The 51,101-nt window shown below is 28.7% G+C and overlaps 1 protein-coding gene across 1 annotated transcript; it reads right to left on the reverse strand.

The window, feature by feature from the left end:
• Positions 1–259: 259 nt before the first annotated feature.
• LOC129977297 (homeobox protein otx5-like) lies at positions 260–27,956 on the reverse strand. The gene is made up of 4 exons (XM_056090550.1): positions 27,891–27,956; positions 16,017–16,151; positions 14,536–14,783; positions 260–612 (listed from the first exon to the last, which is right to left on the reverse strand). The coding sequence occupies exons 1-4, from the start codon at positions 27,921–27,923 to the stop codon at positions 363–365; spliced, it is 666 nt and encodes a 221-aa protein (XP_055946525.1). The 5' UTR covers positions 27,924–27,956; the 3' UTR covers positions 260–362.
• Positions 27,957–51,101: the final 23,145 nt, after the last annotated feature.

Below are 51,101 nucleotides of genomic sequence, written 5' to 3' on the forward strand. Positions count from 1 at the left end.
ACTTTTTTTTTTTTTTACAAATTTACATATTTGTAGCTAGCCTAATAACATTTTTAAAATAAATCTAGACAGTGTCTCCAGACAGATATTTAGTCTGCCTAATAAGAAACTCGCTACTGGCGAATTCAATTTCATTCAATATAAACAAAAGAATTTTCTATGATGAATTCAAAAATTATGAAGTGTAATAAAATAAAACCAGCCATAGAGAATCACAAATTATTATTATATTTAGACACAACTGAAATACATTATTTCAGAAATAAGAACATCGAGATTTCCATTTTATACAAGATAAATAAGAAGTTATTGAAAAGTGAGCTTAACGAATTCAATTCTCAGTTCAGCCATCAGTTCCTCCTTCATTCAGCAAACGATAGAGATAGTTTCTGAGTCTTGTCAGGTCCCACGCCATCGGCTTCCGAAGTGGAAGGGGATGAGAGATTCTTGAGGGGTGTCACAAAGGGAACCGAAGAGGTACTGGCAGCGGACGTTGGGAACATGCTCGAAGGATAGGCTGCAGGAGGCAAGCCCAGCTGGCAGGTGTAGTAGTTGTAGCTTTCGTTCTTCGATTTCGAGATAGGGCAAGGTATTGACATCGGCGAGAACATACTGAAAGAAAATATTTTTTTTATATAAATATGTGAAGGATGATTTTATTTGCGATGTCATGTTATATCATTTTTAGAATTTTTCTTTTCAATAAGACAAGATGTTTTATGAAGTGAATTCATGTAATTTCAGTTATGGAAAAATTCGATAGCGACCAGACATCTAAAAACAGGTTGTTTTATGCTTTACTAATGTTACTTTTTATTCCCTTTCTCTAAAATTCACAATAGGCTTCAAAAACTAAAGAGTTACGACGCACTTGGCAAAGATCACGTGAGCATGATAGTAGCGTAGCTAGAGTAAGTGGCGCTCGGCGTATAATTTTTTTAACCATCTCATGAGTGGTTTAACATAGGCTGTTGATCCTTGAGTCATGTCATTGTTTTTCCATTTCTGCGGTACTCTATTTCAAAGAGTGACATTTTGTTTTGTCTCCATACCACTCCTTAAGACTAGCATTTAGGGCATTTATATTCCCTAGGCCGTCCCCTGTCACTACGACACAAGTGTATGCTTTCATTGTATTTATTCTGCAAAAACATATTTTTTACTAAAAAAATTAATAATTTAATTACATAATTTTTTTTTATAATTTATCTTAAATTACGTTTTTGAAATAATTAAATCTTGAAGTTTTATTATGTTTTTTAAGTTATGTTTCAGTATGTCTTTCGATTAACTTTCTCTTTCTAAATCAAAGGAATTTTTACGGAAAATAAATGATACACTGATAGTAAAATTATTAGAAATAATTTGACACATATCGATGAAATAAAAATAAATTCTACGATGAGAGCTATGTGATTTCCAAAATTTAATTCCATATATATCTGCAAATTCTAAATTTTTTTTCCCATCTCAGAAAGCTAATATTCCGAACATTTAAAAGAATTAGCAGTAATTCATAGCCAAGGCATTTTGCTGCCCTAGTCAGTGCAGATTATGAGGCTCTTCTTTATATAAATGATCAATTTAATATCAAATTTTAATTAATTTTCAATTTAATCAAGGTATTAAAAATTTTATTTTAAATTATTTTTTTGAATGCAGATACTCAGTAAAAATATACATAGTTTTATTTATTTTCTTACTATTATAATTCGTGACGATTTGTACACACTTATATTTAAGCAGATGCTTGGTATTTGTAAATAAATACAATAATAAGTTAACGTAATGAAATAGAAATAAATCTTGGCAAATAATTTTGTCAAATTTATTAGTATTATCCCAATATTTCAGAATTAATAATTTGATTTGATTTGATTTTTTACAAAAATTTATTTAGCAACTAGGTGAGTAAATTATTTTTCAATAGATCTATCTGCGGCCCATCTCAGCTCAGCTTCTTAAGGAGTTGCCTAATTTGCCTAGTCAAAAATCCCCAATTATGTGTATTTAAATCTTGTATTTGTAATGTTTTTGTATTTAATGTTTTGCAAACGTTTTGATTTTTGCATTTAAAGATTCGAAGATAAAGTTTATTACCTTTCGTGATATAAATTTATGTTATTTCAAAGATTTTGAAAAGGAATCACCAGATAATAAAATAGCACTCCTTTTATAGAAAGATTACCAACAATTAATATTCAATATATGCGTTATAATGAGTAATAAGTGAGAAAAAAATAAGAAGTGAATGTATATATTAAAAATTAGTTATAGTTATTCAAAATAAGAATAAATAATTTTACTTAAATACGAACAATGATTTCATGACCGAACAAAGGTTTTTCAAAGTTCTTTAAAGTGAGTTTAAAATATAATTTGTTAATAAAAATATTTTAACGCCATTATTTGTGAAATTGAAGAAGAATTTTTTTAAACTACTACCGTATCATAAATTCTGTAAATACATAAAAAATAGCATGTTTTACATTTTAAGAACATGGGATTATACATCAGAAAAACAAACCACAACTTCAAAATATTCTCTTGAAACTTGAAAAGCACAAAGTCCTACCGGGTTTTACAGAAAAAGAAATTCAACAAAAAGGAACAAAGCTACATAGATAATCATATGAGAATTCATACTTTTAAATATTTCCTAAACTTAATTGCAAACCCGAAAATACTACAGATTTGTCACATGCTGCCCATCTGGAGTCAGGCAAGTGCAGATTTGGTTATGGTAATTCATTCAGCTCAAATAATCCTTTACTCCCTGAATAATGAATTACCATCACTGCGCAAGCTGTGGAGCTACATGACCTGTGGTCAACTGCGTTCTGAATGAGATATGACTTTTATTTTTTTCCTAACAATTGTAAATTTGATACCACTTCATTATCTCAATTCCGCATAATTATATTTCTGCTTGAAGCGATATATGGCTTCGTTTAAAATTATATTCTCAAAAAAGAATGCGTACTCATTATGGTAATTTTTTCCCCTTTTGAACACCATATTTTTTGAACTCCATACTATTTTTAATGAGGAGAAAAATTTTAATCTTTCTTCTTTTTTCGAAACAATGATTGAAAGAGAATTTAATTTAGCACTGAAATATAATTTAATACATCGTTATATTAATCATTATATTGGATTGCACGAAATTGAAGCACAGTTCTAATTATATATTTATTCCAAATTAGACTTTACTAATACATTTTGATTTTATTAACTCAAGGCTAACAATTATTAAATTTAAAACGCTATAACTTTTTAAAATTTTATACTTTGTATATTATTTAATAAATGTTTTCTTCATATCGAGCCTTTTGGAAGAGATATGCTACTCACATTTGACCCAATAAATTTTCAATGCGTTTGTCCAATTTAAAATACACTATATAATTTTCTTCTACTGATTAAACGTTAATATTTTTTCGAAATTATTTTTACGAAAATTGGCGATGATTCGCTGATAATTAAGGAGCAAAAATTTTAAAGTTTAACCCTTTCTAGGGCCATGGGAAGTATGCTTCCCACCAAATTTATCAATCTTTGTATGAAATTATGTAGGTTGGCATAAGTTCTGACAAATTTTTTCAGTAAGTCAGAAACTTAGATGCTTCAGTTCTTTATCTCAGACAAAATGATGTGTCTTGATTTGTTACTTAATTATTAATCAACCAAATTAATTAATTAATTAAATTAACTTTATCTAATAAGCTAAATGAATCCCTTTTCTTATTCTAATTTCAAGCCTAAAAATATTTTAACATAATATGACTAGAAAAAAATTGCATTTTAAAGGGTTAAAACAATGAAATCTACTTTACGAAGACAATAAACTACCTATTAAAGTAAAGGATTCTGCATTAACTTTTTCAAAATCCAATTGATGGAGTGAAATTATTTAATGACTAATGTTTCAACTAATGATAATGAAATAAAACTGTTACTGTATTTTTTTTAAATTTATGCGTTATGAATAAACATTTTCATGTTTTAGGCTGTCTTTAAAAAAGCTTATCATTCAACGCTTTCATTAGTCACTTATCGTTCATTCATTAGTTAAAGACTATCATCATCATTGATTGACGAGTTTTCTGTAAATGAATCTTAATTGCTTAGAAACTGAGCTGTAGAAGGCTGTCTTTAAAAAAGCTTATCATTCAACGCTTTCATTAGTCATTTATCGCTCATTCATTAGTTAAAGACTATCATCATCATTGATTGACGAGTTTTCTGTAAATGAATCTTAATTGCTTAGAAACTGAGCTGTAGAAGAAATAGAAAAAAGATTTAGTTGATACGGCGTGTGGTGGGTTGGGGTTGTTTTAAATTTAAAGGCCCTTCAACGTTGGACTTTGCTTTTCCTACAATTGAGGAAAAAACAGTTTTGGAAAAAAAAGTTGCTTAGTGAATTTGCAAATGCTAGTATCATATTACTTTTAAAAATATTACAGCATTCAATAAGAGTGAAAGAAAAAAATATTAAATATAGAAAGAAGATAAACTTAATGTTCTTTGAAAAATTTTTTTAATATTGCATTTGTTTATCAACATATCGACTTCATATAGGAGTCATGTTGGACAAATCATCGGAGTACTAATCGTTGATAAATCTTTTAGATCTTATTTTGATATAATTATTAGCATTAGTGGCTGCTTTCTGATCAGGAAGTCTAGGGCCGAAAAAACAGGACTGATGAGAGGCCGCAGGCAGATAGATTGTTGTTTATGTAACAACTAGTCTAAATTCTTTTTTTTAATCTACCTGCTTGTGAATCCATAGATTATTTATAAAGATATAAAATCTATGGATTATAAAATATTGGGACTACAAAGTGTCTTTACATTAATTATTAAATAAAATAAAACATAATTAATTCCTTATTTATAGTACCTTAGAATTTTAATTAATCATTTAATTAGTTATGTTGTACTCTATTTGACAGGCTCTATAAAATAACAAATTTTAATATTATAATTGTTTGAAATTTATTATTTCTTTATAATTTTTTATATTAATTAATTGCTTATATTTGTAATTATTGTAATTAAAGATATCATTAACTAATAATTATTGTTAATTTTCCAAGAACTTATTTGCTTTAGTGATTTTTCTATGACATTAAAAAAGAAATAAGAAAAAAATTAACTAAGGAAAATCCTTAATATACTGATTATATAAATTGATCAGTTTTTAAAAGAGGAACCTCATAATATATATTGCTTAAGATTACAAAATTCCTGAATCCGCCATTGATTGGGATTGTAGGTTGGAATTTCATTTAGAATAGAAGTTACTCCTATTAAAAATATAAACAAACAATTTAATTCCGTCTTCATCGCAGAAAAATAGAATTTTTCAGTTAATAATAATTTTCTTCAAAAAGTAAATATTTTTTTTTTTTATTTTATTCGCTTTTCAAAGTTTTATGATATTATGTTTTGTAAAATCTCAACGATACCTAATTGCTTCTTATTTATAGCAGAAGTAATATTAAAAACAAATCTTGCTTATACTGATCAGTATTTTGTTTTGGCATAAAACTAATTTCATTAAATATAACAATCATTAGCAAATTTAAAATCAATTTTGATAAATTCGCATAATTATTGCTGGCTACTTTTAACAAGCTGGCGTCATAGAATTCCCACAGTGATGCGCATGTCAGCTAAGCATACATTTACATGTTTAAATAGCATGCGCAATTACATTTGCATTGTGAAATGACTTCATGATTATATTTTTGAAAGAGAACTAATTACTGAATTTTCAGATAAGAATCGTAATCACTTATAATAGAAAACTTTTTTAACTTGTTTACTGTAAAATGCGTTTGAAGCATTTCAAGTGACGTTTGAGAGTAGCAATACCTTAAATAAAGCATTAAATTCAGATGAATTAAACAAAATTTAATTCAATTTTACAAATATATATCCCACCCAAACCACAAAAGACAATAGTAAAATCAGTTTTTATTTTATTTCAGTCACTATTTTCTTCTAAAACTTGAGTGACTCTAAAAAATAACAAAGTATAAGCCAAAAATGAAAAGCACGAGTAATCTCAAAAGGTACCATACTTTCATAATCCAATGCAACATTTGATATAGCAGTAGCTGAATGTAACCTCATTATTCTAAACAAATATCAAACGCAATACATACATATAAAAACTTTACTTCGTTTTAATTTGAAAAACTAACTTTATTTATAAGCAACACAAACAATGGAAAATATTCCTCATGTTTGCTATGAAATTAAGTTTGTGCAAAAACAAATCTACAATTATTTTAAAATTTCAGTTAAAAGGGTTATGAAAATAAAATAAGCTTACTTTCCAATAATATAAATATATAAAATCCTTATTTTATGGACTTCTAAGTTTCTGAAAATCATTTGCTTCTATAAAAATAACATAGGTGCATTAAATAATAAATGTTTTCTCTAAACATTTTCAAACGGAAATCAATTCCCTATCTAAAGAAGAAAGACTAATATTACCATGCGGATAAAATGACTTAGTTCCCTGCAAGCATATCCTTGCATTTACCTAATGAAGAGATAGGTACACCTAATAAAATGGATCAGCCCCTTTCCGACCTCCCCCAAATAAGCATTGTTTATGCCACTGCGATATTGCGGGTAAATGGAGATGAGCGAATTCATCAGCATCTATTTCGTCATCTAACGGAATCATCCCCGCCGGAATGATAGGAAGAGAGATACCGCTTTCTTTGATATCCCACTGGCTTTTTTTTATATATATATATATACAAAAAAAAAAAAAAAAAACCCTGCTCCGATATGATTTTGGTATCATATGATAAAATAGAGTAATTGAAATTCTGCATCGAGAAAAATATTCGTCGACTGCTTTTACTGCAATTTGTTTTGATGTGATATATATACAGGAATTTTCCCCGATTCCCAATTAGATAAAATGATCTTGCCGTACATATTCACTTGAAATTTGATGATAGGTTTTCCTGAGTGGAATTAAAATAAAAGTATATTTTTTGTACGAAAAGTTGCAGGAATTGCAAATATCTAATGAAAGTTTGAAACTATTTCAGTAAGTAAAATCTAAGTAAATCCTTTTTATTATTAAATAAGACTTATTGGTATTTTCTCTGAAATCCTTCTTATATAAAATTCAAATTCTTTCGTTTTTGGCTTAAAAACTATGATCTAAAAGTAGGAAAGGTATATGAATATGAAATATTTTGTTTCGTGAAAGTAGAATCAGTTGAAAGGGTTTTTCATTTGACAAAGAATTCTTTAAGAAAATCTAATAATCCATTTCAGTTAGTTATTTTTTATTAAATCGTGTTTTTTTTAAAGAAATTTAATTCGAGATAGAAAATAATTTTTTTCATGGAAATAAAAATTGCTATGGGAAAATTTAAATTTAAAAGAGAATATTGTATTGAATTGAGGAATTGAGACTGCACATTTATTTTATGAAAGTTATATATATATATATATATATATATATATATATATATATATATATATATATATATATATATATATATATATATATATATATTTGAAACAGAATCGTGGCCGAAAACAGGGAAGACACTCTGATTTTTTTTTTTTTTTCCATCCCGGGATGCATGATTTATGTATAAGCATAAGCGAAGACATAAACACACACCAGCACAGAACGACACAGAGAAAAAATGAGGAAAAGCTAATGTAAATTTTATTCCCGTGAATATATACTGTGAGGTTTTGGTAGCGATTTCCTACACGTATCGAATTTATGTAAGGGAATTATAGGGATTTTTTAAAAGAATTTGTTTAGGTCAGCAATTTTTTATCCCTTCAGTCGGAGCGTGGTAACCTCTGACGAAATATTTTTACAGAGCTTTCTGTTGCTTTAATTAAACAGAAAAAGTGGAATGGGATCAGGAAATAAGAGAATATTTTAGAATGAAGTTAATATGTGCTGAATTGAGCTAAAAATTAGCAAATTAACTGTTTAAATTAGATTTTAAAGTATTATTACACACACTCGCATATTTGATTTTAGTTAAATCGTTTTCTATAAACCCCATGTTGAAGATTCGACCAATTTGTCTAACATTAAGGCTGTGTTATATCACGCGTACTAATTATAAAGTGTATATAAGGTGAAATGAAACTTAAAATTGGAATTCTTATACGACTTTAATACCAAAAGAAAGCATTTTTTTATTTTAATTTTAAAATTGAGGTAAGTTTGCATATTGCATAATTTGACAGAAAAAAGAAAATAACTTGAATTGCACCATAAAAATAAAAACTTCTGTCATAGATTGTGTATCAAATTATATTTCAAAACCATATGAAAATTAGAGAAAAATTCTAAGATAAATGCAATTAGTATCATTAAAATGGTAATTTTTCTGTTTTAAAATAGTATAAAAATCATTTTTCATGAGATAATATCTTCGAAAGTTATAGTTGCAATAACACCAAAAAGTTAATTAATTTTTAATTAGCTATATTTTAATTACTTTTTGATTTGAAAGTGAAAAGTTAACACTAATTCTTCTCTTATTTTGCAAGACGAGTTTGCCAGAGTTTTTCGGAATCAGTCCAAAACCATAGGTTTATATAAAAAAGACACGCAAACCAAATTCATGTAAGTACATAGATTTACGAAAATCTAATATTGACAATTTATTTGTGTTAATGACACAAAACAGAATCAGCTTGTACACCATTTGTCCCATGTCATTTCTAATCCTAATCTGTATCACAATATGGGTTTGTATATTCAAACTTATGTATGCTTATCGATGCTTAATAAGCATCGATCGTTTGTCCTTGGTCTAGAGCTCTGTAATAACCATGTGTGGTGGTAACATCATAAGCCAGATAACAACTTCCGGAGAAGAGAGTGCTCTTTTGTCTAGTGGTTATGTTACTCGGCTATGAACCCTAACGTTGCGAGTTCGAACCTCAACCCGCACATTGGTGACCCTGGTTCTGAATAAGCGCATCCTTCATTCAGCTATCGTGGCTCCATCTAGCGGCAGCAACCACTCACACACGCTCGCCGTCACCCGCCATAACACTTGGCTCGATAACAACGTTCGTCGCTCGCCATAACGCTTGGCGCGATAAACTCTACCGACTCACTGGTGGGGGACTATTGTGGTGGTAACATCATAAGCCAGATAACAACTTCCGGAGAAGAGAGTACTCTTTTGTCTAGTGGTTATGTTACTCGGCTATGAACCCTAACGTTGCGAGTTCGAACCTCAACCCGCACAGATGCATCATAATAACTTGCAGAATGCTCTACAATGAGGAAAATGCATCTTAATAGATGTCGATAAATAACGTTCAACCGCAATGCAAAAGTGATTTGATGCCAAGGAGAAGGAATTAATTTGTGGGATACTTACTAAAAATATTTAAAGCAATAGTCATTCCATCCAAATCATTAACATAACTGTGACTCTATTTCATGTATTCCACATCGTTGTCAACAGATTGTACACAACGTTAGTAACTGCATCGAAAAACAATAAACGTTTCAAGCATATATGAAATAGCAAATACCTATCTATAGATGCCACTATTAAATTTCCAGTGCCTGCATTTTTTGAGTCTTTAAATTACCATTTGATATTATTATATTTTCTTTGATTAAAGGATGACCTTTGGGGATAAGTAGTGCATTGAACTCTCGGGCACAAGGAAGAATTACCATTAATAAAGTCTTGGAAAAGATGAAGGAAGAAACTGACCAATAAATAACTTTTAATCACATTCAGGCAAATCCCTAAATATACTGACCACGAGATATTACGAGTTTGGATTATTGAAAAATAATCTAAAACTCCACCATCTGAAGACTGAGGAGGGAAAAATGGAAAAAACTAACTGCGCTAACTTTATAAAAAGACATTATCATCGGATAAATTTAGGTATTAATATCAATAATTATTAACGAGGATAATTAAATATAATATTTATAGCATAAATATTTTATTTAAAATCCTATTTCATATCAAAACCGCTCAAAAAAATCCCAACAGTCTCTGTAACTGTCAATAAATGATAAAGGTTACTTAAGTTTTAAAATCATAATACGAAGTTATACAAAATATGAAAATTGTTAATAAGAGAATAGCAAAACGGAAGCCGGTAAAGGCATATTTATCTTTTAGTCATAGAGGTAGATTTTTTTCAAAGTTGTAAGCACTTATAGACAGAATTAAATGCAAATTAGAGTAATGAATTTCTTGAGGATTTTTTAAAAAACAACACAAACTTTTGTAATATAAACATGAAAAGCTATGGAGAAAGTGGCGCCTATGCTTGCCCTACATTTTCTTCATGCTTAAAATAAGCGTTTCAATATGGAGCAAATTGAATTTCAACATAATAATAATAATTCCGATAAAAAGTATAGATTAATCTTTCAGTACAACAATTTTATTTGCAAAAGGAATTGTGAGGTACAAATAAATTGCATGTTGCCAACAGAAATGAACTTGAAGTGTACGAACAGGATGAAATTTCAAAATAATGACTTTAAAAATGTAAATTATTCTAATGAGAATCAACGTTTATCATTCTAATGCATGAATCTGATCTTTACAGTTAAAAAATGCAAAACGGCTGTTTCATCTCCTAATAACAGTAGATCATTTCAAAATAAAAATGTAGAGATAAACAGATAAATGAAACTGTTTATTTAATGCCTCATCAAGGAAAGCATTTTAATCGGAGCGTATTAATTTTGACATAAACTTTTGATTTCCATTTTAAACATAATTTACATTCATTGTGTCATCATTAGTTGTCTTTAATTATGTCTGTCATAATCTGTCTTTAATTATGTCTGTCATAATCTGTTTTTAATTATGTTTGTCATAATCTGTATTTAATTACGACTATCTTAATTAATTTAAATTAATTCATGATAAAATTATATTAATTTTAATAAAAGCCCTCTTCCATGTCTCTTTTTAAGCTTTTAATGTGCACTAATTTATATTAATAAAGAATAATGGATTTATTTTTTTCTGAAATCTAAATTTACGCACTAATTTATTCTAATTTGAATTAAATTTTTAGAAAGTGCACTTTAATATAATACCTTGCTTTAAGGTTTATAATATGTGAATTGCTCCTCAAGGCTCATTAATAAACTTTTAAACTGATTGGATTTCTCGCTTAGTCAATTTTAAATTACTCAGTTTCGAATTTCTGTAGACACACAGAAATCATCGAATCCATTTGATACGGTCTGAAGTATCTATTCTTAATATTTTTCTAAAAGCAAACATAATCTAATCATAACCGTTTATTAAAGAAGATGAGATTCAACTAATTAATGATTATGAAATGAAAATAGTGAAAATGATGAAAGAAAAATAGCAAGTGTTAATACTTAGAAGATTTTGTCGATTTCCTTTTTTTTTTTACTTCAAACTATAACAGTTTTATTATGATTAAATAAGAGCTAACAACCAATAATATTAATAACTCATTTATTATGTAACTGCTTGAGTTTAGTTATATTAACGTCCCGTTGTAAAGCAACACTAGGGTTATTTTGGGACAGACATCGTAATTTGGAACCACGGTCAGATGACGAGGACAAAACCTGAAATGGCACCCCCATTTCCACGCCACACCACACCACACCAGCGGGAGGACGTTTGGCATGGCGGATTTAACGTGCAACAGACCCCCTTACACGGCGGTTCTTCGGTAGAATCGGGTCTCGAACCTGAAACCCTACGGCTCACAAGCCGAGACCTTACCACCACAGTATTTAAAAATATTTAGCTTATTGGATCGTTTTCTACAGTTGTGTCTTTCTTCTCTAAATAATATCTTATAATTCTATAATTTTGATAATGTCGATGAAACCTTAGCGAAAATAAACCAAGAAAAAAATGAATATAAGAACAAAAATGTTATCAGTATGTGATCAATTATAACGAAATTGATCGCAAATACACGAATATAAAACAGCACTGACATTAACATAAAAAAAAACCATAATCAAAAAATAAGTTTCAAAACATTTGAAAAAGTTTCAATACAAAAGGAAGCTCCAGGTTACGAGGCCACATTATCCAATAGTGGAATTTTATGGATCAAATTACCATCTGTAAAAATGTCATGTCTCTTTGCTGGTAATTAAGAATGTATCAAATACGAGAAAAGTGTTAAACCAGAGGAGTTATCTTCCCAAAACTTCCTCGCATAATCTCTAATAAACTTATAATGTCAAAGCACGTCTTGCATGGTATTAGCATACAGTAGTTATGAAATATTAATTTTTGGCGTTAATATAGCCATTTTAATGAATCTATCGTATCATCCTTGGCGAGTTTTTATTTTAGATTAATTTCTGGCATGCCGTTAATAGTATCCAAACATCGAATTTGTGTGTTAGACACGTTTTTCTCAACCGATTGGAACAAAAATTTAACACAAAATTGCACTTGCAGACACAAAATCGCATACCAAATCTGATATATTTGAGTCATTGCGTTTACATGTTTTTTGAAAGTACAGATAGACAATTAACCCGTGGTAGGATTTAGCACCGAATTTGACAGGTATTTACAGATGTTAATTTCTGGGTGAATTTTATCTGTCTAGCTCTCTTTGTTCTGTAATTATCGTGTTGACTTATATTCGAATAGCCGGGCACGACGAACATCCTCTGAACAGATTTTACTCAAAATTTGACAGAAATCTGCAGATTTAGAATAAATACCAAATTTTCAACCCGAAAGATACATTTTTGGAATTATGTCTATCTGTGAACTCGGTTACTCAAAAACGTTTCAGACCTCCCTGAACCCGAAAGATACATTTTTGGAATTATGTCTACCTGTGAATTCGGTAACTCAAAAAAGTTTCAGACCTCCCTGAACCTGAAAGATACATTTTTTGGAATTATGTCTATCTGTGAACTCGGTAACTCAAAAACGTTTCAAATCTCCCCGAAAGATACATTTTTGGAATTATGTCTATCTGTGAACTCGGTAACTCAAAAAAGTTTCAGACCTCCCTGAACCCGAAAGATACATTTTTGGAATTATGTCTACCTGTGAATTCGGTAACTCAAAAACATTTTAACCCAGAAGGATGAAATTCTGCACATGATTTTTATACTAAAAGCTTAGATTTCTATCAAATTTTGAACGAAATTCATTAAAAGCAAGTTTGGCTATTCCGTGTACATATGAGCAGGATAACTACTAGACGTGAAAGGTAAATGATAAAACTTAATCATGGATTAGCACTTAATTTGTAAATCTGTATCAAATTGGGAATCAAATCCGTTAAGGAACGAACCATCTGTCGCTCTGTGCCTTCGCATGCTTCTTAATGCAATAATTTAAAAATACAATGACTTAATTAAATGAAATTTGGCTTATGATCTCGTGATTAAAATTGCAGTTGGCAAAATTTAATTTCAATCAGATGAGAAAAAACTGGCCCAAAATACATATTTGGTTTTTTGATATTTGTGTATTAACTGCATATCAACGATTAATCGCCAAAAAAAAATCTAAGATCTCAAACATTCACGCTAAAGATCGATCCTTCATAACTATAGTTCGCCACTGGCATGTAGTTAATATATAAATGCCGATTTTCTTTACTGTACTAGGAAGCACACAAGTCTAATGAATGAAAATAAAATTCTGAGCACTACGTGACGTACACGACCTTGTACAAGGTCGACAATTTTATGCAAGAAGGTTGGAGATAATATTTTCATTAGAGAATAAGCGAGAAAATTTCGGAGAGATCACTCCCGCTGGCTTGAGCAATAAATTTATAACCTAGCGAGAAAAGTGTCACTTGTTCATGATATGATTTTTATTTTCACACCAAATCGTCATCACTGGTTAAAAAGTGTAACTGGCTCCGGATAGAGTATTTTTTTTTTTTTCATCTTATAGTAATATTTGTTTTGAAAAGTTACGCAAACATATCTCCATGGTGCACCTATAAAGATTCGCGCACGGATTATCCTTAACCTCCATGTTTGACCATCTGGGATTGGTATTAGTCTGGATTTGGACAATACAAAGTACGAGTATATGCATTTCTATTTCAATATATAGAAATTAAAATAATTAATTTTTATTGCATTTTTTTCTTGACTTTTTATAAATTCGTTTAGAGAAATCTTTGAAATCTGTTGAAGAAAGCACCACGGAAAAAATAAAATAAAATAAACTTCAATTATCATGACATTTAATTTTGAATTTTAACTAAATCACTGTGAATTGAATTAATATCCTGAAAGTTTATTCCTCTCGTGGTTTTAAACGACAACTTATCAAATATTCAAGGCTCGAAGCAAAACGATGTGCTAAAGAGGTGTCACTAATTCAGAAAAACTAGTACTTTTTTTAGGTCGATTCCGATTAACCGTACACACTAAGACGTCCATAAAAAAAGAATGGTTCAACGTGGGTTAGAACATTCCTCCATCCCCCCCCCCATGGATCAGTTCTCGAGAATGAAGGTATTTCGTACCTTTGAGTGACAGCCAGCCGGTCACTGTAAAGGACGTGCGGCACGGCGGAGTAGAGGGGCGCGGTCGCCGGGGCACAACTGACGGCAGAGGGCGGCGCACTCTGCGGCGGCTGGAACCGGTGGGTGGCAGCGGCCAGCCAGTTGTCGTTCGGAGGGCCAGCCCCCAACTTGTAGCGGCGCCACACGTCCAGTATGAGCTGCGCGCGGGTCTGCTTGCGCCACTTGGCGCGGCGGTTCTGGAACCACACCTGCCGAAAAAAAAAAAATATTTGTTGAAAACAATACGATATGATAAAAATCCATGGCTAAAAAACTTGTTTCTTCTAAAAGTCTTCTAGATGTCAAATGGAAAAAATATAAATAGCAGCAAAACTTTCAGGATATTTTGAAAATGTGGTTTTTGTTTCGTTTTAAAATTATATACATTCACAAGCTGCTTGATTTTTTTTTATTTTCTTTTTAAAAATCCTTAGTTATAAGTTAAATCATAAGTATACTTTGCAGAAGATTATTTTATTAAAAGAAAAAGATGTAATTTATTAAAAAAAAACAATAGTCATAACCTGTATTAGTAGTGCGAACTTTTCTGAAAATATGATAAGTGAAGAACCGTAAAGTAATAGATTGTTTCACAAAGTTACAGAAGTGTTCTTTTCGCTTATCTTAAAATATGATTAGTAAATTTAAAATTATTTTCTTTATTAAAACAATGCGATTTTTATGGAAAATAATATTCAGCTCAGATTTTTATATCAACGTCTCAAAGGTGATTTTAATTTTTAATTTTTTTCAACGTTTAATAATTAGATCTTGAAAGCCAAAGTAAACCTTTGTTTAAATTTAAAACAGCCGTTGCAAAGCTAGTTCTTAACTACATTATTAATATTTAAATTATGATAATAAAGCATTTGACAAATAATATTTGACTTCTTCCTTTTTTTAAAATTTTGCAGAGCAATGACATTTAGTAAGAGAAATCTAATTTCATCTCTTTATAAAAGCAAATGTATAAACTGTTCTGAAAATAATATCGTGTTTTATCTTCCAGTATATTCTAATACTTTTATACTTGAATACTTTTTAATACAGCTCACATAAAAATATAAAAAATGATTGCAAATTTAGTTTATTTTAACTTGTTTATTTTCTTTTTATTCAAATCCGAAGACATTAAGTACTAAAATGTTCAATAATAATATTTTGCGTGCTTATATAAAAATTTTTGAATTCGGAACGATGGCATTTGGCATTTAATAGCTTCGCAAATAATTGTTATTTGTTTCTGTGCTGTAAAGTAAATATGGAATTCATTTTTTACAGTTTTCAGATACATAGCTTGAGGGAAAAAAAATGTGTTAAGAATGAAACTGTTAATAAGAATATACCAAAAGCTTAGTATAAAATATGATTAATAATTTAATTATTGTTAATTATACTTGATATTAAGCAACTCAAAGGTAATAATTTAATTATTGCAATACCTGAACTCTTGCTTCTGAGAGGTTTATCTTTTTTGCCATTTCTTCTCTCAAAAATACATCTGGATAATGAGTCTTCTCGAAAAGAAGTTCCAGCTCAGTCAACTGTTGCGGGTTGAAGGTTGTTCGGTTTCTGCGCTGTAAAAATAAGATCAGTATTGACGATTATTCTTAAGAAAATATTTTCGGTATTAAAAAGTAGATCTGTGCATCAAAGAAATTCTTATAAGAAAATAATGTATTTCAGTTCTTTCTAAAAGAAGACAAAAGCCATTTTAACCGAGTGCATTCAGAAGGTTTAAGAATCATTACATACAAAAAATTATAGGTTTGAATTACTTTACGTTTAACGCTGATTAAACAGAACGCATGTATATGAGCATTATTTCTATAGAATCCTGATCTAAAATTTGTCTTTCAAAACGCACAAAATATATCGATTATTTCATATTCCAATTTTTGATGGACAATACTTTGTTTAAAGTATCGTCACAGACATCTGCATTTATTCATTATGATCCATTTTTTGGTTTCAATTGAGATTCAATAACACAGTATATTTGATACCCACTTACATTACTTGAATCACAATACCCGAATTATATATGCTGGCACAAACTGACAAATCAAAACTTTAAAGTAATGTGATGAATTAAGGAAATAAGGTTCCATTTCCCGCAATTGAAAAAAATAATTTTAAACGTATGATGCATATAAAATAAGGATTATTTTCATACAATTAACAAATTAACATTTTAAAGTCCAGAAAAAGAGCTAAACAAATAATATATCCTTTTCATAAAAAGTGTTTCATATTTTAAAAATGAATTTTTATATTTGAGAATGAATAAAATTTATATTCTATGCATGCATAAAGTATATTGTAATTGAATTTAATTCATACAATATTGCTTGTTACGTAAAAAAGTGTTCATATACTAGTTAATATATTTTCTTTGTTTGGATACGATTCTAATTTTAAATAATTAACAACTATATTTTAACTAGTGATAATGAATGATATAATGAAATAGTAGAGGGAAATATATAGTCAAAATAGAAAATTCGGACATAAAAATTTCGAAGAACGAATTAAATCTTGGAAATAAGAACACTGTAGCGAAATTCTTAATTTTTGATGAACGGAAATCACTTTCTGTTTTTTCGAATTTTATTTATCAACAACAATAACAAAAAGATTGCCTAAGTTTTTGTGCTTTTGTTGATATCAAAATTGTAATTCTAATCCATTTACTAGTTTGAGTCACTTTTTTTTTGCAGGATTTACGGGTTTTGTAATATTTGAAAATAATATTTTGTTTAATTCTCTTCAGGATTTTTACTTTTATTGGGTTATCATTTTTATGGGTTTTGTCTTTTAGATTTTTACTTTGTTTTTTATTATATATCTGACATCAATTTCTTTTTTTTCTTTTTATAAATAGTGGAAGTCAGACTAACTGTTAGTTACAGAAAACATATCGAAAACACTTGATCAAGAAGTAGATTTTATAAGACTAGAAGCATTTGGAGGCCAACATTTTCGCAAGAAATATTGATTTCTCCTGGCTGCTCAAAGTGTTAATATGCAACACATTTATTTAAAATTTCACCTTATGAATCAATAAGACTGAAAAACATGAATTTTATTCAATTAATTTATTTCAAATTACGGCATGTGAAAATTCAAAAATGTGCGAAATAGAAATGGAAGAGAAAATTCTACTTAATTCTACTTTAATGTTCACAGAAAGCAATGTTTTTTTCTATTAATTTTTATAAAAGCAGGTGTTTGAATTATTTGATTTAAAATAATGACATTAGTTTGACCTAAGCTGTAAAAACAATTAATATCAATTGCCTATCAAATCAAATTAAAAAAAATATTATAATAAGAGAAAAAAATTAAATTTATAATATTAAAAAGTCTATTTTTTTAATTTTAAGATAGTATAAAAATTATTTTCCTGAGATAATATTTTCGGAAACTAAAATAAGTAGCTGAACGACTCTAAAAACTCATTTGATTTTTAATTGTATTTTAACTATTTTAATTCCGAAATGTTTGAATGGCTTTTCTCTTGTCTTGAAAGGCAAGTATGCGCAATTTAATAAAAAAACTGTAAATCTGCATAAAAAACATACAAACTAACAGTCCTTGTTATGCATAGGAGAGGATATTAATAAGAACACACATAATTTTGAACTTAATAACAACAAAATGCAATGAATGACAATATGAAAAGGAATTAAAAGTATTATCAATTTATTAATTTTTGACATAAATGCCATTCATGTTGATACATTTGTCCCATTATTGAACCAGTTTGATAATTCCGTTTTTCCCGCTTTTCCTATTGGATTCCGTTTGGAGCACCTACCATACAGTACGTATTTCACATCCTCATATCTTCCTAAGTTTGAAATCAGGAAGAGTTTCCTCGGAGGTCAGAAATTTGATTCTGACAGCAACCTCAAACGGGCTTTCAATCTGATTCAGTTTTTGGATAAAAGCCTCAGCATGAATGGCAATTATATATAAAAATGATAAACTGATAATACTTTAGTTTCCGCTTCATAATGTCATTTATTACATTTTTATTTTCTCGTATACATAATACAAAGTATAGTAATCGTAAAAAAAAAATTGGAACTCTAGATTTTGTCGAATGTACACGTTTTAAATCTTCCTGAGATCGAAAAACACATTTATGGGAAATGTCCGTCTGTGGCAAAAATAACTCAAAAACTCGTTGAGTCAGATGGTTGAAATTTGGTATACGGTATTTAAACCAGCTCTTCAGATTTCTGTCAAATTTTGTGTAAAATCTGTTCAGAAGAAGTTCGTCTATTCGGCTACTCGAATATAAGTTAACACGATAACTATAAAACGAATAGAGCTAGATAAATAAGATTTGGTGCACAGATTTAACTTCCATTGTGTAGACGCCTGTCAAAGTATGAGGCAAAACTAATAAAGGGTTGACTGTCAGTCGGTCTGCAATTTCAGAAAAATGTTAACGAGATCATTCAAAATCGCAATGACTTAAATATATAAATTTAGGTATGGTATTCCGCGATTACAAGAGCAGTTTTGAGTAAAAGTCTTGTTTCAACGTGTCTAATGTACGAATTCGGTTTTCGGATACTATTAACCATATGCCAAAGATTAATGCCAAGTAGCTCGCCAAGGATGACACGATAGATTCAGTTAAAATGCTAAATTCACGCCAAAAAATATTGTGTAACTATTGTAATTCAATGTCATGTTAGATGCTCTCTGGCATGACAAGCTTATTAGAGGATATGCGAGAAAGTTTTGGAGAGCCCACACCCACTGGTTTATTATTGTGCACAAAATGATGTGCGTTGCTTATTGATACCCCCCTGTTTATAGATATAATGTGATGTTTATGTGGATGTAATATTTGAAAATATAGAAAGTCAGGTATATTAATACCACAAATCGGGCCGGGATAGCCTGGTTGGTAGAGAGTTGGATTCGCGTCCCTTTGGTTGCGAGTTCAAACCCCGCCGGCCGAAGATTCCACGCGTGCTTGGTGGCTGACGCGCGTATAAATCTGTCGTGGTCACAAAGTCCTCCATGTCGAGAGTAATACCACTGGGGGTACTGGATCAGGGGTGATCGTTCTCTGATTCAGATTTAAACTACGATCTGTGGCTGAGTGAATGAAGTCCGCCCCGTAAAAAGGGTTGTGACGTATGTGTAGTCAAGTCGTACGCTTGGCCCTAGTTGGCTCTACGATAGAAACAAGAGGCGCTCCCCCTCAGGCTTAAATTGGCTGACTTCGAAAAGCGGGCTTGTCCGTGGCAAGTGCCATAAGAAACAACAACAATACCACAAGAGATGAGCAGCGGGCCGTGCTGCGTAATTACATATGCGTTATGGGAAGATGATGTCCTTATAACACAGAGATTTATTACTGTTTAGATCTTTTACGCATGGACAGTATGTAAATCATCTATAAATTATCACCGCTGTAAAGCCCAGTTGTTGATTCCTATTACCTCTTAATTAAAAAAGTCTCATATCACACAATCTTTCACGCAAATAATGACACTGTATCCGCTCATCCGAAACAAAAACAAATTATTATGAGCAAATGAATCATTGTTTATTATATGATTATTGGCATCAAATAAATGAAAGTGAAGTTTCCGCTTTCGTGACATGCTTAAATTATTAATATATCTTTCCTTAATTAGTGCATTGTATCTATAATTATGTCTTAGAGTTGACATAATCAGTGGGTTTAACTGAGTGAAAAGATATTATATTATTTCTGTAAAGAACTCTCTAGTTGTTTCAGCATTAATGCTATAATTGATGACATGAATTTTGTGCAAGATTTCTTTGTATGATTGATTTTTAACAATGTTTGACAATTTTTTATCAGTGGAATTGTAATTGTTGTTTATAAAAATTATCTCATCACTTATTTCTGTTTAAGAATCTTCACTCCATTCTGGAAATTTTATTTTTTAAGAAAAAGGAATAACAAATTCTCATGGAATATTCATCATTAGCATTTAAGCAGTTCATCAAAGTTACCAATATGTATCGATTATATTTGTTTCAACGAACTAACTATATTATTTCCTGAGGTAATAAGTTTCTGTGTCCCATAATTCGTAACTGTAAGATTACGCTTATGCATTTACTGTTATTAGAACGTAACAAATTTTCACAAATAATTGGACGTATTATCTCTAGTGTGGAACGTTCTTTAACTTGTTAAGAAGAAATTGAAGCTTTCTGAATTTTTAATTCAAAGTTTGTGGGTTTCATTTTTTTAGCAAGTAATCATTTTACTAGTCAATAGAGCTATAATAAATCCTTCATATCTAATTTCTTCCACCTAGTTCATTACGTATTTGAATCACTTTTCTCATACGCATTAGACAGACGCACAAACGAGGGAAAAGAAATGTTTTACAGACTGAACGGCAACGGCAACGTCGTGATGTTTCAGAGTTCCCGGTGACCTAAAGTGGTCACGAGCACCTCAACAACATAATTTGTAATAATTACTTTAATTTGTAAGTTTAGGGAAAGATTAAATTTAATTTAACTAGTTTGGACGAGCGCAATAAAGCGCTAACGTCATGAAATGTGGTATAAAATAACATTCATAATATTTTTTCTTCTGTGTAAGATATTTGAGAGTAATACGGCTGATCTTTTTAAATAAAAACTGCTTGGGTTACAGTATTACCGAAAAAAATATGTTAGTGCTCAGTGACTATTAAAATTTCATCTTTCGCTCATAAAAATTTAAAATATTTTACTGAGATTTTCTAGTATCTTATTTCTTCTAACATAAATGCATATAAGTTTTAATTATTTCTTAATTTTCCATATTTTTTTAGAAAAGACTATTGTTTTGAACAACATATTTCAACTGCCGTAGTTTTTCGAAAGGTTGATGACCGGATATTATATCTAATTAGATTTATTTTTATTTCAGTAGGATTATCTTATTTCAACTTTTGGGGGCTTGTGAAACAGAGTAGAGATCCAAGAATATTGAAATTTCTATTCTTCTCCGTAGCCGTATCTCTGAAAATCGATAATATGAGATATCATCGATAATATGAGATATCATATTATCGATATCGATATATAGTCTTGTGGACCTGTACTTTTTCCTAGAAAAAAGCAGACCTCTAAGTTTGCACCTGGATAAGGAGGTGGAGAGAGAGGGGAAACTTTAACGCTGTGTTTTCCAGTTTAAATTAAAAACTAGTTATCTCAGAGGAAAAATAAAATTCCTTTATCAAAATTTCTAGAATTCGATTTAGTATGCTATAAAGGATGAAATAACTCATAAAAATTCCAGATTAATATCTGCTTTATTTTTTGAAAAATTCGAATTTGTTGAGAAAAATATAATAATCGAAAAATGTCAGTATTTTATTATTGATCAGGATTTGAAGATCAAATAAATAAATAAATAAATAAAAATAAAAAAAAAATCTCGTACCAAAAACGTTGGTCTACGATTTCAAGTGGAATCATAATGACAATTTTTTCAAAAAAAAAAAAAAAAAAAGGTAAAAATTAACTTGAAAAAAAGAAAAAAGGTCGTTTTTGCAAAAATTACGAAGCAGAAATCGCTAGCGTAATGGTCTGCCAAAAATGAAAACAGGTTTAATAATTAAAACAAAACGTTAATTTCAAATTTAATTTAGGTTTTATGTAAGTTTTTGACTTAAAACATATATAATTCAATTCAACGTACTATAATCGCCACGAAATTCAAACTCGACATCTTAATGAATATCTACATTTTAATCCTCCTCGAATTAATAAAAACACATTTTTGGCATTATGGGTATCTCCCTCTGTTTGTTTGTGACAAGCATAACTCAAAAACTGTATGAAAATGGATAAAATTTGTTATACGGCATTTACATCAAATTAGTAGATTTCTAGAAATTTTGTATGTTTACATCATTACATTACATTACATCATTACATTAGTAATGTTTACATCATTACATTAGGCATTTACATCAAATTAGTAGATTAGTAGAAATTTTGAGCGAACTAAATTAAGAGAAAATCTGGCTGGCCGGTTGTCCAAACATAATACAATAACTACAAAACGAAGACAGCTAAACAGATAAAATTTGGTATACAAATTTAACATTTAAAAGTATATATATCAAGTTTGGAATCAAATCTGTCAAGGTGTTGACTTTCTATTGATTTGCACTTTCACAAGCGCAGAAACCCAATAATTCAAAAACACAATGATTTAATTATTTGAAATTTTGTATGTTTTTTGTGACTACAATTGTAGTGCTCTGGAAAATTATGGTTTCAATAGGTTGAAAACAATGATCGTTAAGTCTTTAGCGATAAAACGCTTTCTTTCTCGTTAAGTACCTAATCGTCCGAAATTGCCTAACATAATAAGGCTAAACCAAATGCGTAAATATATATCAAATTTTAAATTCAATGCGCCAAAAGAAAGATGTCCTAAATGAATATTCGGTTTTCTGATTATACACAAAAATGAGCCTTGTTGCGCAGTATCGTTATATATCTATTGTGTCATCTCGGAACGTGATTCCCTAGTAGACTTGATCAATCAACTCCTTCTGTGAGTTGATTGATTCCCGTTGGTTGATTCTATGCAATGTCACATTTTAGTAATAATAATCAATTTTCATCACATCTTTTCATTCTGTTAAGCTAATTTCCATAATTTCTGCTCATAACCTTTCGCTTTTCTCAGTTACAGACTGATGTTTAGAATATTACTGGAACCGAGGATAATTACCTAATACAAATTACTGAAGCTTCCTGTCTGAAAAATTCTTAAAGGTTTGATTTTGCTTGCGTATGTATGTTAACTGCGATAACATCAAGGAGTTGGCGTTGTTTTATATGGCAATTTCAAAAAGAATGTTAATTCTATAATATATCCTAATTTCCAAAGATACAAATTAGCAATGACGATAAACTCTGTAAAGGAAGTAACCAGAAGCTGTATCTCCCCAAAATTTTCTCCATATTCTCTGTTTTGCGAGAAAATTTTTCAAACGGGATTCAAAATATTATCCTTCTCTTCCAGCATAAAATTTGGGGACCTTTGGCAAAACCGCAAACATCATGAACGCTCGTTTTTTTTTTTTTTTTTTTTTTTTTAAATTCTTATTTTCCGCACATGAGTTGTGCTTCATAATATAATGAAGAAAGTTGAGCATGTTTTTCAACACCTTTCTTTTGCCAATTAAAACTAAAATTTGGCCATACAATTTCATGGGATCTTGTCACTACAGTTTTAGTGACAAAATCACATTACAATTTCATTTATTTTAGTTGTTTTTTTTTAATTATCTTGTTTACAGATGCATATTTCGATAGACGGTTGATCTATAAAAAAATTTATTTCAAATTTATGTATCTACTTTTAAATGTATCTACACTTTAAATGTTAAATCTATGTACCAAATATTATCAGTTTAGCTTTTACGTTTTATAGTTGTCATATTCATTTACACACATACAGTCAGAAAACAAACTGCCTGCGTTTCAAGTGTATTTGTGATTTCGTTCAAAATTTGAAAGGAATCCATAAACTTAATGGTACAATCTTTCATTCGTCTGGCTCTCAACATTTTTGAATTAACGTGTTCAGACAGACATAATTTCTTACTAATTTTCAGATCAAGAGGTCTAAAATGTCGAGATTTATGAAAATCTCGAGATTGAAAATATTCCTGATTGCAAGTGTTATATACAATATAATTGCGAGAAAATAAAATTGTCTTTCTTTAATATGATGGTTAATATTTCATTAAGAATTTTCTAATTATTTTGAAGAAAAAGCAGGATTAAAGCAACCCATCATGATGGGTTTTATCAGAATTATCCTGAACAAGAAACAAATCATTTTCCTATTAAGTGACTCATCTTCATTTGAGATTGATCAAAAGTTTTTTTATACAAGACATTTAAATATCATCTTAGAAAAGGTCAGTAAAAATACGTACTAACTCAGGAAAAAATAATTTCTAGGGTTCTCGACAAATTAATATCCCATTAAATTCTTTATAAATCCTTCGAGTGAGTTTGTTTAGTTTAGTTATATTAACGTCCCGTTTTAAAGCAACACTAGGGCTACCTTTGAGTGAGAAAGCGATTTGTTTGAATATCATATTCAAGGATTCTATACTTCCCATGAAATAGATTAAAATTACTTGCTTATCTCTGAGAAAAAATTATGATTGCACTTAATTAACAAGAACGGTATTATTTTAACAACATATCCGCTGATTTTTGATAAAATATGAAAAAATTACGTATTTATTCTATATTTCACATGAATCTTAAATGCTTTAATTCACGTTTTTAGGAAAAACTGTTCATGATTGAGTAGTTACATTAAAAGAATTTTAATAACCCATAAGAATGAAGTCGCCTGATAAAGGAATTCTTAAAAGTCATCGCCTTTAAAAGTCAGAAAATTTCTAAATGATTCAACGGATGACATAAATTTTTAAGTAATCACACTCTTGGATCAGCATCGAATCGAATCATCATCTTCTGATAAATCTTTGCAGTCTTTTATATGTTTCGAACCTATTGGTCCTACTTACTAACCTGCTTAAAAAATGTCAATTCCACATATTAATTTATTTAAACAAAATATAACTTACTGTTTGAAAGATGACGTGTAGGAAAATTATAGAAATTTTTTTGTAATGCTTAAACATATAAAGCACTGAAATGTTTCTATCTACCCAAATGCTTGGTCTCCCTACATGAAAATAATTAAATTAAATTTTGTAAATTACCTGATTCATTTTACTTTTCTCTTTCACGCGTAAACTGCTGTTAACTACACAAAAATTTCTTTTATCGTTTCCTGAATTATTATTTTATAGAAAATCTTGCTAATATTCGAATATTGATAATAATTTAATATTTCATGTACACCTTTAATAACCTAAAGAATCTTGATAGCAAAACTAACAAAAGAAACTTACATTTTGTCAACTGCAAATCTTATAAAGATAAATTTCGCTTCTTTAGATATTCTCTAACTTATCTATTTATTGAAAAAATTCCTCGGATAACACGAGGATACACGATGGCCCAGCATTGGCTAACTAAGACAACTACTGCATAGGACGTTTTCTTAAGACACTGATAAACTCAAGAGAATCGTTAGTGGACATCAAAAAGAACAATAATCCTAACGGAACATAGTTACGATTGAGAGAGTGCAGCGCAAAATATGCCTAAATAACCTAATAAGAGGGTGAACCTAATAAGAGCTGAAAAAAAGGTTGTAGATTTCGAAATCGCGCTGAAGCGACATAAAAATACAATAATAAATACAAAGAAATGAATTTGATTAATTACTACAAATTGTTACAAGTGGTATCCGCTGACGTCATGCTCAATATGCAACAACGTAAAACGATTTCCAGATTCCCTCGACAATACCAAGCAGGCTTTTAATGTCTGTCGCAGCGACAAAAATCAGTGCAAAGAGATCATCCTTTGTGTCCATAGATGTCACATAAAAAGTTATTAAAAGGAATATGAAAATATTACATGGATTGAAATCCAATGAAAACGGAGGCAAAGCAATGAGTTCATTACACCTTTTCGGGCATATAATATCGAGGTGATTGTTCAACTCGTGGAAGAAATGTGCAAAGGGCAACATTGCCAAGGCATTAGAAGTGGGCGTTTGCTACGATTCTCCTACATGTGTGTGCAAAATACAATATGTGACAGGAAAAGAGTTCGTCCTGCTCGTTGTTCATTGTTTCGTCAGTGTGTAACGAGCCTCAATTTTTGCCGCTGTTCCTCATTATAACTGCACAGTACATAGAATATTCATAAAGTGTTTTTGGGGTATGCTTAAAATTTTTTTAAGTGTACCACAGAGAAGATTACATAATTTATGTTAAAATGTGAGCAGTTTATATCCTTTAACTTACTTTTTTCTCTAATAAATTCTTGAAATCTGCAGTGCAGTATATAAACATATATAAACTACCACTACATAGCCTTCTATTTTAATTAAATACGTTACCGGTAACTACTTCTATGATTCACCGGGACGCGGCTGCGTTCACATTATAATAAATGGAGGGCTTAGTACTCAATAAGAAGCGGGAAAATACATATTATAACAGTGAGTTATTGTATAAAATCTTTGTCTTTTGATATTGGTGGGTCAAGAAATGAGCATAAAACTCCGGATTATCCGACGTTTTTTGCTATCCGGTCTGCCTTTTTGCCACATTAAGCCGGATACTCAGGAGGGTCCTGCTATGATCACATGCTTCGCTCGCACTCTTTGCAACATTTTTTGATGAGCGCATTGAAGAAAAACAAGATACGTTGCTTCATTCAGTCATATGAGCAGCAAGAACGACCGGAGAAATAATCACGGAGGATTCATACCGAGAAGTTGTAACTAAATCTCTGTTGAAATTTCCACGACAGACGGGCTTTGAGATTATCCATCGCCTACATGTGTGCATTATGTGTATTGACAATCGCTTCTGGATTCGGAACTGCATGTGTCTTTCGTGATTTCCAGCTTTTCAAAGTATATGTCACACCATGCTCTATTGCAATTTTTGATCCTTTTGAAACCTATTAACAACCCTCTGAGTTTCTCGGTTTATTATCCGAATGCCTTGTATAAATCCGGCGAATTTAATATAACTTATTTCAGTTTTTAACATGAAATATTGATTGATTAACATATGCATGATACGACATGTACGGTTAAAAAACCGTTCAAAACACTCTATAGGCCAACTGTTAGACCTAGACCTGCCAATTTTGTTTCATATTTATTTTTTAAATAGTACACACACATTGAAGAAAATTTTTTTTAAATTTAATTTTTAAATAAGAATGGATTATAATTTTAAAGCTTTTGCCACTTACTTTGGAAAGTATTATTGCACAAAATCCACTTTTACAGTTATAAAAATAGTTCTTTATCGATTCAATGATATTCATCTTATTTTCGCACAATTTCTTCTCTGACTTAAAAAAAATGTTAAAAATATCTTTTTAAATCTGAAATATTTTAAAATATTTGCCATTGTTTTGGTTGTTAGATATACACGTACGTGCTTTGCACCGTTATTAAATAAATTTCTTGTGTACATGTTATCGCTGTTATATAATTAAGAGTAAATCTTAAAAATAAAATAAAGATAGACGATTCAAGCCTAAAACATTTTCTTACTACGGTGTTTTAGATTAGAAATTCGAATCTTCCCATTTTTTTAAATTCTTTCGCTTTAGAAAATAGAATCATTTGTAGGTAAATTGTGGCAACCAATGAAATATTTTATTCACATTACCTGTCTCCTTCTAGTCAATAAATAGTCATTCATACTGACGTGTGAGCTCAATGAAGGAACAAAGGCCATAGCATATAAACTCTGCAAAATAAAAATAATAATATTTTTTAGAATTTATTCATTAGGAAAAAATACTATAAACCATAAATGAATTCAAGAAGCATGCTAAGAAATTTTAAAAAATCAATAATATAAATTTACTTAAAAATTCAAACTGACCAACAAGGTTTGTTTCGAGTAATGAATAATATATTTTATATATAATATCAATCTTCAACGTAAACGGCTGTATGTTTTTAACACTCTTTATTTAAACTATTTCATCTTCTTAAAGGTAAAAATTTTAACTGACTTTTCATCACTTCCTAATAACATAAAAATCTGAAGTTTTGTATAAGTTTGCGTTCCAGATGACCAATAATCTACAGAAAACGCATTATTTGGAAATAAATAAAAACGCATTTATAAAAATAGACGCATAAAAAACGCATTATTTGGAAATAGACTTTGGAAATATTTATAACAAAAGATGGATCAAGTGATTTCACTCCTCGAGCGTAAATTAGTAAGTACGATTGGGCTTGAACTTTTTCTTCTATTAGAGAAAAAGCAGATGAAAGCGTATATAAGTCTCAAAAATGTAGATTGTAACAGTAAAAACATGAAAAAAATGGATGCAAATGAATTAACTGAAGAAAATTTTGAAAAATATTCATTTATCGTACTTCTACCGTTTTAAGGAATTTTCAAAGACATCAAGGTATTTTTACTATTTACATTATTATAAACAATACTATATTGTTCCTCTTTTAGCACGGTATTCATCACTTTTCTTACACTTTCGAAACTGAATTAGTTTGCTGCATTCGCATGTTAAATTTATTTTTATGGTACCGTAATAAAATGAAAAAAAAATTATTATTAAGGCCTAGCGAAGATGAAAATTAGAAAAAGGAATTATTATAGAATTTTTATTATTCTAAAAGTCTTTTACGATTGTTGTGTTAAAATGCAAAAACACTAATTCTTTTAGGATTTTCTTTATAAATGGTAAGTTTCTTATTTACCATTCTTTCTTACTTCCTTTTTTGCACTTTTTCGTTAAATCTCGGAACGTTGAATTTATTTTCTAATTGTTTGCAAAATCAATAAAAACCTCTGGTTCAAGTACATTTTTTTCTCTGCCTATTTAAATTAAAGCATCAAAAGCGAATAAATCAATTAAGCTCAAACATAACTGCATGCGCAAAAACACATGGTTTTCTCATTCTTGTGAGCAAAACGAGCAGGGTTTGCGTAGCAAGTCTGAGAAGCTAGTTAAGCAATTTCCCTGGGGATTGCCTAGCTTCAGCATGCAGGAGACTGAAATCCTCTAATATTTTACTCAATCTACCTTTTTCCTCAAATATTGCAATATTTTATAAATAACAGTCATTCATTTATCAACGATTGATTAGTTTTAATCAAATTTTTATTTCATTTAAGAGAGACTATCTGTTTGTGAATTTAAGAAAACTTGCGAGAATGGCCTCGCTGGAACTATTCCAACATTTACTTTCCAACAAAGGTCTTGACCTCCTCTCCCCCCTCAAAAATTGTGGATCTTATGTAAAAAAAAAGCAAACGCTTGCATGGTATTGACGAACAATAGTTATGACATACAGATCTTTGCTATAAATCTAGCAATTTTACTGAATCTAACATGCGGAAATGTATTTTAAAAGCTTTTTTTTTTCATGCCGATTGAAACCAAAATGTGATACGAAACTAAAGTGAAAAAAATCACATGCCAAATTTCATTGATTTAAGTCATTGCATTTACACGCATGAGTAAGTACAGGTCAAAAGAAATAATCAATGACTGTTGTCAATGATAGGTCATCAATCAATCATTGATCAATGACTTTGAAGAATTTTACAAAAAAGATGGCAAGAATGAACATTTTAGATGCTGAATCTATGTACCAAATTTTATCTATATAGGTTTTATATTTTGTAACTACCGAGTTCATTTATACTTGAAAAGTGAAACAGACAGATTTCTTCTAACTGAATTTCATTTAAATTTTGATAGAAATCAACACATTTGGTTTAAAGTCTATGTACTAAATTTCATTCGTCTAAATCAAAGCAATTTTTAAGTTATTGCATTCATAGAGAAGTATAACGATAAAAAAGAGTTGTTTGAACTGAGAGAGGTCGGAAACATGAAGATTCCATAAAATCTTATGTTTAAATTTTTCGATGATACAATACTTTTTTTATAATACTTAACTAAAAATTAGCAATAAAAATTAATAATAATGATAATGAATTACAAAAGATATTAGCGAATATAAATGACTCAGTGAAAATAAAAGATTTTTTTTAATTTGACTTTTATTAGTGTACTTTAAAGTAAGAAATAGTTTTATTTTTAATTCAAAAATCTGAGGTCCAAACAAAAATATAAAAGTCATAGGCGCTGAAAACCATATGAGAAGAAATAAAGACACGAAGATTATCATTAGAAAGAAAATTTAATTGATTAAAAATTAAAGTACTAGACAAATGAGATTATGATTCAAATTTAAATTAAGTAATTTAATCAACGCTTCATAATTTTAGTTTTTCGTTTTGATTCCCCAATTCTTAAATTAAAAAGAGTACTTTTTTGTACTTTTAATTAATCTTATTTTAAAAACAGTTTCGTTATTAAATGTATCAAGTTCTCGAATCAGTGATAAAGACATTACCACTGATTCGTTTCTAAGAAACTTTATCTCATTATCACGAAAAATGAGTTTAACTCGTTATTGTAATAAAATTAACACTACTTAAAACATTTTAATATAAAAAGTTTTGCTTTATTTTTAATTACAATTTTTAAATTTATTGCGAATAGAAATTTATATAAATGAACTCGTATGAATTATCTTACAGTATTTCGATATGATGATAATGATTATAATGCAGGCAAATCATTTTGAAAAAACTGATTTTTTTTTCACATGGAAAATGATAAATATCTATTACATTTAAATGAATGATACTTTAATGTTATTAAAAATATTCTATCGGTACTATTTGAAATAGTTTCATATAACTGAAAAGAAAAAAGTATTTTAAATAATATTGTTTATTTCAATGTAAACATTTAAAACCAACAATATCATGTTATTCAATAACAAGTATGAGGCATTCAGAGACTAATTCTATGAATCTGTAATTTTTTTTATTAACGTACCAAATGTAACAAGGATATTTAAGAATTTCAAAAGTGGTAAGTTCTTTTGTTCAACAGCTTACAGTTTTATTAAAACTGAATATCTTCACTTTTTTTTTTTCAAGAGTTCCTTAAGAAATAGATTTTTCAGATTAATTCAAAATAATCAATAAAGTTTGGGGAAATTCCTTTATCAGTTATAAAAATAGAGACAAAATTTTATTTAAAGAATTCTTTGTCTGTAGATTTTAATGCAATATGACTGAAACAAACTATTTTTATAAAAGTACACAACATTAAATAAAAATATAGATAATATGTCATATTAAACATGCTTTTAAAGCACTTGAAGACTCAAAGGATGTTACTTTCAAATATCATTTCAAAAATCAAAAATCACAAATATGCCATTGAAAATATTTCCCTTTTCAACTTATTGATAACCAAAGTACATCACTGATCTTGAGTTAAAACTCACGATTGAATCGTTGAATGAGAAGAGAAGAGAAGAGGAAAAAGATTGAGAAGCAAAATATTCTTGGTTTTTCAACTACCGGGGAATCAGTTGTACAGAGTTCTTGAAGATATAATTTTTTTTTTTTTTCTATTTTTACTGCACATTTACTTTCTAGTATACGAAGTACTGAGAAAAATTTCGAACACGAAAGTTTGAAGAATTTCCATATTTCAAACTTTCATGTTTGCATGAAAACATGTTTTTGGCATTCAGCTGTAGTCTGTTTATGAACTCGAAAACTCAAAAACGCTTTGAGCTGCACGAATGAAATTTGGTAAATAGATTTAAGACCCAATTCGTAGATTTCTATCAATCTATTCAGAAGAAAGACTGTCTATATGGCTATTGGAATGAGATTAAATGAACTCGTTAACTACTAAACATAAACAGCTAGACTGATAAAATGTGGCAAAAAGGGTTAATATTTAAAATGTAATTCTTTTCAAGATTCAAGTGGAACCTGTCAAAAGGATGGCTATCTGTTGGCCTATACTTTCGCATTTTTATAAAGTAATAACTCATAATGGTAAAGACTTAAATCAATGAAATGTGGTTGGTTCATGATTTTGTGACTACAATTGTAGCTTCGTATCAAAATTTGGTTTCAATAAAAGGCGACTAATATGCATTTTCACCTGATTCAGTAAAAATGCTGGATTCATGACAAGGATTAAAATTTCGTAACTTTTTTTCGCAATGCCATCTAAAACATTCGGGGTTTTACCCCAAGGTCTAAATGTAATGTGGTGGTAGTGGTGGTAAAATCTTTATTGAAAAGCATGCCAGAAAGATTCGGGAGGGGGGGGGCACCATTCCCGCTGGCTTAAATTATGCTTGCTTCATCTGGAGATATATTTTTGTTCGTTACGACCTAATACCATTAAGATACATTAATTTTTATTAGGATAACAAGAGAAATTTTACAAAATACTTTTTTTGCTGGAGTTTGGCTGTTTCGTAATTCTAATTAAGTGTAACATAATCACAGTAAAAAATAATAATCTTCCTTTTTAGGTTAAAAAAATGTCTCGTATTTCTAATTTAGTCTGCATTTTAAATGAAGTAGATTTATATAGTATTATTGACAGTTATAAGCAAATAAACTGTACAAGTTCAAACTCTATTCGTGATTTTTAGGAAATGCACAGTATTAAGGCAATAAGAGCTTTCGGGCCGGCGTCCTGGCATAGGGGTAGAGCGTCTTCCGCGTGATCTGGGCGTCCTGGGTTCGAGTTCCGGTTTGGGCATGGTTGTTCTTCCTTTGTACTATCTGTGAGATGTATGAATGTGCCATCCTGTAAAAAGGGGTTGTGCAAGCGAATGAGTGATGCGTGAGTAGCAAAGTCGTTCCCTTGGCCCTAGTTGGCGCTAATATATAAGTAAGAGACGCTCCCCCACCGGCTTAAATCGCTGTCTTCGTAACAGCGGGTTTGTCCATGGCAAGTGCCATAAGAAACAACAAGAGAGATTTCGGAGGAATTATTTAAAATGGCAATTTTAAATTTACCTAGACAAACATGATTTTCATTTAGAAACTTTTCGTACATCCTATAAAAAATATTGTAAGATTACTAAATACGCTTACCTATATGATTGCGAGTCTTGCTTTTTACTATTTTTCGAGCATCAATTGCTATAAAATAAAAGCTTTTTCTTCTTTTCTTTTTTTTAAAATTGATTTTAAAATAGAAATTTCATTTAACTCTGAATTTCATTGAAATTCACTGATTTTGCACAGATTTCGATTTTTGACAATAGACGAATATCTTACGTATGATATGCCAGTCACTTTACATCTGTTAAATTACCAAGCTTAAGCACTTTCAAATTATTTAAATTTAAAATGTTAATTTATTTTTATTAATTAATATATCGGTCTGATATATTACATGAAAGAATTTTTGGGATGGATTTCGTCATTTTTAATGGCATATAGACAACAAGAATGATACTCTCTTTAAAAGATACGTGACTGAAGCCTACAGTTCTTACGTTTGTGTTCAAATGCAATTAAAAAGAAAATATGTAACAAGTACCCAATTAATATAATTAATATTTCATAATATTTAAAGTTATTTTTTCCTCCTTCAGTAACTCATCATTTACAGTTAATTTCCTGTTTATTAGGAAGTGAAAATTTTCCATCTGATTTGTTGGATTTTCTTAACGTATGAGCTGTACTTACTAAACATGCACTGCGAATAGCCGGATACATTTTAAATATAAATTTCTTCGTTAAATCTCATTTGTTCAAAAATCATATCATAAGTTCAACAAATATGTTAAAAATTTGTTTTCTTTTGTAAAACAAGTCTTTACAATATTTGTTGAATTTATGATTAGTAAAAATAAATTGTCTTGAATTTTCTAACCCGGTTAATTTTCCAGGAATCCACTATAAAGTAATGTCTTAATATGTGAAAAAATTATTATTAATTGCTAAATCTTTAAAATGAATTAATTTAGCTTGTCCACATAAATAATAATAAAAAAATATTAATCATCTTTGTTTTTAAAATATTAAAACAGTACACAGCATTTTGCATCTTGTATATGGACATCATATTGCCTGGACGCATTCTAAATTCACATAAGATAAACCTTTGTCTCAGACTTCGTTAAGATTATACAAGATTTATTATCTATTTTCAAACAATCAGGATTTTACAGCTAATATTGGATTTAGATTAGAGTTATGCCAGCACTTGTAGAGGTGGCTTATTATTTTTTTTTGCCGCGACTTTTTTTTATATATAAGAGTAGGTAATACAATTTGAAGCCACTCACTACCTAAGTATGGAGGTGAGATATTCAGAAACATTGTATCAATGTCAAACGGAATTTTTTAAAATACCATTTTACACCTCAATTGCAATTAAAATATTAAGATTCTGTGATAGTGATTGATGGCCAGTCTTCAAACATAATTTGTATTCAGTAGGGGATTTAAACGGTTTGCGGGGCCCTTGGTAGAGTTTATTATGAAGCCTTCTTTTAATAAACTGATCACTTATTTTCGTATTTCGATACATTTCTAGTTTAATTAGAATACTAGTGATTCATTTCAGATTACTAATTTTTTATTTTATTTATTTTTTTAAGTATCTCTCTTTATTATGATTTACAACTGCAAGGCATCGAAGTTTATTTACAATATTTTAAGCAAATGTTTGATGCGTGTAAATATTGTAATTACAAAGTGAAAATGAAAAGTTTATGAATCTGAACAGTTATTTATGCTTGATAAAATATCAATATTATCCTAATATTTTATAAAACATTGAATTTATAATTTTGTAAAATTTATTACGTAACTAGGCTAATAAATTTTTAAAATCTTCATGAGTATGGTCTCCTTTCACTCTAGCGGCCCTGTGCATCAGCCCAGTCGAAAATCCGTCGCTGTTTGTATTGATATGGAATCTTTCCAAGCAACTCCAAATCAGTATAAGATTAATTCTTTACTTCTTACGAAAATGCGGAACATCAAAGAAAACTAGATCCGTCAATAACTCAGAAGTTTCTGTAGACTTTTTGGCTAAGAGTGAAGGAATTTCCAGGAAGCGTATGTCAATTTTAGATGTAATTTTGTTTTGTTCTCATTTTATATGTGAACTTTTATTATAATATTGTTTAGATATAATTAGTCTACTTTTCATCTAGATATATCTTATACCTGTTGGGCGCCAAGCAGAGTAATTAATGCAATCAGCGTGTATTATTTAATTTGGTTCTTAAAAATTAAAAAGTTGGCTTCGCTCACTAAACTCGATTCTCACATTTAATCAAACACTTTAAAGCTTAAAGCTTATTAATGAATGATGGTAGGAAATGATTAGCAATTATGCAAATCTTTTGTTTTGTGCAAATAACATTAAAATAAAGATCCAAAGCAAAATCAGAGAAAATATCTTTACCTGTGTTTTTGATAGTTGATGTACATACAGTAAAATCTCTATAATTTATGATTCTTAATTCCGAAATATTTTTAAAGAAACTTCAATCACAAAAAAATAGGTAATTAAAACACATGCATAATTTTTTTGTGAAAATGTAAACCATGATTCTTGCAAGTACAAAAATCTACGATTCATTAAATCTTTCATGAATATGTAGACCATCAATTATAAAAAAAATTAAGAATTATTAAGAAGTTGATGGTATTTCATAAATTGTTCATAGAATAATAATAAATATTTCAATCTACGACGCGCTCAAAATGATTGAAATGAGATACACGAAGATATGAAAAAATGGAAGAAAATATAAAAGAACTTTCTAATGAAATATAATAAAATATGATTCGCTACGTTAACACACAAGTTAAATATTTGCAATAAAAATGGCTGAATATTTATAAATCTCTCAAACAATATTTTAATACTAATTATTTTATTCCAAAAAATAACTGAAATGAATTGGCCCGAGGGAAAATTTAAAGGGGGGGGACAGCTATAGAAGGGGGAACGATATAGAAATATGAATTCCAGTTCTATGAATAAATTATGAATCATTAATATAATTCTTTTTATTTCTAATTCACTCAATTTCCGTTTCCGGTATTCTCTGTTTTGTTAAACGGATTAATCTACAGATTCAAAAAATATCTTATTAATAAAATAAAAAATCTCTCAAGGTCAAATTGCTACAGTATTCTTCGAATTATAACATTTAGGACAAACACTAACACTACAAAAGAAATAAAGACAGAACAAAATATATATTGACTCTGATTCTTTAAATGGAAAAAATACAAGATTATTAATATGATTCTCATTTCCTATATTACAAATTCAAACGTGTAAATTCTATTTTTTACAAAACTGGCAAACATATTAAATAAACAAAAAGTGGTTTTTAAGATAAACATTTGAACAAATAAATATTTTTCAAAACTTTATAAGTTTGTTTAATAAAGGATTGTGACCAGAATAAGAAGTAATTTCTGATTTGTATTATATATATTTCTACTAAATTTTTTTTATAAAATTTATTATTTCTGAATAAAGGAAATTAGGTGATAATTTCCGATTTAGTGCAGGACAAATATCTTTTAATTTCCTTATAAAATCTACTAGTTTGATAGATGAAATTAACACAAAACATTAAATGAGTAGGTTCAGAATTTTTAATCTAGTAAAATTATGAAGCAAAGATTTAGATATTAAAATACATTTTTAAAAACGATAATCATTATATGCAATATTATATTTATACAGCATATGTAGTTTGGAATGCGTTTCATTTATTTATAGTTGCCAAAATATGCTACATAAATAATTCTTAAAATATTGTCCTACTACAAAATTCGTGATACCCAGGTAGTTAAGCATAGTTATTTACAATAAGAAGCGTCAATATTACTTCATATTGAATGTAAATCAAGTGTACATAAAATATTTTAGTTTATGAAGTGCTAATTACAAAAGAGAAATAGAGGTTATAAAAAATTAATAATTGTGATTTCACTTATAATGTTATTTTTCTTAAGAACAGCATCTCTCTGCTTTTTAAAAATGATACGCTCTGACAAAGTTAATCGGAATCCAGTTGGAATGTAAGGACATATTTTGAGGTCAGAGAAAATGATAGGCCAAGTACACACATACAAAATATGTTTTTTTTTTTTACCAGTTATAGAAAACATTAATTTTATTTGCAAGGAAATTAATCATTTGCTTTTTAAAATTAAAGCTGGTTTAAAAATCCATTTAAGAGTCTGTCAAAGAGAGTTTTAATTATGTAATTTATTAATTGAATCCTTTTAATGACATTAAATTTCTTGTATCAAACGAAAGAAAGTCAATGATTGGATTTCAGTAAAAATCGTAAGGTGGGAAATTAAAAAAAAATATTGAATTTCAATTTTTAAAAAAATATTGGACTTTATTGGATTTTAATCACATAAACCGTTTAGCTTGATAAAAATTCGGCAGTTTAGATATTCAGAAAACTGTCCAATTATAGGTACAACTGCAATCATTAATTGCAGCATAACTTAATCTGTTACGGATTCAATTCGGTTAGTGAATAAAATATTTTTCATGTATAAGTATATTAAAAATTTCATATGCCAGAAAATTATAATTCTAGAAATAAATTGAAGCTTATTTTCACTATAACATCATTATTCTTATTATACACAGAAAATATTTATCAAGGTTCTAATAAACACTGATCATCTACTCGTAAAAATAAATGTTAATAAAACATTAGATCATGGACAATTCTATTAACTAAATATAAAAAAAGCATGAAACAATATAGAATTCTCATGAATTTAAATTTAAAAAATTAGAAATAAAACTTTTATCTGAAAGTAGATATCGTTAATCAGTATTAATATAAAAAATAAATTTAATTTAACAATCTCGATATTTTGTTCAAAGCAATAATCATCTGACCTTTGAACGAACTAATGACCACCATATTTTAAGTCATATAAGTACCATCATTTTATCATCTTTAGGATGAGTTAATTTTGTACAGAAATACGGGTAACCTGATTGATTGTATAACAAAATAATTCAAAAAATATTATTTATTAAAAAGTATTATTTATTTCAAAAATTTATCTTATGTAATTGGCATTAACTCCTATTTTGGTTGAAAAAAATTTTTTAAACAAAATTATTAAATTAATTAATTATCGTAAACATATATATATGAAAGTGAAATATTTAAACGAAATATACACATTCTAATAATTAATTACACTTTTAAAATTAAAATTTAAAAAAATTCATAACAAAAACAAAGAAAGTAAAAATAAAACAATTTGCATCGAACTTCAACTTATTTATCTAAAATTACTTGTAATCTAAATTAATTATATAAAAATGATTAAAAATATATAATTAAGCCATTTCGATAGATAATAACGACTTACATCCGGAATTTCGACTCCAACCTCTTTAAAATCTCGTCTCTTTCTCCTAAATGAGCCCGACTCCTTTAATACATTTCCATAACTTTTCAAAAAGAGCTGAACACTTATGGGAAAATATATTCTAATATTACCCCCTCCATCGTCTCTCGGCGGAACGTCTTACATGTCATGCGCAAATTTCAACCATTCATAGCATCACACCAATCAGGTAGAAAGATTTGATATCCAGTAAATCCCTCCTCTCTATCCCCCCCTGCGGTATCTCCTTTCCTAATTACACTAAATGCTCCACCGGGGCTGAGCCCGCTTCTCCGCCCCTGCTTCATTGTGCTCACAACAGAAAGCGGGACGACGACGATGTGATGCGGTATCAGAACCCTAATTAATTATGTGGAGATGCGGTATTCATTATGTTACCGTGTTTTGCCTATTGACATGCTTATTATTAAAGTTCCAAAGTGCCTTAGAGATATGATGAGTTTGGAAATGTGGGGCTTTTCAATAGCAGGATGATGAGAGAAGAGACGGGAGAGGGGGAGGTTGAAAAGTGAAGGGGGGATATCATATAGGCACAAACAAGCTACACAGCCTCCCTAGCTTCGAGTATGGCTCTATTATCTAAATGAAAAGCACCAGATTTTTCACTTTCTCTCAAAGCTACAGCGAAACGCCGCCTTTCAATTTTCTAAATAAAGTTTTTGACTTAGCAATTCGCACGCGTTCGGTCAAAAAAGGAGAATATGTATGTAATGGAAGAGAATATCTTTTTAAAGACGGAAAAATATTCTGGCTTTGTGTTTGTTACTGATTAAAAGCATCAAAGGCTAATCAGTTTAGAGTTAAGGCTGATTAATTAGTTTTCTCATTTGTGTTACTTATTCGTGTTAATTATATTTCTTTCTCAAGTCTGATCTGGTTTGAAAGAATGCACTTTTTAAATTTTTTTGTTTCCTTTCTCGTATCAAAAGATACGGAATAGAAAGAGAAAAAAAAAAGCGCTTTTCGCTATTAATGATGTCTTTTAATTGGCTTTTACGAATCAGCTAGTATTTTGTTTCATAGGAGATTTCGCCAGTTTGATTAGAAACTTTTTTTGTCAGAAAAATAGCGACGCCGCAAAATTAATTCTGTTTTACTTGTTAAATTAATGCTGTTTCCATTTGCGAATAAAAAAAAAAGAAGAGGAGATGGGGGAGGGAGGCTTTTTGTTTAAAAATACCATTTAAGAATACGATTCAATTAATGAGTGAGCGTATTAAATGTAAATTTAATGATGATAAATTTAATTCCAATAACTTCATAACTGTGGTTAATAGTTTAAATATTGATAAAACATTGTCAGAACCGTTAAAATATTATTTTTTTTGTGTGATTCTTGAATGTCCATATGAAATTAATGACATAACATGATCCAACCTTGTTATATATTATATAAAGGTGATTGGCAGCACAAAATGGAAACATTTTGCGACACACTGAACGAAGCAGCAAAAAACAAAACTCATTATAAAGATTTCATAGCTTGCTTTTTTCAAATTCTCAATTGTATATAATTAAGGTAGAGATACACAAAATTCGTCAATCACTATTACGAATCATGTCAGATCGCTATCCTCTTTCTGCAACTAATAGCAACAAGAATTGCGAATTTCATATCCTTGAAATAAATTTTTTCTTTGATTTATTCCATATAAATACAGAATAATTATCTAATTATGTACACATTATATGAATCAAGTTCCAAAGCATTCCGATTTTGAAGGAAAATCTAGCAAAATTAGGATGCCTGTATTTAACAAATATCTGCAAACGAGTTTGTTATTTTATTTATTATTAAGCTTATTATTTTGTGATTAAATTGTTATTTTATAAAATATTTTAATTATTTATCACTTTCATATATTGCTTAGCTCTTAAACTATGCCAATCTGTACATTTTAATAAATGTAATATATTGTTATATGAAATTTGCTTCAAGAATACACAAGCCAATTTTGCACTAACCTTTGTTTTTTACTCGGCTAGCCCTGCATCCTAACGAAGTTCACTGTTTTGTCTTAGTCCATGGAAGAACACCAGATAATTTCCATGGACTTTAAAAAAAAATTTCATTTGGTTTGAAAAAACTATACGCTTGGTAACGACTCGCATACACATAATAAAATATAAATTTACAAATTAATCCAAACGAAAACTATATGAGAAATCATCATCATGCCGAGATATCACCATCACAAACACCAACCCCGCTTGCTCTTTCTCTTGGTTCCAGCAATCGCTCAACTACAGCAACCTTGTTTATTGTTTTTTTTCCCCCTCCAAATATTACAGCTTTTTATAGCGGGTGTCAACTAAAATTGCATCTACCTACTTACAAAACCCATTAAAACTCATCTCAAATGTTATTTTTAAAAAAGTAAATTAGAATAAGTATTTTTGAAAAAAGTTTCTTTCAAAGGCTTTACTTGGTTTTGCCTGAAAAATATATTTCTCTAAAGTATTTAACCAAACATAAAATAATGTTGAATTACATGAGAGATGTATACAGTCTCAAACTAAAGACATAACACTGTTAATTTGATACCTTTATTATCTCTAATAACTCCCTTAGAATTTTAATGGAATGGCGTATCTTTTTGTACTTGTCTGGGAAGGTTTTAAGGGAGGGAGAATTTTGTGACAAAGTCTGTTGTTCAGAACTATGATTGCAAAACTTTTGATACATTGATAGCTAGCCAAATTTTGTTTTGAGAGGACGATCTAGTAAATCACTCTTGAAAACAATATCAACTTTTGTCAAAATAATGTATTTGCTTTCGTTATAATAATTTGTTTGTTTATTGAAAATACACAAAGCATGAACTCAAATTACACAAAGCATGAATCTTAAAATCCATTTCCACCAATATTAAAAAACAGCGCTAGACACAGTCCGCCAAATGATAAAACAAGAACTATGCTGACATGGGCATCAAATGGAAAAAAAAGAGAGAAAGACCATGAGTCACATGACGCCGTATGGCAATATAGAAAAGAAATAGTTTTGATAGTCAAGTTGTAGATGTGTGAGGGAAGCAGAAATTTTCTAATTAAATGGCATGAAGTTTTTGTGGCCTCATGTACCAGCAGTAGAGTAATTTACAAATGACATTTTTTTTAATAAATAAAGCAAAATTAAAATTTTAAATATCTTTTAAATGCTTTTTTTTAAATCTATGACCAAAGAAAGTCACACTCTAAACAGTAAAGTACAAAGTAAAAAAAGAAACTATGGAAATGTATTAAGAGCTTATATAGCTGCAAAAGGGAATTTTTCCATTCCCAAAATTTAGTTGAGCCAACATTTATCTTAATTGCATTTGTTTCACGTGATATTGTAGCTGTACGTAGTACATTTAAAGTAACAGAAACCAGATTTTAAGAAATTGAAAAAACCAGATGCTTGCGTAAATAATTTTTTTTTTTTTTAAGTTTGAGCTCATATGTTTAGAAAATATTTAATTCTAGAACTGCTGATAAAATTGATTTATTACACATACACATATGAATTCAATTTTTCTCTTTTATAAGAATAATTGTTTTATAATCATTCGAACTCAGATCTCCCCTTTTAGCTTTTGAATTACGTGGGCTCCTATTTTCTCACATTGGTCTTAAAGATATGAAGGACAAAACAAAAAAAATCACAGATATGATTTCCAATTAATATATATTAAATGTAATAATTTGTGTAATTATATGTAAAATGATTGTGTGTGTAATGATATTTCAAAATCTAATCTAAATCTTAATTTCCTAATTTTTATCTTAAATTAGTTCATGCTAACTTCATTCTAAAATGTTCTCTTATTTCTTGATTCAATTCTATTCGATACTATTTAATTATTGCCAACACGTGCTCTTCCATCTTTGTCTCGTACGCCACGAGGGAAAGAATAAGAATCCTTGGCGCCTATGCAGGTGTTTCAAAGATACATAGGAGTCTCTTTCCTATGTCGATAAAATCAAATTTGTAATAAATCCCTATCAGAATCTTGTATTAAAAAGACTAAAGGGAAAAATTCTGAGACTGTCACTCTTGTCTTCAGGTGCGAATTTATGCATCCCGTCATTATTACTTTTATCCCTCCTGTGGTAAAATAAATTGAAGTTCATTCAAAAAGTCGCTTCTTTTCGGCCACTTAATTGTCAAATTTATGCTACATCTATATAATTATGTTTTGTAGATTAAATTATGCATAGTTGTGTTTGTTTTAGAATTTTGGCTTTCATTTTATAGTAAAACATTGTAATAATATTTCATCAATTTTAATTAATAGACGAAGAAACAGAAATGTAACAATTATAAAAATTATAGTATATTTACAGAAAATAATATAATATAATGTAAAGCATATTAGTTTTCATCAGAAAAATTAAGCGCTTTAAACTCAGTCCACGATTATTAAAATATCCGTATAAAATTTTCCGCTTTTATTTTTAGAATTCTATAAAGGTAATCAACTCTGAAAACTAATTGTTTATTTTAACAGTTACATAAAAGATAAGCCATGAGAAGCTATTAAAATTATCAGCAAGTCACAGACATTAAAACTATTTCTTTTACTAAATACGTACAGATAAAAGTAAAAATGACACTTTCTTTCTGTCTAGAGACATGCTATTTCAAAAATCTGTCTCGAGAGCTTTTCTTTTGAAATAACTCAAACAGTTTGATATTCATTTTATATCATTCATTTGATATATCCATTGCTTAATACTGAATTTGAGTTCTCAAAAATCAGAGATGTTGTGATAGAATCGATTTCTCAGAGAAATTAAATGTGAAGATAGAATCCTATTTAAAAAAGGATTAATAAAAACTGTAACTAAAAAACTCCTTAAAGCTTTATTTATGCGATCGTTTTATAAGAAACCCAGTAAAATAAGGATACTGCAATTAAGAAACATTGTTAACTATAATATAATGAAAATAACTGCAGATTCTTGTGGAAGATTTAGATAAGCTTATTGTGATAGATTTTTAAGAGAAAGGAATTGGTTCTTCCGTCTGGTATTTTAATGTGAAATGGAATGGCGGAATAAAGAAATATATAAGTACAATGGAATTTTCTTCGTATATGTCTGTATGCATACAGAGGCAGATGAAAAATCAATTCCGCGATAGTTAATTGTTGACCTTTAACAGATAATATGCAGGGTGTGTCAAAAAAGTTCAACAAATTTTTAAAAAATAAGCTTTTTAGTGTTACCAATTTTATTTAAACGTAATATTTTCTCTAATTTTGATACATTTTAAAAATTATTTTAAGTATATTCTAGGCAAAACTTCATTATTGTTTATGTTACTGGATTTATATTCGCTAGCTTGGAGACGGCATTAAGTACAATTTTTTTGAGTACACATTTTTGCTGCTATATCCATTTAAAAGTATATTTAAAAAATAAAATAATCGTACATGAATAAATTTTAAAGCATTCTCATGGTATAATATTACTTCGAACCTCCTTTAAATTTTTATAATATATATAATACTAAATATATTTTATAATATATATAATAATAATTTAAATATATAATAATATAATTTTTATAATATATATAATATAATACATATTTAATATATTAGTAAATACTTTAGAAGGCGGTAATGTGCATTTGGTGCGATTTTTTTTTGAAATATTAATTAGAATTTTAATTTATTAATAATTAAGCGAAATTTTGACGTTTCTCCTCTATAATTTTCGAATTATAACAGCAGAAAATATATTTTACGAAGTCTTAAAATTTAAAAATACTTTTCAATGATACTTATTTAATATTCGTGCACATTTTTCTTGAATTTCGGTAACTTTTAAAAAATATTTTTTTGCTTAATTTGTTATAATAGATTGCATTGTTGCCAGGAAATTCAAATCATTTTCATTATTTCATCAAATATTTGATCTGTTGGTTTTCTGTTGTTTGTGGAAGAAGAATTCTATTTAATAAACTATATTGTTCACAACATGAATAAAAAAAAGTGAAGTTGCAATACGGAAATATTTAGAGGATGGATGAACCCCACATTTATGTTTTAAATATTATTATAATGTCATTGGACTGGTTTCCAACGGAATGTTCATTAACACAATGAATAAAACATAAAAGAAACAATTAAAATAGCTCGATTTAATATCTTTCAGATAATCATGGACGTGAAGTTATATCTAAACGATTTGACGAAAATTAAATATAACCAATATTCCTGGTGAACTAGCTGGTTGTCAAAGGTGACTAATACATTTATAAAATTTTATTTTAATAAACTGTTTTTACTGAATATAATAAAATTAACACCAGAATTATATCCCGGATCTATTATATTTAATGTTATGTTTATTTTCTCTTTCCTTCAAAGTATAAAGAAATTCTGAAATATTTCTAATTGTAATGTGAAATTTTAGAGATCAAATTATCAAATGGTACTCCATCATCATTTCCAATGTCAAACAATTTTACTTATACCTTTTTTTAATGCTAGCTTTTTAAATGACTTCCGGTATCATAAAACTCGCGCATTACGATTTAGTATACTCAAATTTAAGAAAGAGAAATAGTGTCTACTAGCCTAGAATATTTATAAAAATATGTTGGATCTTTCTGATACAATGAAAAAGAAAAATCTCCTTGATATCATTACAGTTTTGGACATTCAGAATATTCCAAAATTACCGCATAATCTCAACTTAGCCCGATTCTTCAGTCTTAGAAGATGAAAAATGTCTGAGGGAGCTCACTTCTACAATACACAATTTTAAAGGAAATAGTGATGTGCATGTAGTTTATTTGAAAAAGCATTATTTGAAAAATGAGAATTTAATATTGGTATCTTCATTACAAACTGTAGTGTAAACTTATCAAACATAAAACTAAAATTTCATTGCATAAAATCATTTTCATTTACATTTTCGCTTAAACTTAAAAATACTTTGGATCATGGCCAGGAAACATGAACAATTTGTGGTCATTTTCAGAAGAAAAGGTTTGAACATGGAATAGAAATAAATATATGGGATGTGTCGAAGAAGATATAATCACAAGCTATAGTAGTTTTTAAAGTATTAGTATTATTAAATTTGCAGTAAATAATCTAATTATATTAAATATTAATTAGTGTTATTAAATTTGCCAGACCTTAAAGGATGAGGCGGGCAAATTAAATTATTCGCTTGCCAGCTGAGCTCACCGCTAAAAACTCTTTCTTGCATCACCAGTGAAAAAATTGTCTTATAAACAGGCCAAAAATTATAAGAAATCAACATGTTGATAAGGATGCGAATTTATTTTAATTATTAACTTTTAATTTGATTAACAAAAAGCAGAAAGTGAGGAGAAATGCAAATAAATAAATGATTAATTTAAAATTTATTTATCTGAAATACACAAAAAAATTCTTACAGCCGTATTTTTTAAATAAAAATAAAATTGAGTAACATTTATAATCGAATTCAAGTATCAGTTTTTGAATACAAAAGTGAAATTTTATTAGCAATAGAGTCAAAAGTCGTAAAGAGGGAAACATTAAAATCTCAGCAACAGCGTCTCTGAATTCGTAGATCATTTTGGAAACGATGTAGGGAAAAGAATGTTCTTTATGTCAGAAATTTTATGCGCAATTTATGAATTATTTTTTAGTTCAGTTTTTATTTTTTGGGCATTTTTATCTATTGATTTTAATTCTTTTGATTGAAGTTTCGATTAATCATCTGTTAAGATACCTATACTATTTGCTTTATAAAATCATGATGAACATAAAGCTTGCATTTATTCTTCTAATAAAAATCAAATCTTTTTATTATCTGAAATATTTTAATTAGAATCAAAATTTTAACAATATAATAGAACCAGACGATTTTATAAATGATCGAACTTCATTTTCTCCATAAGTTTGTTATATTAGTAATATAAATTTTTTTGTTCACAAGTGCTGAAATATAAGAGCGGTTTAAAGAACATTTTGGAAGACATTTAAGTAAATAGCTAATTTTTCATTAATAAAAAAGTTGAAAATAAATAAATTCTTAGTTTCCAGTTACAGATTGTTAATCATATCTGGTTCTAAAGCATTCTCTTAGAATTTTTTCCAAGTACTCTGGCAACAGCTCTTTGTATGTATTTTTATTCGTCAATAATAAAAAAATTTTCATTTATACATGAAAGATTCATTTTCCGCGCCTTAATTTGAATTTAAATTGATATCTATTTTTTCCAAAGTATCTTTGAGAAATATACAAAATATGGATTAATTTTATTTTTATTTATTATTATTATTTATCTTATCTTTCTTCCTTAATTTTTTTTGAAAAAAATCGATAACATTTGAGAGAAATATTGCTCAAAAATGATATAGTTATATTTTAAATGAAAATCTTTTGAATTTTAAGTGGGTATTAAGACATTTCTTATAAGATTAATTACTCCGAAGTTACATCACAAAAATGGCAAAATTTCGGCTGATTGAAAATTTAATTAATTTTACGTTTTCAATAATTGACAGTATTTTTTTCTCGTCTTAAACAATAAATGCAAACTTTGATTGAAATCGATCCAACCGTTTGGCAGGAGATGTTGAACATACGGACATAAATTTATGCATATATCCATACATACATAGCCACAATGACTTTTATTTATATTAAAATTGAAATTAAACATAAAAATTCTCCCAATAACTATATTTTACAAGCCTTCGCATGCTGATAATTAATTCCAGTGCTACTTTGCTACCCTTTTCCGAAAAATTTATTGATTTTTACCTATCAGCTAGAAATATTGAATGTCTTTAATTTTTATTAAATATCTTATGCATAATTTGAAGTTCATGATTTCCGTCAAAAAATTTTATATGCCAAATCTTGATTGATATAAAGTCAATTTATTTTATTAGCTTTATATCTGCTCGGTTTATAGCGTAGAAATCCAATTACATCATAGTGCCACTAAAAACTTAAATTTCAGGGTAATCTTTTTTAAATTGCGTGTTGTCTTTTACGGTAATTCAATTTCACTATCTGATTCCTCAAGTAAATTGTGCCGATTATTTGCACAATCCTTCCCCCCTTACGTTTCAATAATGGAAGAAAATCGCACAATTAAATAACTAATGAATCAATGCAAATTATTTGAATTTCACCAAGAGAAAAACAAAAATCGATTTTCTAGTATCAGTTCGGTTAATAAGATTTCGGTTGTCAGACGCCCGCATAATCAAGATTTTGCGAAACTCTACTGATATTTTCTTAAAGATTCTACAAATATTTAATAAATCAGATATTTTAAATAATCGTGATATTTTTTCCGAATTTCTACTGATATTTAATAAAGCGGTTGACAAAATGTTGAACACTTTCTTCATTTCTACAAATAGGTAGACAGAAATAAACAAATACAAAAATTGTTAACTTTTTCAAGAAGTCAGATTAAATTTTAACTACACTATATTATCAGAATCAACAAATATCAACAGTTAGGTTAGAATATAAGTTTCGAAATATAATTTTACATCACTTTTAAATTCAGTTCAAAAGAATTTTAATGCAGTATATAAACAGAATAAATCCAAATCTATTTTCCGTTGCATCTTTCATATCATTTCTTGAGATCTGGTTTTAAAAGTTATATTACACATTTTAATATTTATTTGAATATTTTTTCCTTTACGTACTCTACAATTTTAATGCATACCTCTTTTTTTTTATTAGAAATAGAAAAAAAAAAAAGAAAACCTCAAATTTGAAATTGTATCCACAGAATGGAACAATGTCAATCAAAACAGTCGTATGTTAAGAATAGCATGCATAGAATAAAACTACTATTAAAGCGATTGACTCTTGAATTGTGGATTTTTAGAATTCCAGGTAATTAGTTTTTTACATTTATGGAAAAATAAACCCACCCTTTCTATCAAAAGCTTGCAATAAATAATTACAAAAGCATCTGCGAGAGAAGGAAAAAAGTTCTAATGGATGAAGAACTTCAATGAGGTATTTTGATATTTACACATTTCCCCGCAATAAATGAAAAACGAAAACAAGGATTTATAAACTGAAATATCATTTGAATGTATTTACTTTCTTTCTTAAGCGAAAAAAAAAAAAAAGAGAAAAGAAATCTACATCTCAAAATTTTAATTGCAAATCCGTATGAAACTTTCAATAATTTTAAGTAAGTAGTCATTTCCCAAATGACAAAGATTGCTATTCCATTTAGGGAATTACATTTTGCAGTTCACTTCACAATGCACGTAAGATTTCTCTCTCTCTTTTTCAAAATAAAGAATTGTCTATTAAAACTGGCAAAATCCATCTGTTAAGTAAATGAAGTTCTTTACAGAAGTCTTATTTTTCAGAATCGAGTTTAATTTATTTCGAATACGAATTCTAAAAGTGCTTACCCTCTTCTCATTTTGTAAAAAAAAAAAAAAAAAAAAAATGGAAAGATGTGTTTATTTATTAAAAGATGATGATGATTAGAATAAGTTATTTCAATCAATTAGTTATTTTTCAGCCATTTTCTCTTTCCTTCAATTCTATATTTTAATTGCTCAGTATTTTATTTCCCTAATTGATGTCAAGTTTGACGGTAATAGAATAAAATTAAACGATCTTTTTCGATATTTTTAATTAGTTATGTTCCCAATTCATTTTATGCCTCTCTTTAATGAATTTTTTGTTATTAGTTTCATTTAAAAAATATCTATTAAAATCATAATAGACGAAACTTCAAAACGCTTTATTAATAGTTATAAGCAATTAATAAATTATTCTAGATGTTTTTTTGTATATTTCCTGGACAAATAATCTTCATATGGTAAAATGTAATGAAGAAATTAATTGTTCTATGTTTTAATTTATTGCTTTTAATATATTGTGATTCTGTACTCCTTAGAATAAGGTTTTCAATAATATTTGTTTGTAATTAAATATATTATATTAATTTCTTCATCAATTGAATACAATATTTAGTGTCATTTTTCTATTTAACATAAAATCCTTTAAAGTATGTATAATTATAAAGAAATTGCTACTGCAATGGAAGTTGATTATTCTAATTTTAATGCTTTAAAGAAAACGATGATTGCTTTAAATTCTATTATCTTTCTTGTAACAATTTCATCTGTTTTTAATTACTTAACGATGATTACTTTAATTTATTTAAAGTAACGATGATTTAAATTTTATTATCTTTTTTTTAACAATCTCATCTTCTTCAAAATACTTGTGCTCTCAACAATTTTTTACTACATGCGTTGTTTTCTGGTATGCGTATATGTCTGTAGGGAATTTCTGTTCATATTTATACTATATATATGTGTCATTTTCTTATACGAAAACATTTCATATTTTGTCATTGATTCTTTTGTCTTTTATCATCTCGTATATGAATTTATAAAAAGAGAAAAGAAATATTACAATAATCTAAAAATTCGGCAGCGAGATTTTTATAATATCCCCATTTCGAACCTGAATGAGCAGTGGCGCAGCTAGGTGGGCCTAGGGCGCATTTGCTCGGAGGGTGCGAAATGAAGAATCAGTTCATTGTATTTAAAAGAAGTTTATCAATTTTTTAATAAACTCTTAATCCCAAGATTTCAAAAAATTGAAATGTTTTCAGTAAAATAAGGGAAAATTAAAAACTTTCGAACGCAAGAACACTTTCCTAATTAGGAACAAGGGCTTATACGAAACTTACAATTATTAGTTGGTATCTTGGAGCTTATGATGATTTTATGTGATTAACATAATAAAATAACGAAACTGATATTAGATAATCTTGGGGGGGGGGGTGCATGAAAAGTAAGATCTTTAATTTTTCGAATTTATGTAAACAGAAACCAATGAACACTTGATAACTAGAGATAGTTACCGTAGATAGTATAACTAGAGATAGTACAAATTACAAAATCTTTTAATAAGAGTATCATATGTGCTTCAGAAAAGAATAATTTTTTTTTTTAATATCTGGGTAATAAAACATTTTTTATTACTAACTATTAAAATAAATATAAAGCATTTTTTATTAATAATTATTAGAATAAATATATTTAACTTCCGCTTCCAAGTGTGGGCAGTACAGTTTGGTGGTCAGGACATCATGAATGACGAAGCATGTGTTGTGGGTCCTCGATTCGCGTCGCGCTTCTTTTCTTTATCTTTTTTACTTGTGTACTTGTATTTAAAATTTTTACTTTTGAAATTGTCTTTCCTGAATAAACGTGATTTAACACACACACACACACACACAAACACAACAGTTTTTATATCTAACTATTAGAGCTTTTTTCTCATACTTACAAAAATATAAGTAATGATAGGTAAACTGTAAAATGAAAACTGTTATACAGAGATTGTTTCAAATAACATTCTATTCGATATTCTTCTGCTATATTACGGTATTCTTCTATTTGCATTCATGATTTTTTGTAATTAAATGACTATTTCATATGTGGGTAAGATTGAAGAAATATTCACATGTGATTCACATCGAAATATTTTCTCAAAAAAAAAAAAAAAAAAAAAAGCTGAGTGAAGCGCAGTCTTCCAAATATTCTCAAGATA

This window comes from Argiope bruennichi, chromosome 1, assembly GCF_947563725.1.
Source record: "Argiope bruennichi chromosome 1, qqArgBrue1.1, whole genome shotgun sequence".
Lineage (NCBI taxonomy): Eukaryota > Metazoa > Arthropoda > Arachnida > Araneae > Araneidae > Argiope > Argiope bruennichi.

Excerpts from the sequence above, each read along its gene's own strand:
- LOC129977297 (XM_056090550.1), bottom strand. The coding sequence starts at position 27,923 with ATGAATGACTATTTATTGACTAGAAGGAGACAG. Across the intron at positions 16,152-27,890 it reads TATTGACTAGAAGGAGACAG|CGCAGAAACCGAACAACCTT; the intron begins GTAATGTGAATA and ends TTATTTTTACAG. Across the intron at positions 613-14,535 it reads CGGCTGGCTGTCACTCAAAG|TATGTTCTCGCCGATGTCAA; the intron begins GTACGAAATACC and ends ATTTTCTTTCAG.